General features: G+C 44.4%; 1 protein-coding gene across 1 annotated transcript; it reads left to right on the plus strand.

Annotated features, from left to right (window-relative positions):
* The first annotated feature begins 33011 nt into the window (after positions 1 to 33011).
* On the plus strand, positions 33012 to 57607 carry CDK20 (cyclin dependent kinase 20). Its single transcript, XM_073600032.1, has 8 exons — positions 33012 to 33296; positions 42380 to 42493; positions 44284 to 44472; positions 44556 to 44677; positions 47517 to 47579; positions 47656 to 47779; positions 47857 to 48012; positions 53475 to 57607. Exons 1-8 carry the CDS (start codon positions 33222 to 33224, stop codon positions 53652 to 53654), a joined length of 1023 nt encoding a protein of 340 aa, XP_073456133.1. The 5' UTR covers positions 33012 to 33221; the 3' UTR covers positions 53655 to 57607.
* The last annotated feature ends 3341 nt before the right edge of the window (positions 57608 to 60948 follow it).

Genomic DNA, 60948 nt, shown 5'->3' on the forward strand with positions numbered 1-60948 from the left:
GTGGTAATGGTAAATAGGACTAATAGAGAAGGTAAATCTCCCTAATGGAGGCACAGACAGCAATACAGCAATTTGGGTTTCTAATCCTTCACCTCATCCAAACCATACCTCCCAACCTTTTGAGATGGATACGAGGGACACCTATTAGCAAAAATATGTCGGCATAGGTCACACCCCCTGCCACGCCCCCTTAACCGCTTGCCGACCACCGCCTGCATATTTACTTTGACAGAATGGCACGGCTGCGTAAATGGGCGTACCTGTACGTCCCTTTGAATTTGTTGTCGTGCCATCGCATGTGCGCCGGCGGCGGCGCGTGCGCGCACCCACCGCAAGCTCCGTGAGTAGGATCGCGGGCCCCGCAAACTCGATGTCCACGGGAATACCCGCGATCGTCTCATGGAGAGGAAGAATGGGGAAATGCTAATGTAAACAAGCATTTCCCTGTTCTGCCTAGTGACACTGTCACTGATCGCAGCTCCCTGTAATCGGGAGTGGTGATCAGTGTCGTGTCACACACAGCCCATCCCCCCCACAGTTAGAATCACTCCCTAGGACACACTTAAACCCTACACTGCCACCTAGTGGTTAACCCCTTCACTGCCAGTCACATTTACACAGTAATCAATGCATTTTTAATCGCACTGGTCGCTGTATAAAAGCCAATGGTCCCAAAAATGTGTCAAAATTGTCCGATGAGTCCGCCATAATGTTGCAGTCACGATAAAAATCACTAATCGCCGCCATTACTAGTAAAAAAAAAAATTATTAATAAAAATGCCATAAATCTATCCCTTATTTTGTGGACGCTATAACTTTTGCGCAACCCAATCAATATACTTATTGCGATTTTTTTTTTTTTTTACCAAAAATATGTAGAAGAATACGTATCGACCTAAACTGAGGAAAAAAAAGTGTTTTTTATATATATTTTTTGGGGATATTTATTATAACAAAAAGTAAAAAATAATGCGTTTATTTCAAAATTGTCGCTCTTTTTTTGTTTATAGCGCAAAAAATTAAAACCACAGCGGTGATCAAATACCACCAAAAGAAAGCTCTGTTTGTGGGAAAAAAAGGACGTCAGTTTTGTTTGGGAACCACGTCGCACGACCGCGCAATTGTCAGTTAAAGTGACGCAGTGCCGAATTGCAAAAAGTGCTCTGGTCTTTGGCAGCCAAATGGTCCGGGGCTGAAGTGGTTAAAGGAGCACTGTACATTAAAAATGATTAGTTAAACCCACAAGTGCTCTATTTTACCACTACTATCCCTTTATACTGGTTTCTGAAATTTATAAATTGGATGGAAGGTTTAGCACTGGGAAACACTTTTTGATAGATAAATAGTGCATTTTATATACAACTATATAGATCAGACCAAAATGAGGGACAAATGAGGAGGAAAGAGAAACAGAGGGACTTTGTTCCAAATCAGGGACAGTTGGGAGCTATGTCCAAAACTATAAAAAAAAGATTGTCTTTAGTAATACTTTAGGTTTTGGATGTGGATAAGTGTTGGAGCCCCTGTCAGTTTTTTTTTTTTATTGCCTCCTGTTCCTGAGGATTTTCCATAAAGTATAACTAAAAGCAAAACTTTTTTTTTCTTGTTTTGGATAGAATGCAGATGGATTAGAACACTTATTAGTTTTTATTGCTGTCTGTGCCCCCGTTCACCATTCTGTTCGCCCTCTCTGTTTGTCCTGTTTACCATTATCATTGAAAGTAAAAGAAAACCCCCAAGTTTGGGTTGCCCCCAAAAAAGCAATAAAGGGAAAAGCTTCTAGTGGGGACACTAGTTCTGATGACCTGGGGGTCCCCAAGGAATTTTCCCTTAATATGCAGGGTTTACCTTTCACCTCCTGTTTAGTTATGGGACAGAAAGTGAAGGGAAATCTCTGCAATGGTACACAAATGTCGAGAAAAAAAATCTATACCAATATAACGCTGCGCTATCCAAATGTAATCATAGCGCAGCATTATTTTGGTATAAATTTTTATTTGACACGAGCATATGGGACGTGATCAATGCTAGCAGCTGTCCTTTAATCATCTCTAATTATCATTTGGATTTTCACATGGTAGCTCGCAAGACTTTGTTTTTTTTTTTTTTGAGAAAAAAAAAATCTGACAGGGGTTATAACCCTCTCTTGCTGTATCCAAAATGAAAAAATAAGTTTTGCCTGTAGCTCTACTTTAAAGGTGTTGTAAAGGTTCAGTTTTTTTTTTTCATACTTGCCTCCGCTGTTGGTTTTGCACAGAGTGGCCCCGATCCTCCTCTTCTGGGGTCCCTCAGCTGTGCTCCTGGCTCCTCCTCTTCTCGAGTGTCTTGCCGGAGAAGCGTTTTCAGATAGGACACCTGTGTGGGCGCGCTCCCGTGTCCTGCTGCTGCGTCCATAGACACAGACAGCAGTACTCGGCCCCACCCCCTGGCGCCCGCATCATTGGATTTGATAGACAGCAGCGAGAGCCAATGGCTGTGCTGCTATCAATCTATCCAATCAGAACACGAGACACTGGCCGGAGTTGGTGTGCTCGTTCCTGTTGTGGGAATTACGGGGCTCAGGTAAGTATGAGGGGGGCTCAGGGGCGCTGCTGGAGCACAGGAGGTTTTTCACCTTAATGCATAGAATGCATTAAGGCGAAAAACGGCGAGGGTTTCCAACCCCTTTAACTCCTTGTTAGGGTAAGACGTGATGGGAAATCTCCCCAATGGGGATACAGACAAGAAATAAAAACATATTTTTAACAAAGTGGCAAAAGTATAAATGTTTTGTCCCGGTGACAACCTCACTTGTATTAGCATTCCAGAGACAGGAAGTGACGGAGAATCCGTTTAGTTTGGTCACATAGGAAAATAAAAAAAACCTGATAGTATTTGTAATGCCGCGTACACACGATCGTTTTTCTCGTCGGAAAAAGATATGACGGCTTTTCCTACGGAATTCCGCTCAAGCTTGCCTTGCATACACACGGTCACGCAAAAGTTCGCTGAAATTACGACCGTCAAGAACGCGGTGACGTACAACACTATGACGAGCCGAGAAAATGAAGTTCAGTGCTTCCAAGCATGCGTCGAATTGTTTCCGAGCATATGTAGGGATTTTGCACGTTGGAATTGCCACAGACGATCGCATTTTTGGATAGGAACTTTTCCCAACTGAAAAATTGAGAGTATGCTCTCAATCTTTTGCTGGCTGGAATTCCACCAGCAAAAGACTAATGGAGCGTATACACTATCGCAAAACTCTCATCGGTCTTTTGCGGGCTGAAATTCCGATCGTGTGTACGCGGCATTACTCTTTTTCCGTCTATCCAAAACTGAAAAAAAAAATTGTGTATAACTAGACTTGAACTTTTAGAACTTTCCAATAATTCTTAAAGCATTGCGTCTCCCCGTTCTGCCACTTTTTCCGTACACCAATTACATCGATTCATTTTCTGTGTTCCTTATTGTCCCTCTCCTTCCTTTGTCTGAATTAGAAGATGACAAAAGGGAATTTAGAAAAAGTGCAACCTGGCAGAGCGTAAATTAGCAGAAGCAGAGTAAAGCAAATTTCCTAGCAAGGTATTTCTCCTGGGAAAAGGACGGTTCGAGGGACGTACTCGCGGTCAATGCACACACATCTGCAAGGACACAATAGGGGTCATCTTCAAATAGAGAAAATGCAGAGAAGAACTGAAAACGTCGAGTCTCATCTCTTTGTCACTAACTGCCTCTTCTAGATTTTATAATAATGTAGGCGGAATAAATAAACACATCTCATATGTGTGTGAAACTAGTGGAATATTTATTGAAAAAGCATTCTATCAAGAGCAAGAGCCTACAGTATAACGGCCAATCTGCTTTCTTTTTCTCTAGGTCTGACTGCTCCAAACTGAGGTCATATGTTGGAATCGTGTACGTCACTGTACTGTCGGTTCAGGTTTGGTCTAGGAACTTCAGTAGTCTGTTTGCTATGCACACCCCCGCGCGCGCGCACACCTGGTGCCGCCATTGGGTCCTGGCATGGCCCTTCCACACATACAGAATATTAATTCCCATGTGTGTGCAAGGACAGGGAAGGACTTTATGCCAAACGCATGCGCAGATTTAAGGGGAAACCATATCTGTGCATGTTCCAGAGTCCTGGAAGGGGGCAGAGAGGTCCCAGATGTCATTCTTTCCTGGGCAAGAGATGCGAAAGTGCTGCCTTGCAGTACAATAGATGTGTAAAACAAATAAATAAAAATATCCAGTTCAAAGAGAGAAAGAGGAGAGGAGGCAGGGCATGGCGACATTAGGTTTAGGGTGAAGGTCCGCTTTAATTGCATAGTTAGTGATTTGGATCCGACATTACAGGAAGATTACACAGCCATTCCCTGAAGTTGCTTCTAAGTGCGTCAAGGTTGCATCAAAAAGTCGTGCGAAAGTCGCCTGGCAAAGTCGCACAACTTTCATGTCGGAGCAATGTGAGCTTGGCACATTTCATACCTGATGGACAGCTGTGGAAGCTGACAATCACCAGCAGTCAGGCTGCATTCACATCTCGGCAATTTTTAATCGCGGGCAGATGTGCCACGATTCTGCCCACGACTTGAAGGCCTCATTCACACGAGGTGGATCCGCTCAATGGAGTCCGCCAGCTTAGCAGGAGATCTCTCTGTTGATCTCCGCTGAGCCGGCGGATGACAGGTCCGTCTATGCTCACTGAGCGGGGAGGGGACTGTCAGAGCGCTGCTGATTCCTATGGAGGGATCGGACTAAAACGGACAGCACATCCGTTTTCATCAGATCTCATCCGATCCACCAGGACGGATGGCGAATGTATCGCCATACGTCTGATTTTAGCGGATTGGATGGCAGACGGGTGTCAGCGGACACATCTCCGCTGACATTTGTCTCCCCACAGGAGTCAATGGATGGCCCGCTCGGATCCACCTGAAAAAGGCGGATCCGAGCGGGCTTGTCGAGTGAAAGGGGCCTAAAGCACCGAGGTATGAATAACAAATTGCAGAATGCACATTTGAGATGCCATTCATTTGAATGGCACCTGAAATCGCAGTGCTGTTCTGGCGTGATTAATCGCGCTGCAATCACAGCGACTCGCTTCGTGTGAAACATGTTGGCCAAAAGTAGCTCCTGAACTTTTTTTGGGTATCAAGCTTCACGCGATGCAGGTTGCCGTGATTGCAGCGCGATTTATCGACAACTGCACCATGATTTTAGGAGCCATTCAAATGAATGGCATCTTAAATGTGCATTCTGCGATTTGTTGTGCTACTACAGTGATCACCATTATATGCCATGTCCTGTGCCAACCAGCTTTCGCACTGCTTACAGACCACAGGGGGTCGCTCATGCAACACTGTCACCATTCAAAGAACACCTTGTTTTTTTTTTTTAGCAGATCTCTCTCTACTCCCCTGTCAGAACAGGGATCTGTTTGTTTACATTGACAGATCCCAGTTCTGGCTCTCTGTGGATCAATCGCGGGTGGCCGGCCACGTGCATTGGCTCCCCAGCGTGCAGCGTGCACGTGCCTGCTACAGCTCTTACAGGAGCCGACGTACACCTATGGCGATTTGCGGGTAAATGGTTAATGACTACAAGGCTTTCCCTGTTTAGACGAGGTGGAGTATAATGACCCATACACACGATCCGAATATTGTACAACAGATCGTACGACTTTTTTCGCTTAACCACTTCCCTACCCGCCTATAGTCAAATGACGTCCACAGATGGGATCTCCCATCCTGGGTGGACGTCATATGACGGCCTCGGGTTCCCGGCCGCCTAGGGGGCGCGCGCGCCCGCTGCGTTGCTCGGGACCCGGTGCGTGTGCCCGGCGGCCGCGATGTCCGCCGGGCACCCGCGATTGCCCGTTAACCGGGCCGGACCGTGGATCTGTGTGTGTCAGCTCAGAGGAGAGCGATCTGTGTTCCCAGAACAGCGGAACACTGATCGGTCTCCTCCCCTTGTACGTCCCCTCCCCCTACAGTTAGAAGCATTCCCTAGGAAACACATTTAACCCCTTGTGTCCCCCTAGTGGTTAACCCCTTCACTGCCTATCACATTTACACAGTAATCAATGCAATTTTATAGCATTGATCGCTGTATAAATGTGAATGGTCCCAAAAATGTGTCAAAAGTGTCCGATGTGTCCGCCATAATGTCGCAGTCACGAAAAAAAATTGCGATCACCGCTATTATTAGTAAAAAAAATAAATACATTTTTTTTTTTTTTTTTAAATGCCATAAATCTATCCCGTATTTTATAGACCCTATAACTTTTGCGCAAACCAATCAATATACGCTTATTGCGATTTTTTTTTAACCAAAAATATGTAGAAGAATACGTATCGGCCGAAACTGAGGAAAAAATTTGTTTTTTTTGTTTTTTTAAATTGGGATATTTATTATAGCAAAAAGTAAAAAATATTGTGTTTTTTTTCAAAATTGTCGCTCTCCTTTTGTTTATAGCGCAAAAAATTTTGTTTGGGTACATCGCACGACCACGCAATTGTCGTTTAAAGTGCGACAGCGCTGAAAACTAAAAATTGGTCTGGGAAGGAAGGGGGTGAAATAGCCCGGTATTGAACCGGTTAATAGTCGCAAGTAGAAATTGAATAGGTTACTGAAGTCACGAAAATTCTCGTACGACAGAAAAAAAAATCAGAAGTGATGTCATGTGTCGTAATGTATTTGTATTGTATTTTCGGATGACAACTATACTGACTAAACGAAAATCGTACTATCTGGTATCGTACGAGGAAAATTTCCATGCTTGTCCGGTCTAATAATATCGGATGAATTGTCATGATCGGCTCTCGAAAGCGGTGTACTAACAATCCGATTATCGCACGGTTGCGACGAAAGTGGTATTTTTCGTCTGATTTTCGGATTATGTGTACGGGCCATAAAGGTGCTGATATCATGATCTCGACCTCATTCAATCAGACAAAAACTGGAGAGTACAAAATCTGGTACAGCTGTGCATGGTACCCAATCAGCTTCTAACTTCAGCTTGTTCAATTAAGTTTTGACAAAATCACCCGGAAGCTGATTGGTTTCTATGCAGAGCCGCTCCAGATTTTGCACTCTCCAGTTTTAGTAAATCAATTCCTTTGTATTCATTCAAAACATACAAGGAAATCTGTAATTGATTAGGGTGCTGAGCAAGTACCTTCCTGTGGTCCGTATGCAGTAGGGCAGCAGCTCGGCACTTGACCTGGCATATAACAGCAATCACTGTAGTAGCGCCAACTAATTCAATGGCTCTCAACTTCCCCAGCAGTCCCTCTAGCACGCGCTTTCTGAATGGCCCAGCGGTGGGGGAAGGAGGAAGGGGGCCGAACTATTGAAGGACCTCGCCGCGGTCTACCGGAAGTGGGGACGGGTACCTGTTTTTGACCCCCTCCCCCCGAAAGATGCCAAATGTGGCAGCGGAGGGGAGGAAGCAAACAAGCAGAGCTTCCTCTTTTGAGTGGAGCTCCGCTTTAAGCTTTAGTAAATCTCCTGCTATATCTCTGCTGGAGAGATTTCTCTTATCTATTTGCCCTGGAGACCATTGACCATGGGAATGCAAGTGAGGGAAGTTCTAAAATTTTTAGTTAGTTGTCATTGAGTCAGGAATAGAAGGAACAGAGGGGAAATCTTCCAGTGGTGACACTCATGGTTACAATTACAATTCCACTCTAAAGCTGGCCATAGATGGGTCAAAATTTGTCTGATTCAACAGGGACCAGGTGAATTTTGATCCACCTATGGCTGTTCCTGCTTAATAGAAGTCAATCTAACAATAGATTTCGGTTTAAATTCCTGGGTACTGGGGGGGGCGTGACCGGATGTTGAGGTGAGGGAGAGAGACACAGCCGGACCCAGTCCTACTCTATCCCCGCTCCTATGCTGTATGCCTCGCAGTAAAGCAGAGAGGGAGAAGCTGCTAACCTGTCCTTGTGGTGCCTGCTAGCCTGCTAGCCTCTTTGAGAGACGGATGCCGCGCAAGGAGGGAAGGAGAAGCACAGGACCACCAGCTGCCAGAGGAATCTTGCACTCGGAGCTCCCCCGGGAGGACTGTCAGTGACGCGCCGCCTGTGTGAGAGAGAGGGGAGCGCGTCCACTAGAGATCAAGCGGAAGTTGCGGGGGTAGCCGTGTGCGGAGCTGACCCGACTCACACTGTGACAAGACGTGGACCGGAGGGGTGAGTGACTCGCAGCGGCGAGTGTTGAGATGTGGGGGAGGACTGGTGCGACCTTGTGAGACGGTCTGGGTGGTAGCGGGAGCCCCTGTGTGGGCGCAGGACACTTGGAATTGTACAGCCATCGGAGGAGAGAAGCTGCAGTGGTCCTTGCTGAGGGACATATATATTTGTGGGTGTACATAGTGCATAACGGATTCGCTATGACCAGAAAAAAGGGGCTGGAGGAGACATCAGCACAGGAGGGTGCAGGGGCCCTAGCACAGCGAAACCCCAAAGAAAAGGGAAGTCAAGTAGCTGCCAAACTGGAGCGATTTGCTCACACACCAAACCAGCATGTAAGCACGACACCTAAAAAGAGCAACCATATAGGGGGGGCTCAGCATCAAACCAGCCAGCTGGGAAGGAGAAGTCTTGCCCCTACGGGGGGTGCAGTAGCAAACGCCCCATTGGAGTTGGGGGTGAACGGTATGGTGGAGGGGGGTTCTGGTTTGGCCACGGAGGTGGGGGATGGTGGTGTGGCATCAATGGCTGAGAAGGAACCATCACTGAGAGACATCTTTCTAGCTGTAAATAGTTGTAAGGTATCTATTTCTGCCCTGTCAGCACAAATGGAAAGTTTTAAAAGTGATTTATTGTCAGTAAAAAGTGATGTGCAAGTAGTGTGCACTCGGACAGCAGCTTTGGAAGACAGGATCAGTCAAATGGAGGATGATGTCTCCCCTTTAAGACAGGAAGTCTCACTTATGAAAAAACAACTTAATGAATGCATGCAAAAAATGGACAGTATGGAAAACAGACTACGTAGAGAAAATTTGAGGGTGTTGGGCCTCCCAGAAGGCTGTGAAGGCAATAATCCTGTTAAATTTATGGAAGATTGGTTAAAGGAGAGATTCGGGAGGGAGTCACTCTCAGAATTTTTTTCCATTGAGCGTGCGCATAGAGTGGCCTCTAGGTCATGGGCTCCAGGGGGTCACCCAAGACCACTGATTTTTAAGCTATTATGCTTCAGGGATAAAACCACCATCCTTCGGAAGGCAAGGGAGATGAAGAACATTCAATATAGAGGTGCAAGGGTCTCAATATATCCGGACTTCTCTCCTGAGCTTCAAAGGCAGAGAGCCAAATTTGTGGAATGCAAGCGCAAGCTGCAGCAGTTAAAAATTAACTATGCTTTATTATATCCAGCGCGCTTGCGCATTGCGGCACTGGGGGAAACTCAATTTTTTAATACTCCCATCGAAGTCACAACCTGGTTAGAAAAAAACAAAGGAAGAATACAGCGAGAAGATGAAATATAGAAAAGGCAGGAGACCGGGAAATCAAGAGAGAACTTTTTTTTCTTTTCCTGTTTGTTTGTGGACTTCCTTTTCCTTTTTCCCTTTTTTTCCTTTTTTTTTTTTTTTCCCCCTTTAAGGGGAGTGGGGAGGGAGGGGGGAACACGTAAAATTTGTTGGTTTATAAGCACAATGGAAACAATGGGGATAGTTCCCCTCTTACTGGGTCCGGGGGGGGGTAAGTTTGTTTTTCTCACCTTGAAAAAATGTGTCCGGTCACTATAGAAGCCTCAGGGGTAGGCCCAAAATTGGGCAATAGGGGTAAAAATAGTGGGGGGGTAGGGGGAGGGGGGAGGTGGGGTGGGGGGAGGAGGGGGAGGAATATGTGTATGAGTGTGTGTGGGAGGGGGGGGGTTGACTTTGGAGTAAGGGGAAATTCATTTTATAAATATTATAGAAGTCACATTAAGAGGTGGTTTAACTTTGCTAAGAGACACAAAGAGATAGGACCCACAGATGTATGGTAGTGGTGATTTAGATAGCACTTGGAAATTTAAAAAAAAGTTTACTATATGTTCCTGGAACGTCCGGGGGGTTAAAGATAATCTGAAAAGGCTGACGATCCTCTCTATGGTAGATAAGGGGAAGGTTCAGATACTATGTCTGCAGGAGACGCATCTGGATAAGGAATCAATTAAGATAATTGATCATAAAAAATTTCAGATGTAATTTCATTCCACTCACACTTCGTACTCAAGGGGTGTGAGTGTTTTGATAAAATCAGGGATAGCTTTCTCCTGCAGCCATAGTAAGGTGGACACAGAAGGCCGGTATATTTTTCTCTATTGTACAATTGAGAACAGGAAATGCGTATTAGCTAACATCTATATTCCTCCCCCTTTTGGGAGGGAGGTTTTGGATGACCTAACTGAATTCATGGCGAACCTCCCAGGGGTTCCGGTAGTGGCGGTTGGGGACTTCAACATGACCATGAATAACGAGGTAGACAGGTTCCCTTTAAAAAGTCTGGGTAGGGTAAACCTAAGAGTCCGCTTCTACAGTATTGTGAGGAAGGAGGATTGGTGGACATCTGGAGAGAGAGGCACCCTGGGGTGAGGCAATATTCCTGCCATAGAAGTCACATTAAGAGGCGGTTTAACTTTGCTAAGAGACACAAAGAGATAGGACCCACAGATGTATGGTAGTGGTGATTTAGATAGCACTTGGAAATTTAAAAAAAAGTTTACTATATGTTCCTGGAACGTTCGGGGGGTTAAAGATAATCTGAAAAGGCAGACGATCCTCTCTATGGTAGATAAGGGGAAGGTTCAGATACTATGTCTGCAGGAGACGCATCTGGATAAGGAATCAATTAAGATAATTGATCATAAAAAATTTCAGATGCAATTTCATTCCACTCACACTTCGTACTCAAGGGGTGTGAGTGTTTTGATAAAATCAGGGATAGCTTTCTCCTGCAGCCATAGTAAGGTGGACACAGAAGGCCGGTATATTTTTCTCTATTGTGCAATTGAGAACAGGAAATGCGTATTAGCTAACATCTATATTCCTCCCCCTTTTGGGAGGGAGGTTTTGGATGACCTAACTGAATTCATGGCGAACCTCCCAGGGGTTCCGGTAGTGGCGGTTGGGGACTTCAACATGACCATGAATAACGAGGTAGACAGGTTCCCTTTAAAAAGTCTGGGTAGGGGTAAACCTAAGAGTCCGCTTCTACAGTATTGTGAGGAAGTAGGATTGGTGGACATCTGGAGAGAGAGGCACCCTGGGGTGAGGCAATATTCCTGCCATTCCAGGACACATACCACCCTGTCCAGGATAGACCTGGTCTTGGGTAATGAGGAATCGCTGGGTATGGTGGGAGAAATAGTCTACGAGCCAAGGGGGATTTCGGACCACTCACCAGTGATAGTTGATTTAAAGGGTGAGAGAGGCATTAATAGGGGTGACTGGAAAGTAAATCCCTTTTGGCTCGAGATTATTGAGGACGCGGGCACTGTGGTGAAGAAGCTGGTGGAATTTGTAGATTTGAATATAGGTACAGCTCCATTAGGGATAGTTTGGGACGCCCTGAAAGCTTTTCTCCGGGGGATCCTAATTCAAAAAATATCCCACACTAAGAAAAAAATCACAGATAGAAGAACTAAAAGTCAAAGAGAGTGCTATAAGAGCGGAAGAACGGTACGTTGAGGACCCAACTCTAATCAGATATAAGACGTGGGTAGAGAGACAAAATGAGTACAGTAGAATAGTCCTGGAAAAGACAGAGAGGAAAAGGTTATTTCAGAAACGAACGTTTGCCTGTGAGGGAGAGTGTGTCGGGAGGACCCTGGCCCTGATCATAAAGGCCAATGGCCCTCCGAATTCCATACTAGCGATAGAAGGAAGAGAGGGAATAATAAAAAATACTAACCCAGAAATATTAGAAGAGTTTAGGGAGTACTTTAAAAATGTATATAGCTCGGCTCAGGAAGATGTGGAGGGAGAAATGACAGCTTTCTTTGATAAGATTAAGTTAACCCCGCTCACGAGAGAAGATAGGGAAATGTTGGATGCCCCTCTGACACTTGGGGAATTACAAAGGGCTGTGGCAGACATGGCGAACCAGAAGGCCCCGGGCCCTGATGGTTTACCCGTAGAAATTTTCAAAAAGTATGGGGAGCTTTTGCTCCCCATGCTTTTGGAAGTACTAAACGGCACTGGGAAGGATGGTAATTTGCCAGTCTCAATGACAGAAGCCATTATAATAGTATTGCTGAAGGAGGGGAAAAGCCCGTTAGAGATGGCATCATATAGACCGATATCACTGTTATGTTCGGACGTGAAGATTCTGGCAAAGGCCCTGGCAACAAGGCTAAAGAAAATAATTTCCAGAGTAATTCATATAGATCAAACCGGGTTTATCCCGGACAGAGCTACAAGTACGAACATAAGACGAGTATATTTAAATATGCAGATCCCCACGGTGAATAGCGGTAAGAGGGCACTCCTTTCGTTAGACGCCACCAAGGCATTTGACTGCCTGGAGTGGCATTACATCTGGAAGGTGTTGGCGGAATTCCAGTTTGGCCCTGGCTTTGTTCATTGGTTAAGCCTCTTATATGACAGACCAAGGGCAAAGGTCAGAGTCAATGGAGAATGCTCAGATTGGTTCCAATTAAGAAGGGGCACCAGGCAGGGGTGCCCTTTGTCGCCCCTCCTGTTTGCCCTGGCAATAGAGCCGCTGGCTGTGGCTATAAGGGCGTCTCAGGGGGTTCAGGGGTTTAAAAGAAGGAGGGGAGAGGAGAAAATAGCAATGTACGCAGATGACATTCTGTTATTCCTAGGGGATACGCAGGAGTCATTAAGGACGGCTATGGGGATGGTCGAAGACTTTGGCCAATTCTCTGGGTTAAAAATTAATTGGGAAAAGTCAGCAATATTACCTATAGACCCCCTGATGGAGCCCCTTCCGGATCAAACCACACAAATTAAGGTAGTCAATCAGATGAAATACCTGGGGATTAATATCTCAAGGGAGCCGGAACAATATATTGCAGAAAATCTAGTCCCATTAATGAAAAAACTCAAACAGAAATGTAGGGTGTGGGGACGGTTGCCCCTGTCGGTCGCCGGGCGCTGCAACCTGATAAAAATGGTCTGGATGCCGCAAATTTTATATATTCTGCATAATTCACCTGTTTGGATTGCTAAACGATGGTTCAATAAAATGGACAGCTTATTTAGAGAGCTGATTTGGAAAGGCGGCGCAGCAAGGATCGGTCTGCAGACGCTCCGGCGAACGACAGAGAAGGGAGGACTGGGAGTCCCGGATCCGGGATGTTACTTTCTGGCATCACAGGTCCAGCATATGGGAGGGTGTAATAGGCCCGGGAAAGAGGTAACAGGGAATAAAGTACTCCTAGGTGATACTAACCACGACACCATAGTAGAAGCGTTGGAGGCGGACTCCTTTATCACCAGATGTCCCACTACCCAGTTGATGGTCAAGAGCTGGTCCAAGGTCAAAAAAATAATGGGCTATGTAGATTTCTCGGAGTTCCCCCCCTTGTGGGATAATAGCAAGCTTAATGAAGTGAAAATAATGGGGAAGATTGAAGAGTGGGATCGGCAGGGCATCCATTATCTCTCACAGCTTTATAAAGCCGGGAGATTAAAAACATTCCAGGAATTGGCGATTGAATTCGCGATCCCTAACCGTTCATTTTACAGATACTTGCAGGTTAGGCACGCTTTAGACGCACAATTTAACGGTAAGGAGCCACTATGGAGCGACATGATCTCTGTGAGAAAATTGGTCGACTCAGATTCCACGAAAGGTCTGATATCTGATATGTACAGCAGTTTAAGAATCTCGATACAGGGGGATAGAGCGGAGGACAAAAATAGGAAGAAATGGGAGGATGAGATTGGGAAAATATCGGACAGTCAATGGGAGTATGTATTGTCATCAGGACCCAGGGTTTCCCTCTCTCCATCACAGGTAGTGTCGCATTTATATTTGATATATGGGGCGTATTTTACACCACTAAAGCTGTTTAGGATGGGGAGGAGGGTAGACTCGGGGTGCCAGAGGTGCGGAGGAGAGAGGGGAGATCTATTACACATGTTCTGGCGCTGCCCAAAACTGTACAGATACTGGAAAAGTATTGTGGACAGGATAAATTGTATTTTTAAGACATCACTAAGTATGGATGCCAAGATCTGCCTACTAGGTCTAATAGAGGAGCAACAGCCCGCGAGAGATACACAGACTGCAATAGTTAGGTGCCTGTTTCAAGGGAAAAAGCTTATAGCCAAGAATTGGCAGAGAAAAGAACCCCCGACGTTCGAAGAATGGGTGAAAGAAGTGAAGGAGGAAGTTAGTAGAGAGAAACTTATATATAAGAAAAGAAGTAATCACAAAAAATTTGAGAAAATATGGAATGATTGGGTGATGTGGGAGAAGCACGGGGTGAATGGGGAGGGAGAATGAGGTTTAAGGGGGTTGGGGGGTTGGGGGGGGGGGTGTGATGGCGGGGGGAAGGGGAGGGAAGGGGAGTAAAAGAAAGGGGAAAAATTTTGTATGTCCCTCAGGTAGAGGAGGGTATTTTATTGATGTTCATGCTTCTTGCCTTTTTCTTTTTGTGGACTGCTGTATAAATACGATAAAAGTTGAAGACTATGTAAATACTGGTTATGTCAGTCCCCAGAATGTGATCTTATCTGCTTTCTTTTTAATGTGAATTGTTGTTTTTCAATAAAGAGGATTTAAGCAAAAAAAAAACAATAGATTTCTGTTGGATAGGAATGTTGGAAAATATTTAGCGTGTTAGCTGAGTATTGAAATCAAGTTACCCTACCAATATGGTGATCAGTAGTTGCAGCTGCAGGAGAAGTTCTCACTGTCCGAATTCAATGGCACAATTCCTCCATCCACCTCACTTGTGTGAATGGGGGGGGGGGGGGAAATCTCTAAAGAGAGGATCTCCTCTCACATTCTATGGAACATAGCTAGCAAATAAAAAAAACAGTTTACAGTTGGCTTTTTAAATCCACTTTAATGGCCAGTCGCCAAAATAAGTCTCTCTTATGAAGATCTGCATGTATTTATTTTATTAGGCTGTTTAAATAATTAGCCTCACACTTTCACCTTGGTTAAATTATGCTAAATTAAAGCAGGTTTAATTCTATGTGTTAATGTCACCCCCCAAGGCTATGGTAAGTCATTGATATAAGGAGGATTGTCTTTGGATATCAAAGTATCTGACAAAAACGTCAGTGACGCACACATAAACACATGTTGATTTTGGGTTATTCTTACATACAACTGCCACACTGTGAGCCCTGTACAACACTTCAGACACATATCAACCTCCCATGAAAGGCATTTCCTTGTTGGCACTTATGACAGTGTTAATTGGATCTTGGAAACGTGAGAAAATGATTTTCTTTAATGAATTGACTTGGAAGCTGATGTTATCTGGGTAACGAGAATGCAGCTCGATGAACGGCAGTCATCTCGGTACAGCTGCCACGGTCCGCTCACAAACATCGCAGGGAGAGCTGGACTCCCAAGTTGCGTTACGTCTAAATGGCCGCACTACAGTGACAAATGTCGGTGACGAGACTTACAAAGAGCTCTGTAGATATGAAGTGCATTAAGAACTCGTCAGCCTAATTCCTGATTTTCCTAGTCAGTGGTGCACAAAAAATCCATCAATATATCATGATTGCTATTTTTTGAACAGCTTGATGCACATGGGAAATCTGATGTCATCATCAAGAAGCCCAATCTGTTCTAGGTATGTGATGCCAAGACCTAAGGAGGAGCTCTGGGTAAAACTTTGTTATAGTTCCGGATGGAAAGGGCTTGAAGCTCCCTCAGGTGTTAATTGATGTCTGTAATTTTCCTTTTAAGAAACATAATGAATGTGATAGGGACATTATTGCCAAAACCGAGAATGCCTTAGGCAGTACACAAGGTAATAAACCCATTTGCACAGGGCTTTCAAACAGTAGTTAGCCTTTAAGAAAGACCAATAGTAATAACCCCATACTCGCCACCTTACCCCCTTGTTATAGTAGCAGGTTAATAAAAAGTCCTATAATACTTTCCTATGCTTCCTAAAACAACGCTCCGGTCTCTCACAGTAGTGAGTCGCATTTGAAAATGAAAGAAAACATCAGAATTCAGGCAGAACCTCTGATTATTCAACTCTGAAGGTTAAACTCTTTTCAGCAGATATGACATGACCAAATACCTAAGCATATTCTCATGTGACTGTGGGAGAACAGAACAACATTTTCTGCAGCATAGCTACGTTTTTATTGTAATAAAAGGACAAGGTTGTTATGATGGAAGGTTGGGTTTAAAATTTAGATGTGCGTTCAAATAGGAGGTCTCAATGGTTTCCTCCTACACACATGGTAGGTAAATTGGCCCAAGTATGTGTACATATGCATAGCTCCCAATTGTCTCTGATTTGGAGGTACTGTCTCGTTTTTTTTTTCTCCTTTTGGTCTGATGCATGCGTAGCGCTCCCCTCTTCCTACAGGAGCCGCTGGATAGAAATGGGTCCTCTTTTCTGTGCCTCAACTTCTTTAATGACTTCAGTCCCTCTGACACTCTAGGTTACATGCACAAAGCCTGCAATAGCACAGAAATCACTAGGGCTAATACCAAGTACAGTAAAACTTTGGATTTCGAGCATAATTTGTATCAGAAACATGTTTGTAATCCAAAGCACTTGTATATCAAAGCAAATTTCCCCATAAGATATAATGGAAACTCAAATGATTCGTCCCACAACCATTTATTCATAAGTCCTTCAGTTTATAGTCCATATAAAAAGATTATAGCAATGTGATCAGGTTGTGTAACCATAAAAAACATCCACAAATGGAAGCCTCCACAAGGGGATTAGAAGCAAAATACAGCTGAGCTACAGAGTATAAAAGAGAAGAGAGGCGCCTTTAAGTGTAACAATATGTTGCTAAATGTTGTACCTTCATTAAATGTAACCATATTGCTACACTTAGAGGCTCCTCTCTTCTCTTTAATACTCAGTTGTGACATGACACTACTTGTATATCAAGTCAAACTTTATTTCAAAATTTTGTTTGTCTTGCAAAATGCTCTCAAACCAAGTTACTCTCAAACTAAGGTTTTACTGTATAATGATTCTGTATCAGAAAGCAGACACCAACCAGATTAAAATGGAGCTCACCCAAAAGGGGAAGCTCCGCTTGTCTGCATCCTCCCCCCCCCCTCCACTGCCACATTTGGCACCTTTTGGAGGGGAAGGGGGAGTGGGTACCTGGTTCGGCCCCCCTCATCCTTTCCTCGCAGCCAGCACATGCGCAGTAGGGAACCGACTGTGAAGCCATAAGGCTTCACAGTTGGTTTCCCTTAGAGGAGGTGGTGGCGGCAGCACCCGATAGCCGATTGGAAAATCGGCTCGGATGAGGACACCGCTGGATTACTGGACAGGTAAGTGTCCTAATATTAAAAGTCAGCAGCTACAGTATTTGTAGCTGCTGACTTCTATTTTTTTCTGAAGGAGCCTGGAGCTCCTCTTTAAGGAAGGCAAATTACAATATACTATCAAACAGTATGATTAATAATGATTCAGGTATGAACATGATTTGGTAATAGTAATAATGCAACCCAACATATGGTAAAACCAATAGTTAGCAGTAGGTATAGGAGAATGCTATGCACCAGGATCAGCATAAACTGTTGCAAGGTCACAATGAATGCAGCAATGAACAGTGATGTGATTAGGCTTACTGTGTTCAGGAGATTACACTGCCAAAGTGCATTAAGGGTGACTATGCTAGGTCTAATCAAACTGGATGGAGGTACCCTTTATGAAAGTAGTAGAAAAAAAGGGGGAGTTTGTAGAAGTGCTTTGTAGGAGGTAGTTCATTATTGTGCTCTTATGCCGGCTATAGTTGGGGCCATTTAAAAATCATTGCTGCACGTAACAACAGTCTTGATAAACCAGCATGCAGTGTAATAAGATATGGAACCAGCACGCTTTAAAGGCAAGTCTCAAAAACAGCCAATCCGATTTATCCAATAAAGGGCATGTTTAAAAAAAAAAAGTTCTAGATGTATCTTGTTCTTCTTTTTTATTCTTGATATCACAAGTGAAAAAGTTCAAAGTACCAGTTGATCACGAGTGGATCTTCCTTTCCATTGATAATGTGCTTGAAAAAATATAATACGTAATGTATTAATTCTCATAGATCTCCAATATATCACCAAAAATCCTCATTAGTTTCTTCCTTATATACACTTGCCTGAAATGCTTTAATCTGGTTTCTCTTAAACCACTGTGCAGTACTCCTGATACTGTATCCCTCTCGAGAATCCTCTTCCACAAGTGTTTGCAAAATGGACCAAAAAACAAAACACTAAAATAGTGTGATATCGCATTAAATGTGCCACATTTAAGAAGTCAACTTGATAAAGCGCATCATAGGTGACCTCAGACACCAGAAGTGATGTAATTACGCATCAATTAATGACTAGAATTGTTATACTGCAGTAAACCATACATCCAACCACCAAATTATAACATTTGCTGGTTTGAAATGCAGGTATAAAGAAAAAGTAGTGGTGAACAAAATCACTTGTGGTATAAAGCCTAAGTGCAGTCAAAATTTTAAGCACAAAAATCAACATAAGGTACAGAACTTACAGTCAACAGGACGTGTCCCTTGTGCTAATGCCTCTTCTATTAATTGAAATCCCCATCTGTCCATGACCCCCATTCCCCTGCCGTCTCAATCTTCTGATGTGGCTAGGGTTAATACAACTAACAAGCTGTCACATCTACTCATCATGAAAGTCAGATTATGGCTGCTCATTCTGCACAGCTGAAGCTCCATTCATAGGAGCAGAGCTATCAATCATCCTGCACAGAGATTTCTCCAGATTCTCAAACTATGCTTCAGTTTGTGAATGAACAAAACGTTTCCTGTCAATTCATTCTGTGCAGGTAAGGCTGCATAAATAGAGATTGAGATCTAAAAAAAATGTTTAAATTAAGAAAAAAAATGTATTAAAATAAAATGGTAAAAATCAAAATAACAAAAATAAAAAAACTGACACCAGTATCAGAACTACCAGGGTCACAAAGGTCGCGCTTGCAAATGGGATCAGGCGTTCCGGCACTGTGGGGGGGGGGGGGGTGTGAAGATGGCAGGACGGGGGGCATGCTGCAGAACGTTTGAAAGGGTCCTGCTGTGGGACCATAAAAAAGGGCCCCACAACGTGAGTAAAGAGCACGGGGATCAGTGGTAAGGGCCCTCGGGCTGAGAGGTTTGCATGGTTTCTTGCACTGGGGCCCTGAAGGTTCTAGTTACACCTCTGGTTGGGAGATACGTGCATGTGAAGTATGGATCTTAGATGGTAAGCTCTGTGAGGGCAGGGACTGATTTGCATGTACAATATGTAAAGCACAATGTGAATTGTTGATGCTGTATACAGTGAGGAAAATAATTATTTGATACCCTTCAGATTTTGGCCACTTACAAAGAAATGAAGGGTCTATAATTGTTATCATAAGTGTATTTTAAATGATAGAAACAGAATATCAACCAAAATTCCAGAAAAAAAACACAATACAAATGCTATAAATTGAGTTGCAGTTTAGTGAGTAAAATAAGCAAAACATGACTTAGTACTTGGTGGAGAAACCCTTGTTGGAAAGCCAAGAAGTAAGACGTTTCTTGTAGTTGATGACCAGATTTGCACACATCTCTGGAGGGATTTTGGTCCACTCTTTACAGATCTCTAAATCTTTATTTATTTATTTATTTTCAGGTACTTATAGCGCCGTCAATTTACGCAGCGCTTTTACATATACATTGTACATTCACATCAGTCCCTACCCTCAAGGAGCTTACAATCTAAGGTCCCTAACTTACATTCATACATACTAGGGACAATTTAGACAGGATCCAATTAACCTACCAGTATGTCTTTGGAGTGTGGGAAGAAACCGGAGTACCCGGAGGAAACCCACACAGCACAGGGAGAACATGCAAACTCCAGGCAGGTAGTGTCCTGGTTAGGATTCAAACCAGCACCCCTTCTTACTGCTAGGCGAAAGTGCTACCCACTACACCACTGTTCTTGGCTGTCGCTTAGCTCCCTAAATGAATTTTCTATAGGATTAAAGTCTGAGGACTGGCTAGGCCACTCCATGATCCTAATTTGCTTTTTCCTGAGCCACTTCCTTGTTGCCTTGGTGGTATGTTTTGGGTTATTGTCATACTGGGAGACCCATCCATGACCCATCTTCAGTGTCTGGCTGATGAAAGAAGATTCTCATCCAAGATTTTACAATACATGGCCCCGTCCATTGGCCCCTCAATACGGCAAAGTCGGCCTGTACCTTTAGCAGAGTAACAGACCCAAAGCATAATGTTTCCATTTCCGTGCTTGATTGTAGGGATGGTGTTCTTAGGGTCATAGTCAGCATTTTTCTTCCTCCAAACACGACGAGTTGAGTTAATGCCAAAGAGCTCAATTTTGGTCTGATCTGACCAAAATCCTATAGAAAATTTATAGAGGGAGCTGAAACTTCGAGTTGCCAAGATCTGTAAAGAAGAGTAGACCAAAATCCCTCCTGAGATGTGTGCAAACCTGGTCACCAACTACAAGAAACGTCTTACCTCTGTGCTTGCCAGCAAGGGTTTCTCCACCAAGTACTAAGTCATGTTTTGCTTGGGGATCAAATACTTATTTTACTCACTGAACTGCAACTTAATTGTGTTTTTTCTGGATTTTTGGTTGATATTCTGTCTTTATCATTTAAAATACACCTATGATAAAAAATGATAGACCCTTCATTCCTTTGTAAGTGGGCAAACTTACAAAATCTGCAGGGGATCAAATAATTATTTTCCTCACTGTAAATACTTGAAATAAATAACATATGTGTTACATCACCCTGTGTCTTTTTGATGAAGTACCTATAGACATAAAAGAACAGTTGCCGAAAGTGGTTGGATCATTTAAGTTTTGTGTCTATGGATGGATGGGCCATGACATTTTCTGTATTGTTGTAGAAATGTTAAACTCCTGTTGACCCTAGCGAAAGAATACCCGTAAATGCAATTACAGAGAAATATTTCACACTGACATCAAACATCAGTAAATACAATATTTCTGTTTTTTAGTGTGTAGCTGGTATTTTATACATTCTTTAGAAATAAATCACCTATTAGTCAATAACAGATAAGAAGGCACAGCAACGACCTGGTATGTCGCTACCTGTTTCCAGGTTTAGGGTGCAGTGGCGTAGCATGGGGGGTGCGGGGGGGGGGGGCCTAGGCCCCGGGCGCAACATTTGGGGGGGCGAAATCCTGCTCCAGTTTGTGTCACCCTCTCTCCATACATCTAAATTCTATTTTCTGTGACCCCACACTCCAGCCTCCATGTTAATTCTCAGGCCGGCCCCTGGCGCCCTGTGATTGGGCGAAAGGGGTCATGTGCGGCAGGTGGAGCTGGCCTGTCCTCAATCGCGGGGGAGCGGGACTGGCCTTCGCTGTGGCCGCTGTCTTCTCCTGCTCCTCCTCTCCGGTCCAGGTCACCAATCATGTCCCCGTCGCGGCAGGCAGTCTGTGGCTGCTGTCTTCTCCTCCTCTCCTCCTCTCCGGCCCAGGTCACTGATCATCATGTCCCCGCCGGGGCAGGCAGTGTGACAGTCGGCGGCGCAGAGGCAGAGCAGATGGAAGAAAAAAAGGTAAGAGACTCACTCGGCCCGGTGGGAGTAGATATGGTGTGGGGAGAGGGAGCAGCCAGAAAGTTAGTGTATAGTATAATGTATTGTGTTGTGGGTAGTGTATAGTGTATTGTGTGCAGTGTTTTGGTCCATGGGTAGAGTATTGTGTAGCAGTCAGTATGTAGTGTATTGAGTAGTAGTGGTCTGTGGGTAGTGTATAGTGTATTGTGTAGTGGTCAGTGTGTAGTGTGGTCAGTGTGTAGTGTAGTGGTGTGTAGTGGTCAATGTGTAGTGTAGTGTGGTCAGTTTGTAGTGTGGTCAGTGTGTAGTGTAGTGGTGTGTAGTGGTCAGTGTGTAGTGATCAGTGTGTAGTGTAGTGGTCAGTGTGTAGTGTGGTCAGTGTGTAGTGGTGTGTAGTGGTCAGTGTGTAGTGGTGTGTAGTGGTCAGTGTGTAGTGGTCAATGTGTAGTGTAGTGGTAAGTGTGTAGTGTGGTCAGTGTGTAGTGGTCAGTGTGGTGTGTAGTGTAGTGGTTAGTGCGTACTGTAGTGGTTAGTGTGTAGTGTAGTGTAGTGTGGTCAGTGTGTAGTGGTCAGTGTGTAGCGTAGTGTAGTGGTGTATAGTGTAGTGGTCAGTGTGTAGTATAGTGGTCAGTGTGTAGTGTAGTGGTTAGTGGTGTGTAGTGGTTAGTGGTGTGTAGTGGTCAGTGTGTAGTGTAGTGTGGTCAGGGTGTGGTGTGGTGTGTAGTGATCAGCCTGTAGTGTAGTGGTCAGTGTGTAGTGGTTAGTGGTGTATAGTGGTCAGTGTGTAGTGTAGTGTGGTCAATGTGGTGTGTGGTGTGTAGTGTAGTGGTCAGTGGATAGTGTAGTGTAGTGTATTGTGTAGTAGTGTAGTGGTCAGTATAGGAATCAGGTAGGTCAGTGTGTGGTGTTTAGTGTAGTGGTCAGTGTGGTGTGTAGTGGTCGGTGGATAGTGTATTGTGTAGTGGGTAGTGTAGTGGTCAGTATAGGAATCAGGTAGGTTGGTGTAGTGTAGTGGTCAGTGTATAGTGGATTGTGTAGTGGATTGTATAGTGTAGTGGTCGATGTAGGAATCAGGTAGGTTGGTGTGGTGTGTAGTGTAGTGGTCAGTATAGGAATCAGGTAGGTCAGTGTAAAGGTCAGTGTATTGTATAGTGTAGTAGTATAGTGTAGTGGTCAGTATAGGAATCAGGTAGGTTAGTGTGTAGTGGTCAGTGTGTAGTGGTCGGTATAGGAATCATGTAGGTCAGTGTAGAGGTTAGTGTAGTGGTCAGTATAGGAATCAGATTAGTGGTCAGGTAGGTCAGTATTGTAAGAAGGGAAGAGACTCAGGGAGCTTGCCTTGCCCCGGGCGCTGACAACCCACGCTACGCCACTGTTAGGGTGGGCGGGTTCGTGCCTGCCTGCTGTCCCCTGCAGTGATTATACACAGCTGGAGTCTGTCAGCAGGTCCCGGCCAATGATTCATGGTCCAGTCACAGCCCAGAGCCCTGTGTTGACAATCAACACAGGGTTCTGTACAGAAGGAATAATCTCTTTGTTTTTTACCCCTGCAAAGCAGGGGTAAAAAACAAAGTGATCTTTAGTAAAAAAAAAAGCCCACATTACACATATTAACACTTGTTAGACACACATTTAACCGCTTGATCTCCCTAGATGTTAACCCCTTCCCAGCCAGTGTCATTAGTACAGTGACAGTGTAAGTTATTAGCATTGATAACTGTATTAGTGTCATTGGTGATATCAGTGGTAGTTATTCAGTTCCCACTCAGTGTCAGTTAGTGTCAGATTTTCCGCCGCACTTGCAGGTCCCATTATAAGTCGCGGTTCCATTGGTAGAATAAAAAAAAAAAAAACTCCAGTATATATCCTATAGTTTGTAGACGCTATAACTTTCACACAAAGCAATCAATATACACTTTTTCTTTTACCAGTTAAAGTAGCGCAATGCTAAAAAGCGAAAAATGGCTTAGTCATAAACGTGGTACATCTTCTGGAACTGAGGTGGTTAAACAAATGACATTTGTTTCATTAAGTAGTGTTTGCAAGTGACCCTTTGAAGACAATAGTACATTTGCATAGTATTAGATACTGTATGTGTTTATGTACTATTCCCTAAAAAAGAACACGTTAGCAATTGTTCCTATTATGTTACAGAAAACATTAGATCAGCCACCGCTAGAAGCTCGGCCTTGGTTTCCAGACGAGAGCACATATCTTCAATGATTAGAGATGCTTTTCAGAATAATAGTTTGACCTTTGTCATCTGTCTATACATTTATACAAAGGAACAAGCTGAAGACTTCATTTCAGAAATTCCTAGTAAAATGTTAAAAGTAAACTTCTATTACAGTATCCACTCTCAGGAATGATACACTATATTACCAAAAGTATTGGGACGCCTGCCTTTACACACACATGAATTTTAATGGCATCCCAGTCTTAGTCCGTAGGGTTCAATATTGAGTTGGTCCACCCTTTGCAGCTATAACAGCTTCAACTCTTCTGGGAAGGCTGTCCACAAGGTTTAGGAGTGTGTCTATGGGAATGTTTGACCATTCTTCCAGAAGCGCATTTGTGAGGTCAGGCACTGATGTTGGATGAGAAGGCCTGGTTTGCAGTCTCCACTCTAATTCATCCCAAGGGTATTCTACCGGGTTGAGGTCAGGACTCTGTGCAGGCCAGTCAAGTTCCTCCCCCCCAAACTCACTCATCCATGACACCTTAAGAGTTCCCTTTACTGGAACTAAGGTGCCAAGACCAACCTCTGAAAAACAACCCCACACCATAATCCCCCCTCCACCAAATGATTTGGACCAGTGCACAAAGAAAGGTCCATAAAGACATGGATGAGCGAGTTTGGGGTGGAGGAACTTGACTGGCCTGCACAGAGTCCTGACCTCAACCCAATAAGACACCTTTGGGATGAATTAGAGCAGAGACAGTGAGCCAGGCCTTCTCATCCCACATCAGTGCCAGACCTCACAAATGCACTTCTGGAAGAATGGTCAAACATTCCCATAGACACATTCCTAAACCTTGTGGACAGCCTTCCCAGAAGAGTAGAAGTTGTTATCGCTGCAAAGGGAGGGCCAACTCAATATTGAACCCTAAGGACTAGGGCCAGGTTCACACTGGTAGGACAAACGCTCCGACATTGGGAGCTCATGTCGCATGACGTGTGAAAATCAATGTTTCCCTATGGGAGCCATAACTGGTCCGACACAAGTGAGTCCGACTTTGAAAATGCTCCCTGCACTACTTTGGTCCAACTTTGATCCTACTTCAGCCCATTGATTACCACTGAAGTCGGATCAAAGCTGGATCGACGTCTTAACTGACCCGACTTTGGCATGCGATTTGTGCTCTGAGGATCTTCAAAGGGAACTCCATGCCAAATTTAAAAAAAACGGCATGGGTTCCCCCTCCAAGAGCATACCAGGCCCTTTGGTCTGCTATGGATTTTCAGGGGAACCCCCACGCTGAAAAAAAAGCATTGGGGTTCCCCCAAAATCTATACCAGACCCTTATCCGAGCACACAGACCGGCAGGTTAGAAAAGGGGGTTGGGACGAGCGAGCGCCTCCCCCCCCTCCTGAACCGTACCAGGCCACATGCCCTCAACATGGGGGGTGGGTGCTTTGCACCCCCCACCCCAAAGCACCTTGTCCCCATGTTGATGAGGACAAGGGCCTCTTCCCGACAACCCTGGCTGTTGGTTGTCGGGGTCTGCGGACAGGGGGCTTATCGGAATCTGGAAGCCCCCTTTAACAATGGGGGGCCCCAAATCCTGGCCCCCCACGCCATGTGAATGAGTATGGGGTACATTGTACCCCTACCCATTCACCTAAAAAAATGGAAAAAATAAAACACATTACATATATTTTTAAAGTAATTTAGTAAGGCAGCTCTGTCGTCTCTTCCGATCTCTTCTCCACTCTCTGGCTCTTCTGCCTCCTCCACTGACGTCTTCTGCCTCTGCCGGTTCTTCTCCGCTCTCCGCTGATGTCTTCTAGCCCTTTCCGGTTCTTCTCCCTCTGTCCGCTGTCTTCTGCCTCTGCTGGGTCTTCTCCGCTATCTTCTCACTCTTTTGCTGGGTCTTCTCCACTGTCTTCTTCCTCTGTTCTTCTTCTGATGTTGACTCAATGCTCTCTCCCACTCTAATGCTGGGTGCGCGGTGTGCCACTACTTATATTGGCAAGGAGCGGGGTCACCGGAGGTCTGCCCCGTCGCAGGGCAAAATCAGATCAGAAGTGGTACGACTGTCGTGTCGTACCAGTGTGAACCCAGCCTAAGACTGGGATGCCAATAAAGTTCATGTGTGTGTGTAAAGGCAGGTATCCCAATAATTTTTGTAATGTAGTCTAAGTTAGGGGTCTCCAAATTTTCTAACCGAAGGGCCAGTCGACTGTCCTTCAGACTTTAGGGGGGCCAGACTGTGGCCACTGGAAGTAGAAAAATGTCCCAGCATCAGCGGGAGTAAACAATGCCCCATCCTTGGTATCAGTGCGAGGAATTTTGCCCCATCGTTGGTGTCATTGGGAGGAACTGTGCCCCATTGTTGGTGTCATTAGGAGAAATTGTGCCCATTTTTTGGTGTCGGGGGGGGGGGTGGAACTATGGCCCATTTTTGGTGTCAGAAGATGAAATATTGCCCCAAGGGCTGGATAAAAGCAAGCAAAGGGCTGCATCTGGCCCCCGGGCCGCAGTTTGGAGACCACTGGTCTAAGTGATTAGACACGTTACAGAACCAGTTTCAACTGCTACCAACACCCCCCCCCCCAGATAAATCAGTACTAACTCTCTTTCCTAAACCTCTCCACTAAAATAAACTTGTAACTTGGGCAGCAAGTTTATGGAATGCTCAGATGACCTTCACTCCAGGGCTGGTCAGGTCACACCAGCAGGTTTAAAGTGTAATTACGCCTTTTTACTTAAAGTGTAATTAAACCCAAAAAACAAGAATGTAATGTAATGCAACTTACCAATTCTTAGATGTGGTGGCTGCATTTGTTTTCGTTTTCTAGGCTTTTTCCCTTTATTTTCACCTGGTGATCCATCCATGTCTGCTATTTTTCAGCTTCCTTTAACCACTTGACCTCCGGAAGATTTACACCCCTTCACGACCAGGCCATTTATTGCGATATGGCACTGTGTCACTTTAACTGACAATTGCGCGTTCGTGCAACGTTGTACCCAAATAAACTCCTTTTTTTTCCCCACAAATAGAGCTTTCTTTTTGAGGTATTTGATCACCTCTGCGTTTTTTATTTTCTGCGCTATAAACAAAAAAAGGCAGACAATTTTGAAAAAAAAAATATTTTTTACTTTCTGCTTTAAAACATATCCAATAAAATTGAAAAAAAATCTAATTTCTTCATCAGTTTAGGCAAATATATATTCTGCTACATATTTTTGGTAAAAAAAATTCCAAGAAGCATATAATGATTGATTTGTGCAAAAGTTATAGTGTTTACAAACTATGGGATATTTTTTTTTCTACTAGTAATGGTGGCATTTAGCTACTTATAGCGGGACTGCGATATTGCGGCGGACAGTCGGGACACTAACTGACACTTTTTGGGGACTAATGACACTGGCAGGGAAGGGGTTAACATCAGGGGCAATCAAAGGGTTAAATGTGTGCCTGATCAGTGCTATACTACTGTGGGGGAGGTGTTTGTACCAGGAGAAGGCATTTATTGGTGCCCCTGCTTAGCAGAGACACAGGATCCATGCCTTCTGTAGTGACAGAATGGCGACCTGCCTTGTTTACATAGGCAGACTGCCGTTCTGCCTTTGGAACGAAGCATCGTCGGATGCCGGCGGACATCAAGTTCGCCGTACCAGTTGATCAGCTCCTGCTGATTAGCTGCCTTGCCACTATATATATATATATATATACAGTATATGGTTGGCAAGCCGTTAAAAGATCAATCTGATCAGCAAAAGTGACAGAGGGTTGATATAAGCCACTTCCCTGGCAGGGTACTTACAATAATCAGCTCTTATTTATTTATGTAAAACCTTTACCCCAAAAGGGAAAAAAACTGTTGCTGTAATTGCTTATAAAGTGTTACCTGGAGCTCAGCTTTAATTTGTTAGTCAAAAATAATCACGTTTTGTTGCTTTGTAGCCCGAAACGAAAACAGACATAGTTTTTGTTTTATCCAACTGTATTTACTCAGTGCAACTTATAACATCTAAGTGAAAGATATAACACCAACATGTCAGAAAAAAAAATTCAAAAGACAAAAACAGAATAACTGAGTTGGAAAAAGGATCACCCCCTTGTGTCAGTATTATGTCGAACCACCTTTTGCATTAATTACAGCCTTTAGTCTGTTGGGATATGTCTCTACTAACTTTGCACATCTAGACTTGAATTTGGAGCAACACACCGGCAGCATATTTATGTATCTGATTGAACATTGACCCTACTGGTGGATTTCTATGCACACTGCATGATTTTTTTGTCTCCATATCGGATTGGGTACCTGTTGACTCTTTGTTAGAGGGAGGGTGCTTTTATCACTTCCCCCTTTTTTTAAATGATGCATTTTAATGTATATGCAATAAAATGTGTCGATTTTTATACATACCGTCTCATGCTGTGCCTATAAAATCCGTGGTTTGAGAAGCTGTGGTCAGCTTCCCCTCTTTTTTGTATCAATTTGGATGTTGGCAAGGTGAGGGTCCTCCTTCCGTTATTATTTTAAAGGGTGGTGATTATTTTCTATACCCACTGTATTTTCTAATGCATCTAACATTGCCCTCTCCCCATATTGACAATGCCAGGGTGGCTCCATTGCTCCCTTATCCAGAGTGGAGCCACCCTAAGGCAGGAATTGTGTTACTGGTGAAAATAAATGGAAAAAAGACTAAAAAAAGAAAACTACTGCAGCCACCACATTTACGGATTGGTGAGCTGCAGTATATTACATTTTTATTTAGGTTTAGGTACGCTTTAAAGCCTAGAGCCAATTTTACTTTTTTTCACCAGACTTAGGGCCTTTTCAGATGGGCAAGTCACAAAGGAGACACAACCATTTCCCCCTAATGGAGTTGCTCTGCCGCTGGTCTGGAATGCTGCAGAACCTCATTCATAGCGAGGGAACGACGCCATAGGAAAAGGTCATTGCTGGCCAGTCGCCTCGCCTGACATGGCTCCTACCTTTCCGCAGAGTACTTCTGAGAAGAGACAGAAGTGGGATGTTGTGAACATCAGGCCAGAGAGGAGTTAAATTTCTCACTGTTGGTGTCAGGTGAATGCTTCATTCACACTTCGCCCTGAGTGGGATGCCTGTTCTCTCTGCTGACGTCCTCATATTAAATATTCTTAGTCTGTCGCTGCTTTTCTATTATATAATCCTTTCTCAAGCCTAACAGCTAAAGAAAACCCTGCCGCATCTGACAGACAATGAAGTTAATATAAAAGGATAAAAGTGGGAACCTAGCGGTAGCTGTATGGGTTTTCCTTTATCTTCCTGAGCACCCATAACTTCCCCAGCTCCAATGCTTCCACCTCCAAAGTCCGGACCTTCCCTGTCATGCTCTCCTCTGAATAGCCTAGAGTGCATTGTATTGAGGGGTGCTAGGGCTCGGAGTAGGGACATTCCAACAGTCCTTTTCTGATCCATGATTACATGGACCTTACACTGCAACATATCCTTATAAAAGGTTGGATGTAAACTGAAATGTGTCCACCTATATCCTCCCACATCTGGGTCTGTCGTCTTTATGAGACCGAATGGAAAAAGTCTGGGCCCAGGTCCACTTTTACTGAACTAACCGGATGTGTGCGGATATAGGCGATTGCACTTCTGTTTAAATCCATCACTTTTAAGGATTACATGGGCTTCCCTTCCATCGCATGATGGAGGGAAATGAAAATAGACACGAATATCACATCATATGTTCTTCTGTTCTGATCCAACCCAGCAGGGGATCAGTCCAGGATTCTCTGCTAAGATGTAGTAGAGGTCTTAGAAGCACTGGTGCTAAACAAGCCTACGCTCCTCTTGTTTCTTTCCTGGTAGTCGCTGCTCAGCCACTCTCCCTTCCAAGGTTGGAGCGTTCCTGTAGTGCAGCAAGGCCCTTTTCCTATAAGCCAAGAGCATGCCCCTAGAGGGGTGTCTTTGTTGCAAATTCTGCCTCCTGGGTCTTGCACCTTTGTCTTGTATTGGTACTGTTGCTTTACCCTTTGCCTGGACATGGATTATAGTACAGTATAGAGTCTCCGGTCCCAGTCGATGCCGCTTACGGGGAAACGCGTTGGGTGGAGCAGCATTCCTTGACGTCACCACATATTAGCCTGCTGGCAAGATCCGCGGCTGTGTGTTACTTCGATATTCTACCATTTTTTTAAATGTAAGTGCTTACATATTTTGAAATAAATGCACCTTTGGAATACTACACTACGAAGCCTCTTCCTTCCATTACCCCATATGTCTGAGACAACCTGGAAAAGGATGATCTGTGTCCATGAGAGATTCATTTAATTAGACAGCCCGTTTTACTGGAGAGAAGCACTGTTTGGAGGAATCCGAGGAGTGGATTAACCTTGTCGCCTGATATTTGTGTGAGCGCTTACGATCTCTATAATCTGAGATCCAACTGATCTGGTAAGCAACGCTGATTACATATGAAAAGGAGCACCGAGTGAAGCACTGTGTACACTAACTACCTTACACCTCTTGGAGCACTTGTTGGACTTTTATATGGACACACAATTTGTGTCTTTATGGTTTCTATTTATGTTATGGAAATGTATTAATCTTGAATCTACACTATCTGTATCACAATATTGTTCATATTTGGTTTGCTCGCTTATAATGCTTTCCACTATAGTACTTTTAGCTTGCCTACTCTGACCCTTGCCTCGATAATGGATGTCCTACTGATTCCCCCCCCGACCTGTGTTAACCTTTGCCTGGATAATGCATATGCTACTGATTGCTGCCTGTTCCCCCATGTCTTGACTAGGGATGAGCTTCGAATTCAAGTTGAACTCATGTTCGACTCGAACATCGGCTGTTCGCCAGTTCGCCAGTGCAATACTTTTGTGCTTGGTGCGTTTTATTATTGTTTTTTATTTTTTTGGTGGGATTTTTATAACTTTTTATTATAGAGAGTGGGATGGGAATATGGTGCTTGGATGCAATACCTTTGTGCTTGGGGCACTATAAACCTTCTATTATAGTTTTTTTTTTTAAATAAAGACAGTAAGGGTGCATCAATTGTGGGGAATTTTTGTTTACTGCTGCTGCTGCATAAAATAAATAAAATAAAATAAATGTTAAAAAAAAATTAAGAAAGCAAGAAAAAAAAACAGTGGTGATGCAGAAGGAAGACCACCTGTGACTAAGAAGAAGGAACAGCAATTATGGAGAATTTTGTTTTTGCAGCTGCTGCTGGAAGAAAAAATTCAAAAAGCCAAAAAAAAAAAAAAAAAAAAAAGGGAACCGTTGCTGACGCAGAGGAGGAATGCCTGCAATGCAGAATGGAGGAACAGCAATTATACCCTTAGTATTTTTAGTGCAAAAAAAAAATGTAATAAATAATACCGGTAATAATTAAAATGAAATAAATAAAAAAAAAGAAACCAAAAAAAAAAGGAAACTACTGCTGACACAGAAGGAGGAACACCTGTGATGCAGAAGGGGGGACAGCAATTCTTAATGCTAGATTGTAAGCTCTAACGAGCAGGGCCCTCTGATTCCTCCTGTATCTGTATTTGCCAAACAAATAAAAAAAAGACCGAAAATTTTGAAAAAAAAAAAAGTTTTTCTTTGTTTTTGTTATAAATTTTGTAAATAAGTACGTTTTCGCCTTCACTGATGAGGCTGCACTGACGGGCACTGAGGATGAGGCACTAATATGCAGCACTGATGGGCACTGATATGCAGCACTGATAGGCGGCACTGATGGGCACTCATAGGCGGCACTGATGGGCACTGACGGGCACTGAGGATGAGGCACTAATATGCAGCACTGATGGGCACTGATATGCAGCACTGATAGCCGGCACTGATGGGCACTCATAGGCGGCACTGATGGGCACTCATAGGCGGCACTGATGGGCACTCATAGGCGGCACTGATGGGCACTCATAGGCGGCACTGATGGGCACTCATAGGCGGCACTGATGGGAACTCATAGGTGACACTGATGGGCACTCATAGGCGGCACTGATGGGAACTCATAGGCGGCACTGATGGGCACTCATAGGCGGCACTGATGGGAACTCATAGGTGACACTGATGGGCACTCATAGGCGGCACTGATGGGAACTCATAGGTGACACTGATGGGCACTCATAGGCGGCACTGATGGGCACTCATAGGTGACACTGATGGGCACTCATAGGCGGCACTGATGGGAACTCATAGGCGGCACTGATGGGAACTCATAGGTGACACTGATGGGCACTTATAGGTGGCACTGATAGGCAGCACTGGTGAGGAGGCACTGGTAGACATTACTGATGGGCACAGATTGGTATCTTTAATGGGCACTGATTGATATCCCTGTGGGCTCTAGTGGGCATCCTTGATTATCAGCGCAGACTTCCCCTGTCAGGAGAGCAGCCGATCGGCTCTCCTCTACCCGCGCTCTGTCAGCATGAATAGAGGAAAAGCTGATAAACACCACTCCCCGGTTACCATGTGATCAGCTGTGATTGAACATCACTCTGGACATACGTGTATCGATTTTTGTTTGAAAATTTTACATTCGTTCTCTTTTCTAACATAGTCAAATCTGAAAGGGTAACAACATATTCTGGCTTTTTAATGATTGTTTCTCTTAAAGGAAAGTTTCCCTATGTTGTCACCTGCACAGGAAGTGAGCAGAAACCATGCACCGGGGACACGGGAACAATATAACAATAAAAGAATGCTGTTGTTAGTCTAATGGGAAATAATCAGAATGTGTGTTACTGTCTGGCAGATTCTCCTCACTTCCTGTGTAGTCCCCAAACCAAGGAGCATGGCCATAAGCATCTGACGGGTCTTCCTTTTCCTGTACCATAAATCCATTGAGGATTTACTCAGACACACAGGATTGTATATGGTGAGAATGTCAGTGTGACCAGAAATAATCTGCACTGTTCTCACCACATTTTACTTCAGCACTTCCCTCCCCCCAACCCACGTGATGCTGCTGTAAGTGGCAAAACAAAGGGGCGGTCCCAGCAGAGAAAGAGGCGGTGCTGTCCATAGCGGAGGGGCGGTCCAAGCAAAGAAAGAGACGTCCACGGCGGAGGGGCGGTCCCAGCAGAGAAAGGGGCGGGGCGATTCAGAGCGGAGGGGCGGTCCCAGCAGACCCCCTTGGAATGAGGCGCTGCGGTCCAGAGCGGAGGGGCGGTCCCAGAAGGGAAAGAGGCGGTGCGGTCCAGAGCTGAGGGGCAGTCCCAGTAGAGAAAGGGGCGGTGCCGGCTAGGCTCGCTGTCACCTGGAAGTGCTTTGTGTTGCTAGGTAACGCCGGGCAGCGTCTCGGGCCGGAAAGATGGAGCAGTACAGCCTGCTGGGTCGGATCGGGGAAGGAGCTCATGGCATCGTCTTCAAAGCCAAACACATCGAGGTGACCGGCTGGGGGGACAAGGAGGGCGGTGTGGGCCTCACTGGAGGATGATTGTGTGTGTTGTGTAGTATTCCAGCAGTGGCTGCCTGCACCTTCCTTGTATACAGCCTCTCCCTTACCCCTTATAGCTGTCCTATGATCGCTGCCCCTCCTCCCTGATCTCAGGTGTCCCCTGTGCCTTGTGGACTCCCCTGGAGACACCCTCACCTGCACCTTGCCAGGTTTTCTTTCAGACAGGTGGTAAGCTTGCCACCCTCTGAATGGCAATCCACAATGGATCACTTTTCAGAGGGTGGTATAGAAGCAGCTGGCATCGTGGGACAGTGCCACAACTGGTTGGGGGTTGCAGCGTGGCCCCATTGATCTCTGGTGGTGCCGCCTGACATACTCTGCAGCCTGTATACAGATCTGTCTGGCTGCAATGTCAGAATGTTGTTTGTAACACAGATGTGGGCGGACCAGGAGCATGCGCAGTGCTGTCAGTCAGATGAAGGATGGGCCCAGGCGACCGCATGATTTCACTGCCAATAGATCACTCTTTTTGTTAATTATTTACTGATAAGGCCTCGTGCACACTAAGGATGAGCTTCGGCGTGTTTGCACAGCCCACGTGCAGAGCCCGCCAGGAAGTTGGCACGTCGCTGCGCTAATCACAGGCAGTGAGACATTATCCCGATGTGCGGCTGCAGAGATAGGGAAATGTCTCACTGCCTGTGATTAGCGCAGCGCCAACTTCCTGCGGGCTCTGCACGTGGGCTGTGCAAACACGCCGGAGCTCATCCTTAGTGCACACAGAGCTTAAAGCAGTAGTCACCCCTTGGTGCCGGCTGCACGCAAATATGCTCTTGGTGCCAAGAGGCCGCATATTTGCGTGAAGTGCTGTCACTAGAGCTGTGAGCTCCCGGCACAGTTACCGGCGCCTAACCGAAAGCTTCCGATCAAAAGCTTTCAGATCACGTGACTGCCATGACAGCCAATCATGGTGGCCACGAGATCTTAAGCCGCACCTCCCAGTGCCTTAAACCTTTTAAATGACCATAAGGCGCTGGCGCGAAGTAGAACGATAGGTAACCTTTTTTTTTCCCTCATTTTGGGGTCAGTTCACACCACATGCAATTCAGTGCGTTTTTTTTTTCTGCATCAAAAACACATGGAAAATAGGTTATAGGGTATTTAATGGCATAGTTCACACCAGTGCAGTCAGTTCCAGGGCTTTCCAGAAAAAAAAGTAGAATATGCTGCATTTTCCCTGCACTGGACTGTACTGGAATGCTGTAAAAAGCATCGAAAACGCACGGGAACGCACATGTCCTTATTTAAGGTGACAGCACAAGAGGAAAGGAGAGCCAAAAAACAGCAACTCTGTTTACATTGTGATCAACTGTGATTGGACACAGCTGATCACGTGGTAAAGGTCCGCTGTGACTGACCCTTTACCCCAATCTGTGATCAACTGTGTCCAAAGGACAGAAGGAGCACAGAATGTGCCGGATGCGTGGGAGAGGTGTGATTCCGGGAGGACATCCATGAACAGCCCTCCTAGAATGAGAGAGCCGCCCTGTAGCCATCTTTCGGCTATAGCGCAATAAGGAAGTGGAGTGTCAGGAGTGCCTACAATGATCAGCTTTTATTCATTTATGTTAAACCTTTATCACATAACGAAAAAAAAAACTGCTGCTGTAACAGCTTATTAAGTGTTAGCTGGAAATCAGCTTAAAGTGGAGTTCCACCCACTTTTACAACTCTTCAGCATCCCTCACTAAACTGTGCACTGTAAACAAATTGGATATTTTAAAAAAAAATTTTCTCAGCACCTACTGTATATCTGCTGTATTCATTTTTCACTTCCTCCTCCCTGGCCGTGGCCCATCGCATCATTTCCTGTTTGCAATGCCTTCTGGGAAGGGGCGGCAACTTCCTCTGACACTGCAGTTGCTATGGAAACCTGACCTGAAACCTATTACACTGCTTGTGCTGCACTGAGCATGTGCGAGATCTGCAAGGATGAGATCCAGGAAGAAATACAGTCTGGCTTCAGATGCCCACACTTAAGATGGCCACGGCCTGCTGTAAGTTTATAAAATAACAAACTACTGCTATAACAAAACAGACCTTAGTTTACAGCTTAACTTTACTAGAATACATTAAGCTTGTGTATTATAGAGGTATTTTTATTTAAAAAGTATAATTTCGGCCGGAGCTCCACTTTTAATTTCTTAGTCAAGTCCATCTAAATCTGGTAGATTAAAGACTGTCATACATGGATTGAAATTCAGACGGTTTCAGCAGGAAAAAGCCAAATTTCGACCCATGTATAGGCAGGCTGGTTGTACGGAAGTCGATCTTATGTATAACCAGGCTGTCAGTTTTTCCCCACTTGATCAGTGCCACTGGCTATAGCTGGCAGCGCTGATCGATGGTGTCTTCTGGGGGCAGGGAAGTCTCCCCACTGTCAGAATAGGAGGATTTCCCCATCTGTATCGAATGTGTGGATGGGAGAACTTGCTTATTGAATGAAAAAAACTGGCCTATCTGTGGGCTGCTTAACACTACCCTCTCCCCAGACTGACAATGCTGCTGTCCAAAGGTGTCTCCATTGCTTCTATATCCAATGTGGAGACACCCTGTGACTGGTGGTGTGTTAGTGGCCAGATCACCAGGTTAAAATAAGGGGGGGGGGTGGGAGCCCAAAAAAAAAAAAGAAAACTAATGCAGCCACCACATCTAAAGATGAGTAAACTACAATACATTACATATTTGTTTTTTGAATTTAATACCTACTTTTTCAGTTTTGGATGCAGTGGGGAAGAATTAATAATTCTGTCAGGTTTTGGTTTCTCATTTATAACCGTCCATCCAGCACCAATCCCTTCAATGCCTCTGAATGGAAGGTCACAGCCCGGCAATATGGTTGGCTTCAACATAGAAAGAATGAGCTGCACTCTAAATCAGAAATTCCTCAATTCTTGACTGAGGTCATTGGATCAAAAATACAAAGACAGACATCATTCCAGTGAGGTTTTAAGCCCCTTTCACACTGGGGCCGCCGAGCGTTAGCGGTAAAGTGCTTTTCATGCGCTTTGGAAGCGCTGGCCATTCATTTCAATGGGCAGGGCGTTTTGGGAGCCCTGTATTCAGCACTCTCAAACTGCCCCAAAGATGATGCTTGCAGGACTTTTTCTAACCTCCCCCAAGCACACCGCTCCAGTGTGAAAAGTCACACTGAAATGAATGGGAGGCGGTTTTCAGGCGCCTTACAGGTGCTATTTCTAGAACTAAAATGCCTGAAAATCGCCTCAGTGTTAAGGGAGCCTTAGAGATATGTGGGGTCTGTCACCCAGAGAATATGAACCTTTGTGTCCCCAAAATTCCAGTACAATGATGTCTGTTTTTTACTTCAATTACCTCAGTAATGTATATACACTTGTGCTCATAAGTTTACATACCCTGGCAGAATTTATGATTTCTTGGCCATTTTTCAGAGAATATGAATGATAACACAAAAACTTTTCTTTCACTCATGGTCAGTGTTTGACTGAAAGGAGAAAAATTTAACCCTGCGCTCACCCAACAGAAAAGCAGCTCACACAACAAATAGGATATTGTCAAAATTTCAGTGCATAGACAAGTGTAGCGCTTGTGAATTTAAAAACTTATATAAATTTATAAGAGTAAAGAAACGTCTATGTCGATCGACAATAGATACAAAATATGACAAATTAACAAATAAAGTCTATTGATGATCTTCAGGAGTTTTTTAGACTGAAAGAGGCTGATGTTAGTCCAAAAAAGTATATAATTCCTTATTCACCACGTGGGTAACGCATGCAAAGATGTGATGGACCCTCCACATAGAGAAAAAGTGAAGGCTTACCGGAAGGATTGAACTCATAGGAACATACGTTCAATGAGTCAATCTAGCTTGTAGCCCCAACGGGCAATGAGAAGGAAGGGCCTCACGATTAGATGGCGACAAGACTCCCAAGACTCCCAAACATATCCAGACTCCTGACGGAACTTTAGAATGGATGGCAGACCTTCCCATAGGTCATCTCAGATGGATAGCCCATATAGGAATAAAGAAGGGGGGCCACATAGCATAATATCGTTTTGTAAAACAGATTTATTAAAATAAGTAAACAACTTACATTTCCGTGGTAAAAAAGGCGCTTCAAGTAAAATTATGGCAGGCAGTGGAGTCTCCCGACGCGTTTCGTCTTATTAGACCTCATCTGGGCTGAAAATCGCCTCAGTGTTAAGGGAGCCTTAGAGATATGTGGGGTCTGTCACCCAGAGAATATGAACCTTTGTGTCCCCAAAATTCCAGTACAATGATGTCTGTTTTTTACTTCAATTACCTCAGTAATGTATATACACTTGTGCTCATAAGTTTACATACCCTGGCAGAATTTATGATTTCTTGGCCATTTTTCAGAGAATATGAATGATAACACAAAAACTTTTCTTTCACCCATGGTCAGTGTTTGACTGAAGCCATTTATTATCAGTCAACTGTGTTTACTCTTTTTAAATCATAATGATAACAGAAACTACCTAAATGACCCTGATCAAAAGTTTACGCACCCTGGTGATTTTGGCCTGATAACATGCACACAAGTTGACAGAAAGCCGCTTGAATGGCTATTAAAGGTAACCATTCTCACATGTGATCTGTTTGCTTGTAATTAGTGTGTGTATGTATAAAAGGTCAATGATGTTCTGGACCCTTGCATCTTTCATCCAGTGCTGCACTGACGTTTCTGGATCCTGAGTTCATGGGGAAAGCAAAAGAATTGTCAAAGGATCTGCGGGAAAAGGTAGTTGAACTGTATAAAACAGGAAAGGGATATAAAAAGGTATCCAAGGAAATGAGAAGGCCAATCAGCAGTGTTTAAACTCTAATCAAGAAGTGGAAAATGAGGGGTTCTGTTGAAACCAAATCACGGTCAAGTAGACTAACTAAAATTTCAGCCACAACTGCCAGGAAAATTGTTTGGGATGCAAAGAAAAACACACAAATAACTTCAGGGGAAATACAGGACTCTCTGAAAACATGTGGTGTGGCTGTTTCAAGATGCACAATAAGGAGGCACTTGAAAAAAGATGGGCTGATGATCGGCAGATGAAAGCCATTACTATGCAAATGCCACAAAGTATTCCGCTTACAAAACTGCCAAACAGCACAGAGACAAGCCTCAGACCTTCTGGCACAAAGTCATTTGGAGTGATGAGACCAAAATTGAGCTTTCTGGCCAAAACTATAAACGCTACATTTGTAGAGGAGTCAACAAGGCCTATGATGAAAGGTACAGAGGTGAATCGCTGATGTTTTGGGGATGTGTGAGCTACAAAGGCACAGGGAATTTGGTAAAATTGTTGGCAAGATGAATGCAGTATGTTATCAAAAAATACTGGAGTTACATTTGCATTCATCAGCCAGGAAGCTGCGCATGGGACGTACTTGGACATTCCAACATGACAATGATCCAAAACACAAGGCCAAGTCAACCTGTCATTGGCTACAGCAGAATAAAGGTTCTGGAGTGGCCATCTCAGTCTCCTGACCTCAATATCATTGAGCCACTCTGGGGAGATATCAAACGTGCAGTTCGTGCAAGACAGCCCAAGAATTTTCAGGAACTGGAGGCTTTTTTGCCAAGAGGAATGGGCAGCTTTACCATCTGAGAAGATAAAGAGCCTCATCCACAAATACCACAAAAGACTTCGAGCTGTCATTGATGTTAAAGGGGGTATTAAGAACTGGGGTATGTAAACTTTTGATCAGGGACATTTGGGTAGTTTCTGCTGTAATTATGATTTCTCCAATTTCAGCCGCTTGAGTCGGGGTCGCAAACCGGAAGACCTTGAAAATAGTCAACACACCTGAAGAAACTGTTTCTTTAGCCGTGTTGACTATTTTCGGGGTCTTGAGGTCTCCGACCCCCGACTCAAGCCGCTGAAATTGGAGATGTCAAGTTTCCATCTGTAGCTCGCTACAGTAATGTTTTTATACATGTTTTTATCATTTGTATGTGAATCGTGGTCCCTACAAAGTCCATGTTTATTTTCTCAAAAAGTATACCTCAGTAAAGTGTTGAGGAAACTTTGATTTATAGTGCTAGCCATTCTTTCTGTTACAAAGGGCATCCTCACTAAAAGTAGTACAACTGAAGGTAACAACTTTTTGTTATTTTAATTTTGGGCAGAGTAGGTGTAGGTTATAGGGGGAGGGGGTCACCTTCTGTCCCTAAACCAAAACCAAAACAAGAAGTGAGAGGAAATCTCTCCAAATGTGAGGGCAGTCACTAAGGTCATCAGAACTAGTGTTCCTGTTGGAAGATTTCCCTCTTTTCCCATTCTGGTGACAACAAAAATGTTTGATTTGCTATTACTTGAGTCACCATCTATGAATGGAGAATAATTGAAAGGTCCACACCCTCCATCCATAGATCCTGTTCCAGTCCTAGTACAGCTTCTGTGAATGGAGCTACCTACTTGGCAGAAGAGGCAGGCATAATAGGGCACTCTTGAGTTGAGCCTGTAACAGCTCCCATGGTTCTGTTACCTTCATACGCTCCCATCACCATCATTTCCTAGTGTGGCAGGGGTGGGAGCAGTGGAGTATCAATGGGGGGGGGGTGGTCTGCCCCGGTGCCAAACATTGGGGGGGGGGGGCGTCAGGCTGGCGCCGCTTAGGGGTGGCACCCAGGGCCGGCTGCTGGATTGCCTTCGCCGCTCACTAAAGAACCACCTAGCAACCAATCACCTGCTGGTTAACTTGGAAAGTTTACTCTGGCATCTCCCGCTGTCTATTCAGAGCTGTTTCTCTCTCCCATTCTGCTCCCTGCTCCGCTCTCCCGCTTTCCATGGCCAAAAAAGGTAGGAAGAGGCAGACCTGCAGGGGGAGGGGGGGTGGGCGGCTGTGTAATGCAAAGGGGTCCAGAGGTGTGGAAGGGGCTGTGTAATGTAAAGGGGTCCAGAGGTGTGGGGGCTGTGTAATGTAAAGGGGTCCAGGGGTGCTAGGACTGTGTAATGTAAAGAGGTGCAGAGGTGCGGGGGCTGTATAATGTAAAGGGGTCCAGGGGTGCTGGGACTGTGTAATGTAAAGGGGTCCAGAGGTGCGGGGGCTGTGTAATGTAAAGGGATCCAGAGGTGCGGGGGCTGTGTAATGTAAAGGGATCCAGAGGTACGAGGGCTGTGTAAGTTGTTAGTTTTTTATTTTTTTTCTGAAAGGGCACCAAAAGTCCTGCATGCTGCATCTTTGGCGCACTTTCAGAAAACAGGAAAATATTTTTTTTGGGGGGGGGGGGTGACTCCACGTTTTACTGCACCAGGTGACACCAACCCTAGTGATGCCACTGGCAGTAGCACATAGTAAGTGTGCCACTACCAGTTGCATGTGTTTCTGGCTGGCGCCCGATGACAATCCTTGGGTCGGTTGGTGACGTTTTTGCAGAGGGGGAGGAGGGGCTTGGCCTCCCGGGGGAGCTTAGGGAGGAGGATTCTCCTGGGTTTCTGGCCGCAGTGCGCAGAGATGCTACTCATTACGTCACTGCCTGGGGGGTGCCAGATATAGGATCAGCCCTGGCTGCCAAGTGCTCTAGGTGCGCCCTAGGTGGGGGAGCATGGATGGAGGAGGATTTCACCTAACATCAGCACAAAGGATACATCCTACTGACTCTAATTTATGTCCCTTATACTGAATTCTTGTGTATATTTTGGCCGCACTTCGGCTTTAAGGATGTGGATTACAGAGCTGCATTATCTGTGTCTTGTGTGTCTGCCTTCAGTTAAACTTTAGGAAGATTTTGTAAAGTGTCATACTGTCATCTACCACTATGTGGCACTGTAGCTCCAAATGTGCAGGCAGCATTTTTAAGACTGTCCTGGGCAGTTCCTCTTGAGACAATGTCGCATGCAAGGGTTGAGACAACATGTTGCTAAACAGAGAAGTTCATCTGTCCAGAGGGGGCATATTCAGTGATGACCAGACCATTGTCTCTTTATTGTCACGTTTCTTTTGATCAAGCAAAATCACACCCAGTATCTATATATGTGACATTTTTTCTTCTACATATTTGTAACTCAGCCACTAATGTGAAGGACAAAACCTCGTCATCTATACAGCCAAAGAGTCATAACCATTCAGAGTCTTCATGTCTGCAGCTTCCCACGTTACCTTCTCACTTTTAGCCTGATCACCACTACTCACCTTGGCACCGGTGAGTAGGCCCCTTTCACATATGCTGTTCGTTCATTCGGATGAAAAACGGACATCAATGCATCTCTATGAAAAAATGGATGTAAATGGATAATCATCCGTCAGCATCCATTTTTTTTTTAACTGATCAAAGCTCTCTTTTTCTTCCATTAAAAAAACGGATCGGACAAAAAACGGATGTAAACTGACAAATGGTCCGGTTTTCATCCGTTTTTGCATCGGTAGTAAATGTAAAAAAAAAACTGATGAAAAAACGGATGAGCACTGATGAAGACTTCATGCGTTTTGAAGCGACCGAACTGATGAAATGAGCGGTCCGTATGTGTGAAAGGGGCCTTACAGTTATTTTTGTATAATAAGAGATGGTGACTATTACACGGGGAAGGGACCTGGACGTTACAAATAGACTTTGCATTTTACTGCAAGTTTCGTTTTTAAATGTGTGTTGAGCTAAAACAATTTCCAGTTTTGGATAGATTGTGGAAGATTAGAGCCCCTGTCAGGTTTTTACTGAAGCCCCAGTCTGGTTTTTATACAGAGCAGCCATTTTTTGTTCATGCAGGTTGTGTTTCCTGCTTAGTAGTGCTGCAGAGAAGTATTTTCTTGTTCTCCTCTACTAGACAGGTCTGACTGAATAAAAACAAAACGCTTTCAATGTGGCTTAGATTTTGTCTCAGCAGTTGCTCATCAGGGAGGCTGAGTGAAATACAGTTGGCAGGCAAGAGACTCTACACATCTCCGTAATGCAAATATGGTACAGCAAACATGTACAAATGAAAGTGACCTAAAAAATAGGGCAGTATATTAACATATGTGTGTTCAATCTTTAGCAAAAAAAAAAAAGTTTCTTTTTGTTTTCCAGACAGGTGAAGCTGTTGCTCTGAAGAAGGTGGCACTGAGAAAACTGGAGGAGGGTATTCCCAATCAGGCCCTACGAGAGATTAAAGCTCTACGGGAGATAGAAGACAATCCATATGTAAGTGACCAGACAAAGTGCTAACCTATAGCAGATTGACTGCAGTAAACTGACATTTGAGTAAAATTTTGCACCTTGCACAAACTTATTGCCCTGGTGAATCAGCCTTTTTTCAGTTTTGTAATGTCCATTTCCAGTTTCTTTTATTTTTTTATCCATTTATTTTTTAATCTATAGCCCAGCCCTCAAAATTTCCATTCGCCTGCTTGCATTAGGCAAGTGGAAATAAGCTGGGAGCGAGTGTGGAGCAGGAGCGGACTGGGCTAGGGAGACAGTTGCCCCCCGGGCCGCTTTGACGCCCTGTAAAAAAATGTTGCACTGCTTCTGCCAGAAGCGATCAGCCAGGAAATTGTCGGGAGGAGAGCCGGCCGGATCACACAGAGGATCTCCCACTGTGACATAGCTTGGATCTGAAACGCGGCCACTGTCAAAGTCCCGCCTCCTGGACTGGCTCCTATGGTAGACAGCACACTGGTTCAATGCCGGGAAATTGAATCAGTGTGCTGTCTACCATAGGAGCCAGTCCAGGAGGCGGGGCTTTGTTTGACAGCGGCCAGAGTTTCAGATTCAAGCTGTGTCACAGCGGGTGATCCGGCTGGCTCTCCTCCCGATTCCTCCCTGTGATCACCATGCAGTGATAGGCTGCACGGATGGCCACTGATATGCTTCATTGTAATATTGTTAAAGTTGTTGTTGTTAATATTTATTTTTTTAACTTCTGAATAAAACATTTAACAGTGTGATTTCATGGGATATTTTACATGTTTGGGGGGGGGGGGGGGGGGTTAGGGGTGGAGCAGGGTAGGGGTTGAATGGTGTAACGAATGGCAAGTAACTCTTAAGGCCTGGCTAGTAGCTCAGGACTTGAAATTTTGAGCCCTGCTATAGCCCATCACTTCTACAAGTAAAAAACAGTCAGTGTTGAAGGGGGAATCCCTCCCGTGGAGTGGATTGTGTTCTCCCAGCAGGGAAGGGGGTGGGGTGTTGACGGGGAGCTGTCCCTGCTGGGAGAACACAATGATTATTGCTAGTGACTATATCCCTATATCCGCTGGCAATAATCACATGCTGAAAATCTGACATGCTGGTTTTACCCAAGTCGATTGATGAACTGACTTGGGTAAAATCAGCCTGCCCATATAGATAGATTGAATCTCGGCTGGTCTCTGCTCAATCGGCCAAGATTCAGTCCATCTATGACCGGATATACTCTCTGCCTTTGATCACAGTTATCAGTTAGCATTGTCCCAACTATCTCTGTAGACCTTAAAACTCTTCCACTGTTATGGAGAAGTGTGGGGAGGGGGATGTTCTGTAGTTCTAACACCTTTCCTTTCTAGTTTGACACTGCTGCTCCTAAACAAATACCATACAGTGAGGGAGCATTCTCACACTAGTGTGTTACTGGCAGGATCACCCGTTGAAAATAAATTGGGGAACAAAAAAGAAAATGAATGCAGCCACCACATCTAAGGACTGGCAATCTGCAATATATTACAATGGGGTTCATTTACTAAAACTGGAGGGTGCAAAATCTGGGGCAGTTGTACATGATAGCAAATCAGCTTCTAACTTCAGCTTGTTCAATTAAGCTTTGACAAAGAAAACCTGGAAGCTGCTTGGTTTCTATGCAGATCTGCACCAGATGTTGCACTCTCCAGTTTCAGTAAATCAACCCCATTGTGTTTAAGGTGGAATCCGGCTTTAGGAAAATGACTGTTGAGCTTACTACCCACAATGCCAACTACCAGTTTGTTTTTAGTTACCTTCCGCCCTCTATCCTATTTCAGGTCGTTAAACTGAGAGATATGTTTCCACATGGTACAGGGTTTGTGTTGGTCTTTGAGTACATGCTCTCCGACCTTTCTGAGGTCATCAGGAACTCTGACCAGCCGCTGACTGAGGCCCAGGTTAAAGGCTATATGATGATGCTGCTGAAAGGGGTCAAGTTCTGCCATGAGAATTCCATCATGCATCGGGTAGGTACTTATCAGCCTGTTTATACATTAAATATTTCAGCGTTGTCTTACGCCTACTCAGCAGCTTCTTCTTCATTTCACAGGACCTAAAACCAGCAAATCTTCTGATCAGCTCCACCGGCATCCTGAAGATTGCCGACTTTGGCCTAGCCCGTGTTTTCTCCAATGACCGGGGACGTTTGTACAGTCATCAAGTAGCCACCCGGTCAGTAGAGATGTTTATCTGTGTTTTAATTATTCGACTCCTTGTGGTAAGAGTCCATTCCAGAGACCACATCTGGCAAGAGGAACTGTTTAAAAATTTAAATTAACAATAGCATTTAGCTAGCTTTACTCCCAGCTCGGGGGAGTCATGAGGTAAACGCCATTTACGTATCTTTTTTTTTTTTTTTTTTCTTCAAATCTTCTTGCCATTTGACAAAATCCTGGAGTGCCACATTAAAGAGAAGTTTACCTAGTTCAAGTTGACGCCTCATTGTAGTTTATAGTTAAAGCCGAACTCCAGGCAAACAGATACAGTTCCTTGAAAAAGTATTCATACCCCTTGACATTTTCCACATTTTGTCTTATTCAGAGGGGGCTCTAGGCTTTGTGAGGCCTTAAGCAAAACCTAGACATGAGGCCCCACTTGCGCCCATAATGGAAAAAATATTTCAAGCAATAAAAAAATTAACGGTATAAATTACATATATTGAAGAGGAAGTAAACCCTGATGTGTTTTACTTCCTCTTTTGCTCGCTGCAAAGCCTGCAAATGAAAAGCATAATGGCCCAGTATGCATCGCATACTAGCCCATTATGTGCCACATACCTGCAAAAGAATCCAGCGATGTCCCCTGTGTAGGCAGCGTCCATCTTCTGGCTCCTCTTCCTTCCAGGCCGCGGACTCCGGCTCTGTGATTCGCCGGAGCCGCGTGACGTCACTCCCGCGCATGTGCACGGGAGCCACGATTAACGGCACAGGCTAGGGAAGAAACTGCACTTAGTTTAGTTTCTTTTCCCCGTGCATACACCGTTGGAATTTTCGGCGGACTACAAGTGAAATATCTCCTAAACGGCGCACGTTTAGGAGATATTTCTACTACCTATAGGTAAGCCTTATTCTAGGCTTACCTATAGGTAGAAGTCCAAAAAGTGGGTTTACAATCACTTTAAGAGCTTTAAAGTGCTGGAGTCAGTGCTCCCTATCTCGGTGCTTGTGTCAGTGCTCCCTATCTCGGTGCTTGTGTCAGTGCTCCCTATCTCGGTGCTTGTGTCAGTGCTCCCTATCTCGGTGCTTGTGTCAGTGCTCCCTATCTCGGTGCCGGTGTCAGTGCTCCCTATCTCGGTGCCGGTGTCAGTGCTCCCTATCTCGGTGCCGGTGTCAGTGCTCCCTATCTCGGTGCCGGTGTCAGTGCTCCCTATCTCGGTGCCGGTGTCAGTGCTATCTCGGTGCTGGTGTCAGTGGATAGCAGCGGAGAAGCCAATCAGCAGGCAGTGCCAGTACCATGGCTGAGGATCAGCACTGGACTGGCACCCTCGCAGTGGTGCCCTGCATAGGTGGGGGTGAGGGCAGGGTGGAGGGAGGGGTCAGGGGCTGTCAATCACGGGTTGGCACACTGGGACACTGGCACAGGACTGAGATGCCCTGACTGTGGCACTGATAACCAGGAGGAAGGGAGTGGAGGGGATGGGGCAGGGAGTTGATATGAAGGCCAATGGCTGTGGCTGAGTGATGCTGGAGGAGCAGAGATGGGGGGCTGGCTCTCTCTCATGCTGGTGGTAGCTGGCTGCAGAAGGAAGTAAATGCTACATTAATTATTTGCCCTTACTCAAGATGGCCAAAGCCAGAAATGCTAGGGGAGTGATTTCTCAACAAAATAAAACATAGAAGCGTGTATTAATGGGGGGAGTTTGCTTTGAATATTAAAAATGAATTAAAGAGTGTCTTTGATTTGTGGTGCTCAGATGCAGTGAAGATCCAACTTGAATACCACTAGCATTTGGATCCATTGATCTCTTACAGACAGCAGGCATTTTAAAGTTACAAGTAAGAGATGTTCTTAAAGTGGTAATAAGCAAACCTTTATTATATTTCAGTTTGCCAGTTCTTAGTTGTGATGGCTGCATTCGTTTTCTTTTCTAGACTTTCATTTTTCTATTTTCATCTGATGATCCAGCCAGTACCTCTGTTGTTTTTCAAAAGAGCAAGCTATCCAGCAGAATCTATCAGTTTACAGGGATGCGCCAAGCTATTTACTGCTGTCAGGGGTGCTTACATTAGTCAGCTTTTATTTATTTATGTAAAACCTTTATCCCAAAAGGGAAAAAAAACTGTTTGCTCTGTAACTGCTTTTAAATTGTGATCTAGAGTTTGGCTTCAATTTGTTAGTAAATCGAAATCTGCTAGTCCAGCTAAAACTCCTCTCCACCCAGACTGACAATGCTGCTGTCCAAACAAGCCCCTGTGCTCCTTCATCCAAAGTGGGGGCACGCTAACACAGGAGGTTTGTTACTGGCCAGATCATCAGGTGAAAACTGAGAGGAGAAAAAAAGGAAAACGAATGCAGCCACGTGTGATGATTGGTATGCTACAATATAGTATATATTTTGTTTAATACGGCTTTAAACAACATTTGCAAAAAAAAGGAAAAAAAGAAAATTGGCCATTTGTATTGTTATCTAGAAAACATTGTAACTATCAAACGCTACAAATTTTTGATGCATTTCATATATTCCAATACAGGCAGACTTAGAAGGCTTTTCACAGTGCTTTGGGGCTGGACTGCAGCCTCCTGTAATATAATGGTGTGCTGTACCTCAATCCCTTTCTGCCAATCGGCTAGCCCTTGCTATATACATATACAGCTTACCTATTGTGAGGTAAGTACACTTGTGGTTCTGGTTTGGCTCTGTTTATCAGGAGAGAACTACAAGAACTGTCGCTGCCTTCTAATGAAAATGCCAGTTGCCTGGCTATTATGCTGACCCTCTGGTTTCTGTTTATGATCTTGTGTACAGGTCTCTTTTAATCTGGGTCCTGGTGTGATTTATGTCTCCCTACAGGTGGTACAGAGCCCCTGAACTGCTATATGGAGCCCGCAAGTACGAGGAAGGAGTGGACTTATGGTGAGTATGCACTTTCTTCATCCAGAGATCAAGGCTCTGATGCCTACAAGTCTAATAACATTGTCCTTCCTATCAGGGCGGTTGGCTGTATATTTGGGGAGCTCCTAAATGGCTCTCCTCTCTTCCCCGGGGAGAATGACATTGAACAGTTGTGCTGTGTCCTGCGCACTTTGGGGACACCCACCGCTAAAACCTGGCCTGTGAGTAAAATGTCAGTGTTTCTTCTTCTTCACACATTCCTGCTTTTCCTCCGCTAATATGTTTTGTCATTTTCTAGGAAATTACTGAACTGCCAGATTATAACAAGATCTCATTCAAGGAACATCGGCCTCTCCCTCCCGAGCGTATCGTACCGGACACCTCCCCTGAAGCCCTACAGCTTCTCATGCGCTTCCTGGTATATCCGTCCAGCCACCGGATCCGAGCGGCTGAGGTGAGTCCTGCTGGGAGAAACCGAGAATACAAACAAATGGCCACTGTCCTCATCTCTAACTGGCCTTTACAACAAGGAGCACCTGGAAGGAGCGACACATGTAAAACAAAACCAATGAAAATTCCCAGGTCAACTTTCCAACCAGCCTGCTAACCAACCGAATTGTCCTGTCTAACAGTATACATTAAAAACAGGGGTTTAGGCTGGGTTCACACTTATGTGGTTTCCCCGCATCTAATTCGCATGTCAGGAGATTGTGATTTTGCTCTCAAATGTGTCTTTGGCTCAGTTTCAGGTCCAAATTCAGGTAAAAATTGGGGCCTGAGTCATCCCTGAAATGGAGAACAGGGACGCATTGGACCCCTGCTGTGAGCCGCATCCGTCTTAGGTGTGAACACAGCCTTGGGCTGGCCATACATGGTCGAATTTCAAAAGAATTTTCTTTTGAAAGTCGGAAAATGTGTGCGTTTTGTGATCTGATAATGCCACCATTGAGTTTGAAATTGGGCCTACCAAGCCTTCAGTTTCACCTCGTGTTGCTACAGAAAAGAATTTTCGTGGCCGGGAATCTTCTTTGTGGGAATTTTCTTTTCTTGCACATGCGCATTTTTTTGTCGATTACATTCCTCACACAATTCACCCATCATTGATTAGAAAATCGTTTGTTTTTCAAAAAATTTCCAACATGTCCGATTACTCAAATTTGATTGCCACACAAAAATTGGCTGTTGCTGCAGTCCACTAATGGTGCGAAATATGAACGGAAATTCTTAGATAAGATTTTCGAAAGAAAATTCTTTCAAAATTCGACCCATGTGTGGCCTGCCTTAGTTTGCACACATTTTCAGGTACATGCGTAAGCTACAGGCCACATCAAGGCACCCTAGTTTCTGTAGTCCTAACTCTCTCTAAATTTTGAGAATTTCCACAGTGGAAGGACATGCTCCCTCCAGGCTCACTTGCCCTCTGCCTAGCCATTATAATGCATGTTCTTCTACTGTGGAGGCTCTCAGAATTTAGATTTAGGATTACAGAAAATGGGGTGTCTTGACGGGGCTCTATAGCTTATGCATGTATTTGCAAATGTGTGCAAACTAAGCCCCTGTTTTTTTTTTCTTTTTAACTCCTACTGTTGGACAGGATCATTTGGTTGGTTAGCAGGCTGGTCAGTAAGTTGAGCCGGGAATTTCTTTGGTTTTGTTTTGCATGGGAGAACCGAGAACCTGTTTTTTTCTGCTTATTAACCCTCCTTGGGTCATACCAGTCATGCATGCCCCAGGGGGCACAAAGCGAAAATGTGACTCGCTTATTGGTGAAAGAGAAAGTGCTGGAAAGTGAACCGATACTTTCCCCAAACTGGATTATGGAACAATAAACAGCATTGATTTACTTCTTTTTACTCACTTTCCTGTCCCTCTGATTCACTGCTGACCAGGGGCGTTGCTAGGTCTACAAAAGATCTGGGGCTAGAGCCCATAGCAACGCATTAAAGAAAGTCATCCCCTTTGGGTGGGCATACACATGTATATACAGTAATATACGTGTGTGTGTATATCCCCAGAGGGCCCCCCACTTACATCATGGTCCCCAGAGAGCCTCCCCCTTACATCAGGGTTTCCCAGAGAGCCCCCCTTACATTAGGATCCCCAGAGAGCCGCCCCCTTAAATCAGGGTCCGCAGAGAGCCTCCCCCTTAAAATCTGGGTCCCCAGAGAGCCTCCACCTTGCATTAGCCTCCCTGCCGCTTGGGGACCCCTGCAGAGATGGGCCCCAGATTCGGGGCTATAGCCCCAAAAGCCACCCCCTAGCGACGCCACTGCTGCTGACCCATCTGAAACCCACCAGAGAACTTGCAGGAGGTTCACTCCCTCACATCCCACAATATGAGCAGCCAATCCCCCAGGCCTGAGCTCTGGAGTAGGAGTGTGCTGTCCATGGAGCCTATTTAAAAGAAATGTATGCCCCATTTATAACAGTGACTTTGATAAATCCTAAAAAGTCCCCAAAGGATTTCTTCTTAGTAGGTTCCCTACTAAGCTTGAAGCTCAAAAAACGCTAAACAAGCAAAAACCTATTGTTTTCAATAGCCCTTGTTCACATCTGAGTGTCCTGTCACTTGTAGCAAAATGTCTGTCGCTCAAAAAAAAGTCTGTTGCTTAAAAAAAAGTACATGAGCTACTTTTCAGGCAGAATTTTGTGTTTTTGTCTCTATAGACTTCAATGAAAATGCCTAAAAAGTGCAAGAAGCTTTTGTGCATTTTTTTTTTTTTTTTTATAAAGCATTTTGTCGTGTGTTTTTTGCTCAAACAGCACCTCTCCTCCCATTTTTCAGCAACACTTCACACTTTTTAGTTGAAAAAACACCTGATAAAAACGTCTCAAAAGCTGCAAAAACGTGCAATTGTGCTCCAGAACATTTTCAGAAACGCTTATAAAAGACACTTGAAAATGTGACGCTTAGTGGGGCTGTATATTTCTAGCTGCTGGAATTGTGATCAGCAGATGTGTTGGCATAAATTGGCAATTCCTTTTGGAGTTGGTCAAGATCCAACCTAACTGGGTCATGTTTAATGATTAATGAGCATACGCATAACTTATTAGCAGAGTTTAGAGGTTATTTCACCCTCCTAGGACCTGATGTGGAGTCCTCATCCATTTTTTTTTTTTTCTTTCTTATCCTTTAATTTTTTTTTCCAGTTTTGTCCTGTTTGTACCTTCCTGTGAATCTTGTTGTACGATGGTTGAAATTGTGCTATAAGCTATGGATATTCTTAGATCATGTCTTTGACATCACCAGGGGGTGCCTTGGTCTGAGAAATTTGGTGGTGTTGGAGGTCATATGGTCTAGTTTTTCCCTTTTTGGGATTTTCATGTTAACTGTTGAAATTTGAGGTCAGAACTACAGCAAGAAAAAGTGTGGAGCGTTAAAGTGGTTGTAAACCTCAGACATGAAATGTGAACAAAGCATATTCCTCTATAGTGTGTACTTGTATCATTAACAGCACTAAGAGCCCTTTCACACCGAGCCGCAGGGGGCGTCGGCGGTAAAATGGAGCTATTTTTAGCGCCGCTTTACCGTAGTTTTAGCAGCGCCATTCGGCTGCTAGCGGGGGGGGGGGGTTTAACCCCCCCACTAGTGGCCAAAAAGGGGTTAAATCTGCCCGCAAAATGCCGGCGGTATCGCAGCGCTGCCCCATTGATTTCAATGGGGGAGCAGCGGTGGAGGAGCGGTGAGTTCACCGCTCCTTCACCGCTCCAAAGAAGCTGCTGGCAGGACTTTTTGTGACGCCCTGCCAGCGCACCGCTCCAGTGTGAAAGCCCGAGGGCTTTCACACTGGAGTGAAAGGAGCCGCTTTTTTCAGGCGCTATACAGGCGCTATTTTTAGCGCTGTATCGCCTGAAAAACGCTGACAGTGTGAAAGGAGTCTTAGTGTCATTTCTGTCTGCGGCTTAGTTCCTCTATCAGCATGAATCACAGGGATTTCCAGCTGATTGACAACTTCAGCTCTGTTCCTGCATGGGGGGGGGGCTGTCCTTTCCTTCCAATTAGCTCTCAGAGCTCTTCTCACTGAGCTCTGCAGATTGTAACTTCAGTTCTCCACCCCCTTTTTTCTGACAGCTCAGGTAAGTTTATAAATTCTGCAGTTACACAGGTACAACTTACAGGATTTGTTTTATCTCTGTGTATCACCTGAGGATAGTCACTTCACTGGGTAGATGTAAGGGTTTCCAATCACTTTCTAATTGTATATGATATAGGAATCCTGTTGATGTCAGGATATGGATGTAGTCACTCTCATGTATAAGGTTGTTTTTATAAAAACAATAAAAATACTGTAAACCAAAATAGAAAGGAGATATTGCTATCTGCTCTCCTTTGGATACAGTGGAGTTTGTGATGTCTTACTAAGTGTTCTTTGCATAATGGCGTAGAGATAAGTTGAGCCTGGTCAGGTCTTGGGAGTGTGCTAGACTTGGGCCCCTTTCACACTGCCGCGACTTGAAAGTCATGTGATTTTTGACGCGATTTCAGAGAATGCCTGTGTAAACTTGAGGTCTGTGGACCTCCACTCGCATCAAAGTCGGACCAAAGTAGTACAGGGACTACACGTAGGACTTTTTGTAGCTAGGGACTGCAGAGTGGGTGGGAACAAATGGAAAATATGAAGAATTCACCAATGGGATCCATGAGAGTTATGCAAAGCCAATGGGTGATTCAACCCAGCAGATTCTAATTAGTAATGTATGGACCTTTTACACTTGTACGACCTGCGTGACTTTGCCACAACTTCAAAACATATGACAGCGCACACATTGTTGTTTGTTGGTCTTATAGCAGCACCATCTTGATTCTAAACGCATTTTAGGGTGTGCCCCCCAAATATGTTTTTGTATTTTTCCGCAACTTCGACACGACTTGAAGCAATGCCTGTGTAATCTTGAGGTCTATGGACCTATAATGCAGGGACTACTTTGAAGTCGGTGCGACTTTAAGTCGCACAGATATGAATGCTATTCATCGGAAATTATGGGGAATGACTTGTCATGCGACTTCCCAAGACAGTCCCAAGTCGCAGGACAAGTTGCACAAGTGTAAAAGGGGCCTAAGACCCCCAAGGCTGCATTCAAACCTGAGCGTTTGGTTTTCACGTAGAAAGTTACACGTTTTTAGCCGCCTTTTTTTTTCACCACGACTTTGTATAGGTTACCAATGTAAAAAGCAAAAAACTGCCTGTAATCTGCTCAAAAAGAAGCTCATGTACTTTTCTGAGCTTTAAGCGTTTTGCTGCAGGTGACAAAACGCTCAGATTTGAACAGGTGCCATTAAAATGAATGACATTTTGCTTGTTGGGCATTTTTTGGGCAGTTATTCCTGGTGTTTTACGAGCTGAAAATGCTCAGGTGTGAATGCAGCCTTATGCCCTGTACACACGGTCGGATTTTCCGACGGAAAATGTGTGATAGGACCTTGTTGTCGGAAATTCTGACCGTGTGTAGACTCCATCACACATTTTCCGTCGGATTTTCCGACACACAAAGTTTGAGAGCAGGATATAAAATTTTCCAACAACAAAATCCGTTGTCAGAATTTCCGATTGTGTGTACACAAATCCGACGGACAAAGTGCCACGCATGCTCAGAATAAATAAAGAGATGAAAGCTATTGGCTACTGCTCCGTTTATAGTCCCGACGTACGTGTTTTACGTCACCGCGTTCAGAATGATCGGATTTTCCAACAACTTTGTGTGACCGTCTGTATGCAAGACAAGTTTGAGCCAATCCTAGGATTTTGTTGTCAGAATGTCCGATCAATGTCCGACCGTGTGTACGGGGCATAAGTCTGACTTGCTCAGCAAGTACACACGGGAATCTTCTGTATTAAACCGCATTGTATGTAATGGCTGGCAAAAGTCTGACATTCCCATTTTACCGATTTTCTATGTTTTTTTTCTTCCATACAGGCCCTCGTTCACCCATATTTCTTCCTTGAACCCCTTCCCGCACACCATTCCGAGTTGCCCATCCCCCAGAGAGGTGGAAGAAGAAACCGGCAGCTCCAGCGGGAGTTTCATACAGAACAGCCTGTGGGTGACAGTTTGCTGGACCCCGCACTGGTCAGTGATTACCTCCAAGGACTCTGACCTAGGCTGGCCACACAAGACTTTTACAGTATGGACCAACCTGAGACCACGATCCATTGTGGATCCATTGTGGATCAGGAGGCCAGTAATGGCAGCCCTTGTACTCCTCACATGACAGGCAGGGAGAGACTATAGTGGATGCAATTGCTGGCCTCTTCAAGTAAATACTAGCTGCCTGGCTGTTAAAGCATACGTAAACCCTCACCTTGTAAAACAACCCATTCAGTTTGAAATGGAAATGAAAGGTAAATCATCTGTGCATCTATACAGTGTATATAAGAAACATTATAAATACATTTTTCCCCCTTTTTTTTTTTTTATGATCACATAATCTCTGTTCTCAGCTGCATAAGGAGCTCAGAGAGCTGGGGTAGAAACAGCAGCACACTGGTCTTCTTAGCGAGTGGATGTGCGTCAGGACAAGTCTGATCATTGGAGGAAAGCAGGCTGGGTTCTCGGCACAGCTAGAGAACTGACCACGATGTTCTATCATGCTTGGTTTGGTCAGTTTTTAATAGCAAAGCAGAGGGGACTGGCAGGAACACCCGGGATTTTACACAAAGGAAACAATACAAAGAGAACAGGGTATTTTTCATATAAGTACATGGTACAGTAGGCACATATCAGGTATATGAAATGTTGGGTTTACATAATCTTTAAGTCTGGCCTGCTGTTCTGACTTCATGCTGTCTTCCTAACTTGCTTGGCTGTTCCAGTTTGGTGATTCGTATTTGTAAGAGGCTATGAGAAGTACCACCTGAGCACCACTGGTGGTGTGGCCAAGGATCACAGTGGCTGGAGTGATATCTCTCTTCTCCTTGGTTGTGTAAAGTGGATGTAAACCCAAAATGTATTTTCCGGTATGTTTGACATCATGTTTCACTGTAAATCGTTATCTCAAGAAAATTCTTTTTTTTTTTTTCTTTTTCCTGTTGCAGACTGACAAGAGGCTACTGCCTTGTAAATAACGTTAGCGTTGTCAGCCTGCCATGCACTGTCCTTCAGTTAGCTGTTGGGCTGCCTTCTGATGAACCCAATAAAGTGCTTAAAGCGTTTTTTCAGTGGTTCTGTAGAAAATTAAAATTCAGCAGCTGCAAATACTGTAATGCTGATTCTTAATAATTGGACACTTGCCTGTCCAAGGATCCAGTAATGTCCTTGCCCTAGCTGGCTTTTCAGCCATTTATTAGTCCAGGCGCCGCCATGTTTACTTTGGGAAGCCGGCTGTGACAGCTTGCCCCCTCACAGCCAGCTTCCCACTGCGCATGCGAATGCTGCACTTGGTGAAAGGGCACGCAGCTTTCTGGGACCTGTGATGTGTCGTGTCCCCCCCCCCCCCCACAAAAAAAAAAACAAAGTGACAAAACTTAAAGAGGAGGGGGGGGAGGAGGCAGATAAGCAGAACCTCCCCTTTTGGGTGAAGTTTCGCTAAAACAGCCAACTGAAGGAGGGGCGCACACAGCAGGCTGACAATGGTGCTGCAAATTGTGAGACAGTAGCCTGATGTCAGCCTGAAAGAGAAGAGGAAGTGCTGCTACTGCCAGAATGTTCAGATTCCAAAAAAAAAAATTGCTAAAGAACACTGTATATACTGAGACATGATGCAAACAAAGCATGCTATAAATGAGATTTAGCGCTTACGTGCACTTTAAGGATCGGTTCACATCTATGCAGTTTGTGATTGATGCGTTCTACAGTGCATTATGCATTTTTGAGCATGTGTTTTTGATGCGTTTTGGACACATTTTTCATGCGTTTTGCATTTTATTTATTATTTTAACTTTAATGAATGTAAAAGCAAGCCTGCAATTTAAAAAAAAAAAATGGCATGGGGTCCCCCCCCAATTCATACCAGGCCCTTATCCGAGCATGTAGCCTGGCAGGTCAGAAAAGGGGGGGGGGGAGGGACACCAAAATTATATCAGGCCACATGCCCTCAACATGGGGGTTGCCTTGGAGCGGAGGTGGAACAAACCCCACACTGTTTTGTTTTCCAATTTATTTTATTTATTTTTTTTTTTTTCTATTGCCGGCAATGCTTGTTTTTACATTCAGCTGTTGACGGGAAACCGGCCGACAGCTGTTGTCTTATCAGTTGTTAAGGACGCAGCGGCCAGCTTCCCGGCTAGCTCCTTAGCAACCATCTATACACAGTGTGCTATGGAGAAAAGAGGAAAGAAAACGCATAAAAAACGCAACACTTGTGGTCCATTAAAGTCTATTACACACAAAACGCAATCTGCTGCGGAGGAAAAAAGTCCCTGACCCTTTCCAAAAATGCAGCGGCTGAAAAAACTCGTAGATGAGAACATGTCCCATAGGGAACCATGTTAAATGGACTGTAGTGCGTTTCGGCAAAAAAGCATTAAAAAAACGCATAGGTGTAAACCGAGTCTAAATGCATCTGGTTGTCTATGGTCAACTAAAGCCGTCCATAATTGGAACAAAATTTGTCTGGTTCAGCAGGGACCAGCCAAATTTCGATCCATGTATGGACTGGCTGGATGTACACAAGTCTATCTATTGATCGACTGTCCTGTTTTTCCTGAGCAATCAAGAAGGCTCCGTGTGGGCAGAATACAATAGCTTATTGGGAGTGATTCCCCTATCTACATCAAGTGTGTGCATGGTGTGAATCGGTTCGTTTTTTTTTTTTTTTTTTTAATTCAACCCGCAGGTTAAAAAAAAAACAAAAAACGGCTTGCCCTAAGCCGGGTACACACGGGCCGAATGTCGGAAGACAGCGGCCGGTTTAAAAAAAAAACGGCTGACATTCGGCCCGTGTGTATGTTGGACGTGCATGCTGGAAAACCAGTATCCGACTGACTCCTGATCAGCATTTTCAGCCAATCACAGAGCACTGATCGGAATGTTCTGGTGGGGGGGGGGCTGTCCCCCTGTCAGAACACAACAGCTCAGCGGGGGAGTTTGCTGGACTAACCTCACATGTTAGTACAGTGGCTCCGACTGGAGCTGTCAGGTTTTTTTCATGCAACCCGCTGGGTTGCATGAAAAAAAAACTGTAGTGTGTACTAGGCTTTAAGCCGGCCATAGACAGTTCAAATATGCTGAACCAGATGAGATTCGAACCATGTATGAGCAGGCAATCGATCAACTTGGGTACAACCAGCCTGTTGGATTTTGCATGCGATTATTTCCAGCAGCTATTATAGCCACTAGCTGTAATCACTGTGTTTGCAGGAAAGAAAATCACTCCGTCCACTTGTGCGATCACAGACATTGCATGTGATTTGCACCGCTTAGCTGTGCACATCACATGCGATGTCTGTGCGATGCAAATTCAGCCATACAAACTGGCTAAAATCGCATCACATTTGCTCCAAAAATGGTGCAGGACCCTTTTTTTACTTTGGTCCACACTGGAATCGGATCGCATATGTGTTCACCCCCAAGCGATCCGATTCCTGTACCATTCGACAGTTCGCACTGTGATCTGTGAACCGATCTTAGGGTGTACTAACTTTACACCACCTGCAGCGGTTCACCGATGTCCGTGGGAACTGCCTTGCGATTCAGGTGCAATGTGGGAACTCGCACAGGAATCGCAGGGTTTCCTGCAATGCACCGGTGTGAACCCAGCATTAGTCAATCAGTCAGCTCAGACTGCCTAAACACAATTCAGTGTCTATATGGCTTATCTTGTGTTTTATCTCAGCAGTTCTATAGCAATCTGCAGCACCCCTGTCTCACATTCAGATAATTTCTAGAGGGATCTATAAATCTTTTATGTATGACTCTTCGTCACATTGTACCAAGATAAGCAATGTATTCATGCTTCAGTCAGCTATGACTTGTAAAAGACATTCGAATAATCCCTACAAATGAATATCCCCACATTCTAATCCTCTGTAATGTATTGTCCCATCCTAGGTTTGGATTTCTTACGTTTTGCAGTTCTAGCTTTCTATTAAAGGAAATCTTGTTTTATTGTAGTGGATGTACTGGTGTGCTTTGTGCCTTTCCCTGGTGATGTAGAGAGTCAGCACTGGTGAGTGGGATGGGACTGGGACGGGCGCAGCACACAGCGGGTTATCTGGGTGCCAGAGATAAGGACTGCTAGTCAGTCACTCTGGGCGCAGGGGTGTGTGGGGAGCTTCATGTCTCAGCACTTTGTGTGACAGCTGGAGACTTGACAGGGACCAGGGACGGAGCAGCTCTGGTTAACCCCTGCCCTGCTAGAGAGAGCCGTGAAGAACCTTTACCCCCCCCCTCCAAAAGCCACTCCGCAATCCAGTGTAATAGAACAAGAGAACCTGTTTTCTGATTCTTACAGTGCCTTGAAAAAGTATTCATACCCCATTGAAGTTTTCCACATTTTGTCATGTTGCAACCAAAAACGTAAATGTATTTTATGTGATAGACCAACACAAAGTGGCACATAATTGTGAAGTGGATGGAAAATAATAAATGGTTTTCACATATTTTTTTTTTTTACAAATACATATGTGAAAAGTGTGGCGTGCATTTGTACTCAGCCCCTTTTACTCTGATACCTTAAATCTAGTGGAACCAATTGCTTTCAGAAGTCGCCCAATTAGTAAATAGAGTCCATCTATGTGTAATTTAATCTCAGTATATAAACAGCTGTTCTGTGAAGCCCTCAGAGGTTTGTAAACAAACAGAATCATGAAGGCCAAGGAACACACCAGACAGGTCAGAGATAACGTTTTTTTTCTCCCCTCCTCTCATATTTTTTTGATATATTTAGTTTTGTTTTTAACTTACCTATGTTTATAATACGTATCCATTGTCTGTTCTACAACTGTCTCTATGATTGCGGACTTCTATGTAACTTATGTTGTAAATGATCAAATGCTTTTGGAGGTTATATACCCATTAAGTTTTATGTTAGATTATACAACATGAATAAACAGTATTTCCCAGTCACTTGACTTCCTTTTGTGCTGCTGTGTGCTTCATATAAAGTCCCACCACTTGCTCTCAATTTTAATCAATGGGATGGAGGCAGTTACCCCTTTGGTTCCTGCCTCATTTAAAGTCTCAGAATTTCGTTTCTTCTCAGGGATAAAGTTGTGGAGAAGTTTAAAGCCGGGTTAAATTCTAAAAAAATATCCCAAGCTTTGATTATCTCATGGAGCACTGTTCAATCCATCATCCGAAAATGGAAAGAGTATGGACAACTGCAAACCTACCAAGACATGGCCGTCCACCTAAACTGACAGGCTGGGCAAGGAGAGCATTAATCAGAGAAACAGCCAAGAGGCCCATGATAACTCTGGAGGAGCTGCAGAGAGATCCACAGCTCAGGTGGGAGAATCTGTCCACAGGACAACTATTAGTCGTGCACTCCAGAAATCTGGCCTTTATGGAAGAGGGGATGACACAGAAAACATGTGGAAGAAGGTGCTCTGGTCAGATGAGACAAAGATTGAACTTTTTAGCCTAAAAACAAATGTGTGGCGGAAAACTAACACTGCACATCACCCTGAACACACCATCCCCACCGTGAAACATGGTGGTGGCAGCATCATGTTGTAGAGATGCTTTTCTTCAGCAAGGACAGGGAAGCTAGTCAGAGTTGATGGGAAGATGGATGGAGCCAAATACAGGACAATCTTAGAAAAAAAACAGTTTAGAGTCTGCAAAAGACTTGAAACTGGGGCGGAGGTTCACCTTCCAGCAGAAAAACCTTAAACTTACAGCCAGAGCTACAATGGAATGGTTTAGATCAAAGCATATTCATGTGTTAGAATGGCCCAAAGTCCCGACCTAAATCCAATTGAGAATCTGTGGCAAGACTTGAAAATTGCTGTTAAGCTATTTTGCAAAGAAGAATGGGCAAAAATGTCACTCTCTAGATGTACAAAGCTGGTAGAGACATCCCCAAAAAGACTTGCAGCTGTAATTGTAGAGAAAGTATTGACTCAGGGGGGCTGAATACAAATGCACACCACACTTTTCACATATTTATTTGTACAAAATTTTGAAAACCATTTATCATTTTCCTTCCGCTACAAAATTATGTGCTACTTTGTGTTGGTCTATCACATAAAATCCCAATAAAATACATTTACGTTTTAGTTGTAACATGACAAAATGTGGAACATTTCAAGGGGTATAAAGTATTTTTCAAAGCACTGTACCTGTCTGGTTCTGCCATGGCTCCTCTCCACAAACACAGTGCTAATTCTAGGAGACATCCAAATATTTTTACATCCTTCCTTCCTGACTAATATGTAGTCCGGCACCTAACGCCCTGAAATATTTTGTGTCTGCACCCAGCAATGAACAGATTGACAGAACAGACCTGGGAGAAAAATGTTAGGCCTTGTTTACACTTTTGTTGCCCTCTGAAGAGCGATCCATGTTGGATAGCTTTTTGGAGGCCATTTGGCAGGCGGTGAAGAGGCATTATATTGCCTCCTCACCGTCTGTATTAACCACTTAAACCCATAGCAGTGCATTGCAACTGCATGTATTTCACATAGTTGCGGGGTGCCCCCATCCAGTTGAATGCGTTTCGTCTGGTGGACGGTACTGGCCACCAATATTTTCTGTAACTCTGAGATGCAAAACATTGCAGCAAGGGAATATGTACACCTTTCCCCTGCTGCCTTTGCGGCTTAAAGTGGAGCTATACTCCCCTTCACTCCAGTGATGCGGCATCCCAGAGCTCCCTGCCGGCCACTGACATCTATGGACAGCTGTTTTCGATCGCCGTCTGCTTTCATTGGCCTGGATGAGATGAATGTCATTCCTGCGCATGCGTGGAAGTTTATTCATGTTTGTATTACCAAACTTGTACAGAGAGCAGCGCCTGCGCAGATCACTGTACAGGGGCAGACTGACAGGTAAGTAACTTTAATGCAGAAGATACCTGGAATGTCTCTTCTGCATTGAAAATCCTGCCTGTTTGCCCATTTTTCATTATTTTTCATAGAGTTCCATTTTAAAGGGGGAGCAGTTGGAGGGGCAGTAAAAATGTGGCTCAGCCACACTTTTTTTTTTTTTTTTTTTTTTGCTGCCCTCCCCAACTGCAAGTGTAAACTAGGTCTTATACAAGTTTTTCCAGATTCAGAACTGCTCAGCTTTAACATGTTGTGGAACAGCCATTTAAAGCTGAACGCTAAAAGACTCAAATTAATGCAGCTCTGTATCCGTTAATACACCATTAAATGTATTTTCTAAATACAAGTGTTGTAGGTACCTGAATTCGATCTGGTATCTGCTCTTGCAGTCCCTGTAGAGCAGGGCTGTAGCATGAGAGGAAGAAGCAGTACAAGGAGCCCGTAAGTTAATGTGCTGACAAGAC

Source organism: Aquarana catesbeiana, linkage group LG09, assembly GCF_042186555.1.
Source record: "Aquarana catesbeiana isolate 2022-GZ linkage group LG09, ASM4218655v1, whole genome shotgun sequence".
Classification (NCBI taxonomy): Eukaryota; Metazoa; Chordata; class Amphibia; order Anura; family Ranidae; genus Aquarana; species Aquarana catesbeiana.

Coding starts and splice junctions, on each gene's coding strand:
- CDK20 (XM_073600032.1), top strand. CDS start 33,222: ATGGAGCAGTACAGCCTGCTGGGTCGGATCGGGGAAGGAGCTCATGGC. Junction 33,297..42,379: donor TCAAAGCCAAACACATCGAG/GTGACCGGCTGG, acceptor TTTGTTTTCCAG/ACAGGTGAAGCTGTTGCTCT. Junction 47,580..47,655: donor GAGGAAGGAGTGGACTTATG/GTGAGTATGCAC, acceptor CCTTCCTATCAG/GGCGGTTGGCTGTATATTTG.